The sequence below is a fragment of the Rhinoderma darwinii genome, chromosome 4, assembly GCF_050947455.1.
Source record: "Rhinoderma darwinii isolate aRhiDar2 chromosome 4, aRhiDar2.hap1, whole genome shotgun sequence".
In the NCBI taxonomy this organism is placed as follows: domain Eukaryota; kingdom Metazoa; phylum Chordata; class Amphibia; order Anura; family Rhinodermatidae; genus Rhinoderma; species Rhinoderma darwinii.
Genome location: NC_134690.1, coordinates 225,721,434 through 225,793,522, shown reverse-complemented (window position 1 = coordinate 225,793,522; position 72,089 = coordinate 225,721,434). Strand labels below are relative to the sequence as shown.

Here is a 72,089-nt window from a genome sequence, read left to right as displayed (position 1 = left end):
TTCCGCAATGTCTGAACTAACTTGCCAGAAAATGTATGAAACAAATGTGAAAAACGGCCGCTGGAGAATTCCACTGCGGACAGTCCGCAGTGGAATTCCACAGCAATTCCGCCACGTCTGGCTGTGCCCTTAACATGACTTTACATCTGGTTTTACCAAAATATGCTATGTCTTTGCTTGTTTTATAGATAGATAGATGGATGGATGGATGGATGGATGGATGGATGGATGGATGGATGGATGGATGGATGGATGGATGGATGGATGGATGGATGGATGGATGGATGGATAGATAGATAGATAGATAGATAGATAGATAGATAGATAGATAGATAGATAGATAGATAGATATAGATACATAAAATGTGTGTAACTGTGTGTGTGTATATATATATATCACAGCATGCTGTAGGATTTCTTTAGGTATATTTTTACCTCTGACTTAAAAAATACTTGTATAAACATATCTTTTTTTTATTTAGTAATATACATACCTTTTTCTATAGAAACAGTTCAAGGGACATTTCTTCTAACTCTTTCTTTAAAAAAAAATGTTGCAGCAAAAAAAAAACAAAAAGGAAAAAAAAACCATATAAACATATGTCAAATAAGAATGCAAATGCCCAAATATGTGTGAGTAAGGCTTTCCTGTAAATGGTCATCCAACATATTTTATTATATTTGACTATTTACGTAGGGTCTAGATTAAATAATGAAGTCAGGGGAGAGGTAATCCCCTTCTTCCTTACTGATATACAGAATTCTGGCAAGTGATACAACGTAACATGTATATAGTTTGTATGACACAGTTTTATTTGTATATTTGGGATTCTCTGAAATGTTCTGGACTGCCAGTTAATGTTGTAAATTTTATTCGGTGCAGGGTTTTCCCACAGTTCCTAAAATATCTAGACTGGGATCTTAGTTTAAAATACAAAGCAATCCTTGTGAATAAACACTTGAGTCAATAAAACCCCATGTCTTGGAAATGTTGAGAGAAAAAAGCAAAACTAAGCATCATCCACAAACAGATGATATAACATTGTCTAAATATCGTCTGCGTTTTGGCAAAATGAGTAATTGAGTCATTCACACAACCTAAAATATGTCCTTACTTTTTCAGATGCTAAAACTATTGTGGTTGGGCAACAAACATGTTAATATAAAGCTCACTAGCGGCTGAATTGGGGACCATGAACATTTAGTTTTGTTCAGGAAAAAGCAACCGAGAGGGAAAATGCTTAAAGGTTTCAAGGTTTTAACCCCTTAAGGACCAATGCAATATTGGCCTTGAAGATCAGAACCATTTCTAAAAAAATTGCTCTTTGCATTCTGGTGGTATTTTTTGTTCGACGTAGCTGTATGAGGCTTCTTTTTTTTTTGAGGACGATCTGTACTTCATGTAGGTGCAATTTTTTGGCACATATACAAAAGTGTTTAATTTATATTCATTTTATAATTTGTCAAGATAATCGTAAATGATTCTATAACTTTATTGTGCAGGTTGTTACAATCATGATTATACTAAATATGTGTATATTATTTTATCTTTTGAGATTTATTTTATAAATGTGCACATTTGTGTGTATTTCTTTTTTATTATTTTTATTTAACATTACTTTTTTTTTATTTATTAATGCTATAGGGGGATTTGGAATTTGGATCTTTAATTTTTAGCTATAATGTTCTGGCATTAATGTAAATGCCAGTACATTAACCTGTGCACTGCTAGTACACAAGCAGTTATGCCCTAACAACAGGAAATATGGTCAGACAGTCCTGGGGTCCTTTAATGGACCCTTAGGTGTCTGCCCATTTAAGGTATTGGCCTGTAATCAAAGGGGGGATCCCCCTGACTCTTCGCATTTGAATGTCGTGATTAGCATTGATCGTGGCACTCAAAGGGTTAACAGTGGAGATCAGAGATTTATTTGATCTTTACCTTTGCATCCATCGCCCCGCTCCCGATTGCACGAGCACATTTGCAATGCCTGAATGTGTGTGGCACTATCTACAAGGGAGTTGTCTGGCACTATCTACAGAGGGTGTGTGTGGCACTATCTACAGGGGATGTGTGGCACTATCTACAAGGGGGGGGTTGGCACTATCTACAAGTGTGTCACTATCTACAAAGGGGGTAGCACTATCTACAGGGGGGGTGGCTTTACCTACATGGGGTTGTGTGTGGCACTAACAGGGATCACTGCGACATAATCTACAAGGGGAAGTGTGTGGCACTATCTGCTGGGTTGCACTATTGCACTATCTACATAGGCTGTATTTGGCACAATCTACAGGGCACTGTGGGGCACCATCTGGGGCACTGAGTGTGGCCCTATCTAGTTTTTACGCTACCCGTAGTGGTCAGCACATATCGCCTAGCCCTTTTTTTATTAGAACTTGTAATATAAAGGGCTCGGCTGGTGGATACGTGCAAACCAATACACGTTGCAAAAAAAATAGAGGGTATCGGGAGCCTGACAATAATAACTTGATATGAAAAGTATGCATTTGGAAACCCCTCTTTAAAAATCCTGTCTTTACCCCCGCTATCTATCTGGCACTAGTTAAATGCATCTAAAATGAAAAAACTTTGCAAATGGTCTTGCTTAAACATGTTCTACCGCTTTGTATCGACAGCTCTTATGTAGACCTATGTGTCTTCATAGTTAGGCTCTATTTTCACACTCAGCACAAATGGCAAACGTATCCATAGGGCCCCATCATACCAGTTTATGCCGTGTGTTCTTTTGGCAGGCGTTGGAGAGGTATGTATAGGCATACCTTTTTTACTGTCTGAAACAGTGTAGTCCACTATACTATTTAATGCAGAGGCATCCAGTAAAATACATTTACCACATTTTTTTTATAAAGGGATCATATGGGCGACGTATGCCACTGCATACTCTCAATAGATACCACTGATGGAAGGCTCAAATGCAGCGTTAATAGAGCCTAACAGACTACAAACAAACACTGTGTAGTCTGATCCTGCAGTCATACTATTTTCCATCCTTCCTCTACTTCTGGCTCATATACATTCAGTAGGTTAGCAAGAAGTAAGAAACAGATGGAAGAAATAGGCTGTGTCCGGTATTGCAGTTTTTCACTTGAATCGGGGTGAACTGCAATACCAGACATTGCCCTAGGACTAAAGTGGCGCTGTTTCTAGAAAAAAAAATCCCAGACCACCACTTCAAAGCCTACATAATGTCCTACTACAAGTAGACATTTCATCCCGCATGTATCAAACACCTGCAGTATGTTTTTATTATGGTTTAGTTCTTTTTTACAAGTAACACATAAGATTATCCCTAAATACCAAGACTGTCTGTTTCAACGCTGTGTCCATTGTTCTCTTTATAATGATATTGTCAGGCAAAAACAGGAAAATAGTTAAGAAAGCTTCACAAGCACCTTCTTCCTTTGTGCCTGTTTTTCAGTGAGAAGAAAATGACAGTATTGATTGTGTTTTCTAGGTATACATTACACAGTTCCTCCTTGTGTCATGCATCCTATGATTGTGATTTACTTTCATGAGTCATTGTTATGTCAAAGACTTCTTCCATGCCGACATCTGTTTTTCTGCAGTGTATGTAGTAATATCCAGGTAATACATGGTGTTTTCAAAGCTTTCCTTCGGCATCTTTATTGTGGTATGTTTATGTGTCGCCCACGTCTACTGTTGGAACACAATCTTTTATTTGTTTCCTGAAGCTTTTCATTCCCAATGGGAAGGTCGATGATCACGTATATGAACATAACAAGTTTATGATCTTAATACTGTGGTTCGGGAACCATCTGGCTATATTATCCGGCATTCATTCATGGTATTGGCATCCAATAATAAGAGCAACTATAATAATTGTTCTCGCCACAATGCCACTCTGTGGTGTCGCAGATGTTCTCCTCCTTAGTGTCCTTGTTGTTCCAGTGAGTAAGACTTATTTACATATACGCCTGTGTGTATTCAGAGAGATTATGAATTGAGCAGAGTAGCTTATCAAAAAATTACTTAATAACTATGTATATAAGATATAATAAAAGATATAGGGGACATTTATCAAAACTAATGCAAGGCAAAAGTGGAGTAGTTACCCATTGCAACCAATCAGATTCCACCTCTCATTTATCAGATGCCCAATAGGTCGATAGGTAGATGAGGCCCGGTTGAATGGGCACCACGATCACCAAACTTTACCCTTATGGACTTTTTCTTTTGGGGAGTTACTAATGATAAGGTATATTCAAGTAAACCACGCACGGTTGATAACATGAATCAGTTCATAAAAGAAGTATGGCAAGAAATGAGTGTGAGTATAAAAACCATATTACAGCAATGTGTAAATAGTGAGGGCGCCAATTTCAGCATATAAGAGATTGTACTTAATTGTTTTGTTATTCTGTAAAATACTATCTAAACGGTATACCTAATATTATTATTATTATTATTATTATTATTATTATTATTATTATACTTAACTATTATTTAAACTGTATACCTACTTAGATATATAAAAATCAAAAAATGTCAGCACAGTTCAGTGAAACAAAGGAAATGGACTTGGAATTATTCACCTCTGCAACATTTCAGCAAGCTTAATGGAGCCTTTCTCAAGCTCAAACTCTTATAGGTAAATAAAGTTCACTTCCTTTTTTCCCACTGAGTATATATATATATATATATGTATATATATATATATATATATATATATATATATATATATATATATATATATATATATATATATATATCTCAGTCCAAGCCCACATAAGACCGTTTTGAGACCTTATCAATTGAAAGCTTGTTTAGTGGGTATGCGTATACAGTGAAGGAAATAAGTATTTGATCCCTTGCTGATTTTGTAAGTTTGCCCACTGTCAAAGTCGTGAACAGTCTAGAATTTTTAGGCTAGGTTAATTTTACCAGTGAGAGATAGATTATATAAAAAAAAAAAAAGAAAATCACATAGTCAAAATTATATATATTTATTTGCATTGTGCACAGAGAAATAAGTATTTGATCCCCTACCAACCATTAAGAGTTCAGCCTCCTCCAGACCAGTTACACGCTCCAAATCAACTTGGTGCCTGCATTAAAGACAGCTCTTACATGGTCACCTGTATAAAAGACTCCTGTCCACAGACTGAATTAATCAGTCTGACTCTAACCTCTACAATATGGGCAAGACCAAAGAGCTTTCTAAGGATGTCAGGGACAAGATCATAGACCTACACAAGGCTGGAATGGGCTACAAAACCATAAGTAAGACGCTGGGTGAGAAGGAGACAACTGTTGGTGCAATAGTAAGAAAATGGAAGACATACAAAATGACTGTCAATCGACATCGATCTGGGGCTCCATGCAAAATCTCACCTCGTGGGGTATCCTTGATCCTGAGGAAGGTGAGAGCTCAGCCGAAAACTACACGGGGGGAACTTGTTAATGATCTCAAGGTAGCTGGGACCACAGTCACCAAGAAAACCATTGGTAACACATTACGCTATAATGGATTAAAATCCTGCAGTGCCCGCAAGGTCCCCCTGCTCAAGAAGGCACATGTATAGGCCCGTCTGAAGTTTGCAAATGAACATCTGGATGATTCTGAGAGTGATTGGGAGAAGGTGCTGTGGTCAGATGAGACAAAAATTGAGCTCTTTGGCATTAACTCAACTCGCCGTGTTTGGAGGAAGAGAAATGCTGCCTAAGACCCGAAGAACACCGTCCCCACTGTCAAGCATGGAGGTGGAAACATTATGTTTTGGGGGTGTTTCTCTGCTAAGGGCACAGGACTACTTCACTGCATCAATGGGAGAATGGATGGAGCGATGTACCGTCAAATCCTGAGTGTCAACCTCCTTCCCTCCACCAGGACATTAAAAATGGCTCGTGGCTGGGTCTTCCAGCACGACAATGACCCGAAACATACAGCCAAGGCAACAAAGGAGTGGCTCAAAAAGAAGCACATTAAGGTCACGGAGTGGCCTAGCCAGTCTCCAGACCTTAATCCCATCTAAAACTTATGGAGGGAGCTGAAGATCCGAGTTGCCATCGACAGCCTCGAAATCTTAATGATTTACAGATGATCTGCAAAGAGGAGTGGGCCAAAATTCCATCTAACATGTGTGCAAACCTCATCATCAACTACAAAAAACGTCTGACTCCTGTGCTTGCCAACAAGGGTTTTGCCACCAAGTATTAAGTCTTGTTTGCCAAAGGGATCAAATACTTATTTCCCTGTGCACAATGCAAATAAATATATATAATTTTGACGAGGTGATTTTCTTTTTTTTTTTTTTTCTATATAATCTGTCTCTCACTGGTAAAATTAACCTAGCCTAAAAATTCTAGACTGTTCATGTCTTTGACAGTGGGCAAACTTACAAAATCAGCAAGGGATCAAATACTTATTTCCTTCACTGTAACTTATTATATGAAGTAGCCTCTACTAGCCACGGTTGATGTACAAGGAATCCAACTCTTGTCCATAATTATGCAGGGAGAGCAATCTTTGTTATCTACTCTTTCGACAATTTACTGTCTTATAGTTCATATCCCTGAACTTCGAAGTTACAAAATGTATAAATCTGAGTTGTAGAAATAGAAAAATCTAGGAGACTCCTGTCTCTTGATCCTTCCATGTTATGTGCACCCACTATTAGGGCTCATTCAGACGAGCTGTGCTTTGAAATCACTCAGAGCGCACGGACCTATGCAATTCAATGGGGCTATTCAGACATGCGTTGTTTTTCACACAGCTAGCCGTCCATTGAAGTCTGTGGGTTTGTGAAAACCACGGACAGCACACGGACAACATCCATGTGCTGTCCGTGTTTCATGCATCAAATACATTAAAAAGCAGAGAAATAAAAAAAATGAAGAGCTTGCACGGACATGAAAAACGCATACCACACGCAAAGCACACTGATGCTAATATGCAATGCACACAAACAAAATTTTTTTGAAAAATGCTGCGTTTTTTATGCGCACAGATCGGACACGCTCGCCTGAATGGAGCCTGACTAGAACATTTTTCAACAATGAAGTAAATTGGTAGACTACAAAAATAAATAGTTTGGACTGAAATATACTGAACTCTCCCTGCGCTTGTGGCATTAAAAAATTCCCTAATATGTATTCTTTGCCTTTGTCAACCATATATGTTCTTTCCTAAGGGCCGTTTTACACCGGCCAATTCACAGAACGCTCATTCCCTATAATTGCCCTGTGTAACCAGGGCAACGATCAGCCGACATGATAGCGTAAACAGGGGGACGTGCTGCCGACATGATAGAAATGTATGGGAACGAGTGATCGGAGTAATGAGCGCTCGTCCCCATACATTACTGATAATAGCTCCTTGTGAAAATGGAGTGCGGATCAACGGCGTTCGTTTATACGACCCTTGTCGGGCCGTGTAATAAAACCCTAAAGAAATTCAATCTTCAACACTGGATCTCCTATTTGGCAATGACCCATAACTCAGTTACAATACCATACATGGAGTTCTATTCCGTTTTTATGAAAAACAAAAATATTATCATGTGTCTGCATCTTTCATTATCACTGTTCTCAAGACAAAAGAGTGCAGCTGAGACTAGAACAAAGGAGAATGCAGGGAAAGGGTACAGAGTTCATCAGGCAAGAATAGTATGAAAAGAGCCAAAACTGGAAAAGGAAGTCTAATTCTGTCAGAGTCCGGGGCAAAAAAGTTTTGGGAGAAATGTAAACAAATCAGGAAATCCTGGCACTCACTTCAGTTCCGATCTGGCACAACACACCGCTGTGTGCGAGAGCTGCTGTTTATGAATGAAGTCCAGATTAAATTATTCACTCTGTCCTGCCAGCAACACAGCTTTAAGGTTTCCTTTTGCCTATGGCGTATCAACTCAGACTTGAAAACGAAATACATATGCATGTTATTAACTGGAATATTCAAATGGAAATACAATGCTATCATAAATCTCCTTCTTTCTACATGAATTCCTTTCTCTTGCATGAAGCTGCGGGAAAACCATTGTATCACCATAATCTAGACATGAAAAGGGAAAGACTTTGCTTCAAAAACAGCAATGATGAGAAAACATGTTTTTCATGGAGTTGCAGGAGAACTGCTGGTCATAAAATGTAGGGGGCAGGGAGAAGTTATTGGTTGCTCAACTAATGATTAGACACAGGACTTCAAGGGCAAATTATATAGCACAAAAAGGAAAGATCTCTTCCAGATAAGTAAAAACAGCTCTAATAAAGAGGCATAAAAGATGCACTGTTTAGGCGAGGGGCTTTTCCACTCTTTAACCACTTGGTTCTATTCAGGACACCACTGAAGAAAGTGCAGTAAATCATTTGTACTTGCGAAACAAAATGTAATAACGAGACATATTGTATGTACTGATCAGTCTATTTCTATTCTTACTATTCGTAACATGTTGTTGGAATTTTCATACATTTGGAAATAACATAACTTATTGTCTATGCCTTCTACTCCATTTCTCAGCAATTGTTATTCATTGATGGTATTCTACGGTTTAAGTATACTACTGTAAAGATCTACACAGGTTACCATAGTCGGGATTCTGCAAAATGGGTTTAGTTGTGATATTGCATTTAAAATGCATTCCAGATGGAAACCATTAGCTAGGTTTCCCTCACCGTTGATATCAATGGTGAGGGAAACAGAAGCTGAGGTTCCCATTTGCCTTTCCGCTGAGGGGTTAACCCGACGGAAAACCTCCGATGGAACCCCTCAGCAGAAAGCGACGGTGCTGTGAACACAGCCTAACCCAAGCTAGAGGCAAAATAGTAAGGCTATGTCTCTGTAACGCTTATTCATTAATATGGGAGTTATAAAAACAGCTTAGCTAAGCAATCTCGGCTGTTTCCGTACTCCCAACCACCTAGTAACTCAGTGGCCAAGCCCAGTGACAGCTGGAAAAGGTAAGACACTCATCAGGGGGCCCTCTTCTAGAGATAGGTGCAGGTCCCAGAGATGGGACACACATCTATCAGACATTTAGGGTATATCCTGTGGATATGTCATAAGTGTCAGAGATGGGAATACTCCTTTATATTAATCCAAATATTTAATGTTTGCATAAATCTTAGTGCCTGAAAAGTGTGGCTGCACTTTTGTGTTTTTATTTACCTATTAGACAATTTCACATGTTGGCAGCCATGCCTGTTTTTAGGTATCCACTAGGGTTTATAAAGCCACTGACTATTGAGCACAGTATTTGTGGGGGCCAAATTGCTTATTACAACAGGAAACCTAATATTCACAAGAGTTGCCCTGGTTGCATTCACCCTCTTTTTCATTATAACAAATGAGATCTTGTCACAGCCCTTTGCCAACATTTAATGCAGTATATACATAATTGAATGAAAATGGCACCAAAACTTTCACTTGCTTGCTTTTCTTTAAACAAACTAAGTGTTTGGGCATCCAGTTGGCAAATTAAGTTTAATGTAGATAAATGTAAAGTTATGCACCTGGGTACGAACAACCTGCATGCATCATATGTCCCAGGGGGAGCTACACTGGGGGACTCCCTTGTTGAGAAGGATCGGGGTGTACTTGTAAATCATAAACTAAATAACGGCGTGCAATGTCAATCAGCTGCTTCAAAGGCCAGCAAGATATTGTCGTGTATTAAAAGAGGCATGGACGATTTTCAGACGTTTTTTAAGCCACTTGTTCTTTTCGCAGCGTGTTCGCGGCGTTTTTTACGGCTGTTTTTGGAGCTGTTTTTCTATAGAGTCTATAAAAAACGGCTCCAAAAACGGCTGAAGAAGTGACATGCACTTATTTTTCGCGGCTGTTTTTTTACGCGGCCGTTTTTCAAAACGGGCGCATAAAAAAGGGTCGGTCAGAACAGAACGCCGTTTTTCCCATTGAAATCAAAGGGCAGATGTTTGTAGGCGTTAGTTTTCAGTTTTTTGGGCGCGTTTACGGCTGTGCGAACATACCCTTACTCAGAATGAGCGGCATGCATGTCCTAATTGTTGGCTCTGTTTTCTTTCTACTACACATAGTGCTTGTACACACGTAACGGAATTGCTGCAGAAAATTTCTGCAGTAATTATGTTGAAAGTAGCAGACATTCCGCTGCGGAAAAACCGCACCATTTCCTTCGTTTTTTTACTGCAGAAAATTGTGCGTATTTTGCTACTATATTCTGCTGCGTATTTTCCTCCTGCAATTCCGGACTGGAAATACGCAGCAATTCCGCTACGTGTGGACAAACCCTTACAAGTAAGGTATTTGTTATGTAGAAATATCACTTCTACCAAAAGCATTGATTTATCAGGTTAATGATGTTGGACTGCTATTTTTTTGAACACTACTGTACATATGGATCAATGTAAGGGTATGTTCACACGTAGTCAACAAAAACGTCTGAAAATCTAGAGCTGTTTTCAAGGGAAAACAGACCCTGCTTTTCAGACGTTTTTTGACCAACTCGCATTTTTCGCTGCGTTTTTACGCCGTTTTCGCAGCGTTTTTTACGGCCGTTTTTGGAGCTGTTTTCATTGGAGTCTATGAGAAAACAGCTCCAAAAACGTCCAAAGAAGTGTCCTGCACTTCTTTTGACGAGGCTGTATTTTTACGCGTCGTCGTTTGACAGCTGTCAAACGACGACTCGTAAATAACAGGTCGTCTGCACAGTACGTCGGCAAACCCATTCAAATGAATGGGCAGATGTTTGCCGACGTATTGTAGCCCTATTTTCAGACGTAAAACGAGGCATAATACGCCTCGTATACGTCTGAAATTTGGCCGTGTGAACATACCCTAAGGGTAAATTCACATGCAGAAGGAAAAAAACGCCATGTGAATAGGGTGCAGTCATATATTTCTGGGAGTGAAAATCAGTTCAATTCATCTGAACGAAACTTGCAGAAATCCATACACCTGCTGCAGAAACAACTACATTCAGATGAATGGAATGATTTTCAGTCTCAGACAATTCTGTAACCTATCAACAGACCAAAAAGCAGCAAGGACCCAATACCCCAAATGCAAGCGTCATACATTTCCTATATGGTTAAATCCTAAATGCATCAATGAACATATATCCAAAAGAATTGATGCTACTAAAACCAAGAACATAGAAAATTGAAAAAAAATCTTTATTGAAATGACCAATAAAAGCGGAGTAACAATACAATAAAAAAAAGAATCCACAGACCTACAGAAAAACAGGAATAATTACGTCAGACCCAATTACTGCACGGACTTGCGTATTATGAATAGTACATAAATGCCAAGTGGCATGAATAGATGACTATATAGCGCAAAATTTGTCAGTGCATAAATAAGACCAAAAAAAATAATCTAGTATTGAACAGATACAAGGAGACATAATGTACCTATAATGAGTTAAGGAGTAACACTGGGAGCGCTCACCCCAAAGCGTCTTTTGCCGCTAAATGCCTTCGTCTGGGGGTGGCGCTGAATGCATACACTCAATATTTAAATAGGCACTAGCCAATGCTCATTGTCGATGTCCAGGTGATAGACGTACCCAATAAATAAGTTAATTTACTCACTGTTTATTTACCGATCACAGAGTGTGGCTGAGAACATGGCCGGTCTCCGGAAGCGGAGACCACGAGACGCCAGGGCGGAATTATGTAACCTTATCTTCCGCATGTGACTGCACCCAAAAGGACTTATTCACAACATATTTTCCTTCTGCTGGATGCATACGTTGAGACTCCTGACGTATAACGCCAATGGAAGGTGGCAACATATCATATAGTATAGCCATACAGTGGGATATGTCACTCAAACCCCCCTGGCTGAGCGCTACCTGAGGTGCTTTGCCCGGGGGAAGATATATGGACAGAGATTTCAGTAGCTTTGCGATGCAGGAGTCCCCAGCCAGAGCGATGGAAGCTCTCTGGCCAAGGACTCCGGCACTGGAACATAGTTACATGGTTACATAGCAAGTATGGTTGAAAAAAGACACATGTCCATCAAGTACAACCAAGGGATGGGAAAAGGGGAAGTAAAAAATTTCTACACATAGGAGCTAATGTTTTTTTGTTCTAGGAAATTATGTAAGCCTTCTTTAAAGCCATGTACTGTCCCTGCTGTGACCAGCTCCTGTGGTAGGCTATTCCATAGATTCACAGTTCTCACAGTAAAGAGGTCTTGTCGCTTCTGCAGGTTGAACCCTTTTTTCTCCAGACGTCGGGAGTGCCCCCTTGTTTTTTGAGGGGGTTTTACATGGAACAGGATTTAACCATATTTTTTGTATGTGCCATTAATATATATATATATAAGTTAATCATGTCCTTTAGTCGTCTCTTTTCAAGGCTAAATAGGTTTAGTTATTTTAATCTTTCCTCATAACTTAGATCTCATAGTATAGCCATACAGTGGGATACGTCACTCAAACCCCCCTTGCTGAGCGCTACCTGAAGTGCTGTGTCCGGGGAAGCTCTACAGAAAGAGATGTCAGGAGCTTTCAACTAAGGAGCATCCAGGCAGAGCATCGCAATCGCTTTTGCTTGGGACACCGGCACTGGAGAATCCCCTGACGTAATAAATATGTATATGCAACAAACAAAAAATATTTCATACCATAAGTAACACCAGAAATGTTTTATGTCCCTATTATAAAATTGATATCTTCAACTGTTGGCAGTGAACATATATCTACATGCCTCATAGTTTCTCTTTTTATTATAATGGTTGCATTCATTTTACAGGAAGGGCTGCTCAACTCAATTCATTATATAAGGAAGCAGGTGTCAAATATCTCATTTACATCTGGACCAGCAACAATACATTTGCACCTGTATTTCACTACTGGAAAGGGGGACTTTTAGTGGAAAATATAGCTCATTGTTTTTCATGTAAAAAAGAAAGCATGTTTTGTGAACAGCATAATACTGAATAATAATAAATCAGAAAATCGAATGCGAGTATCTTTATGTGTAGAAAAAATGGGGAATATCCTCCAGCTCACCTTGTCACAAGTAGGGTATGGTAGTCAGCGCACGGATCCTCGTGTCGGCACACGTAAGGGAAACAGCAGAAAAAGGGGAGTTGAAACCAGCGCTGAGAGTGCAAAATCTGTTAAAAACGGGAATCTTCTTCCAAGTTTTAATGTATCTTTGTTAAAAACAAAACAATGGACTACGAAAAAATAGTGGTGACGGGCAGGTAATGTCCAAGGTACAGAGAGTGATGAGGAGATAGGCGGTAGCCTACGCGTTTCAGACCCCTGCTGGGTCCTTAGTTAAGCCATGACTAAGGACCCAGCAGGGGTCTGAAACGCGTAGGCTACCGCCTATCTCCTCATCACTCTCTGTACCTTGGACATTACCTGCCCGTCACCACTATTTTTTCGTAGTCCATTGTTTTGTTTTTAACAAAGATACATTAAAACTTGGAAGAAGATTCCCGTTTTTAACAGGTTTTGCACTCTCAGCGCTGGTTTAAACTCCCCTTTTTCTGCTATCTTTATGTGTATACAAGGATGTGGCGGCCAAAGTGTGATATGTATTCAGAGGGGGTGAGGGCTTTGCATTTCTATCGTTGTCACTGACAAATAGAAAGTGAGAGTAATGTTAATTGCTAAATGTTTTTGGAGAACTATGTCAAGATGCCCAAAACTAGGGCAAGTCAATGTGGTACAAAGGAATTGACTGAATATACAAACATACCTACCAACTTTCAAGAATCGCAAAGAGTGAGAGCTATGGCAATTTTTTTTCCTTTTAAGCCACACCTCTAACCCCTCCATGCAGCCCACACAGTATCATGCTCCCATAGTGCCTCCCCACGTCCTATTGCCCCCATAGAACACCCACCCCACAAAGTATAGAGCCCCTATAGCTGCCCCTCACACAGTATAATGCCCGATAGTGCCTCCCACACAATATAATGCCAAATAGCTGCCCCCATACAGTATAATGCCCACACGGATGCCTTCATACAGTATATTGCCGACACAAATTCCCCCATACAGTATAATGACCCATAGCTGCCCATACAGCATAATACACCATAGCTGCCCCATACAGTATAATGCCCCATAGCTTCCCCATGCAGTATAATGCCCACACAGATACCCCCATACAGTATAATGTCCACAGAGATGCCCCATTTTGTATAATGCCCCCATAGCTGCCCCCATACAGTACAACACTCACACAGATGCCCTCATACAGTATAATGTCCACACAGATGCCCCCAGTGTAATGCCCCCATAGTTGCCCCATACAGTATAATGTGCCATAGCTGCCCTATACAGCATAATAACCTTATAGCTTCCCTATACAGTATAAAGCTCCCATAGCTGCCCCATACAGTTTAATGCCCACACAGCTGCCCCATACAGTATAATGCCCCCTTAGCTGCCACTATACAGTATTGTCTCCTTAGATTCCAGCATACAGTATAATGCCCCCTTAGCTGCCCCATACAGTATAATGACCCATAGATGCCCCATACAGTATAATGCTGTCTTAGCTGCCCCATACAGTATAATGCCCACTTAGCTGACCCTAGTGCCAGTGCCCACATATAAAGTGCCAGTGCCCACAAAGATAGAGCCACAGTACCCATGTAGATAGTGCTGCACAAAGAGCCCAAGTAGATAGCGCCACCGTGTCCCCTGTAGATAGTGCCCATATATTGCTGCAGTGCCCATGTAGATAGTGCCGCAACCCTCTTGAAGATAGCGCCACCCCCCTGTAGATAGTGCTACCCCCCTGTACATAGCGCCATTGCGGCTCCCTCTAGGAATGAAAGCCCCAGCCAGAGCGTCGGCCACGCTGTGGCCTGGGATTCCGCTCCAGGAGGAGCCCCTGATGACAATGTCCAAATATGGATAGTGGAACCACGGCCAAAGCGTCGGCAATGCTCTTGCTGGGGATTCCGCTCCAGGAGGAGCCAATGATGTCACTGTCCATATATGGACAGTGGCGTCAAGTGCTTTCCCAAGACAGAAATCTCCGGCCAGAGTGATTGCGTTGCTCTGGCTGGGGACATCATAATTCAAAGCCCAACAACCCTGTCCATATATGGATAGTGACGTCAGGGGTTCCCTCTAGGAGTTATCCCACTGCCTAGAACCCCAGTGATGAGCAGCAATGCACAGCAGAATTGTTCAATTTCCCTACAGCACCACCACAGAGGAAAATAAATTGCTTTTCCACTTTTTATTTTTTAAATATATTTATTTATAGTATAGGAAATCATACAGTTTTCTAATATACATGTGTTAGAAATTCCGATCACATGCCTTTCTCATAACAGTGCAGTAGGCCCTGGTCTCTTCACAGTAAAATGGTGTAGCCCACAGATTAGTCCTGTGTAATGCATCCACAGGCTAACTGAATAGGACTAAACATGGAGTAAGTAATACGAGATCCCCCACACACACATGTCATATGACCTACAAACACGCAAACATACACACATCATGTGACCCCTAGCATTCAGTTAGCAACAGGGTTACATGACATACATGTATTTCACCACAAAGAGGACACATCCATGGGTTAAGGACTAATGGTGGAATAATGAGGAGCAACTACTTCACTGTGTGTGTTTACTCTCTAGATTTATAAAATGGTTGCCTGTTTGTAGGGGATGTTGTCAAGTTGTTAATAAAGTTAAATATTTAAAAAAAGGAGACGGAGAAGAATGTAAGAGCTCCTCTTACACAGACGTTGACAGACATGATGATGAGACGTTGCTGTATGTAGAAATACTTTATACTGTACTCCTCTGTAAAATACTATTTACCTGCTATATACCTGGGGAGAGGAGCATGACTGACGCCATCTTTACTCCATTCCGTTATCCCATGGATGCATTACTATTGGCTAATCTGTGGGCTTTACCATGTTTGTTTGTTTTTGCACATAAGTCCATTGCACTGGTATAAGAAAGGTATGTCAGCAGAATTTCGAATTCATGTATATTACAAAACTGTATGATTTCCTTTTCTATAAATAAAAAAAATGTACCAAGTAAAAACCAGATAAATCCTTTAAGCAAACAAATATGCTGCAGAATTTTCCTGCTGTCGGCAGAAAGATACCTCCTCGCATTGACTTCAATGTGAGGTTCAGGCATAATCCGTCCGAAGATCGAGCAGGACACTTCTTTTTCCCGCTAGCTGAAAAAAATCAGAAAAAAAAGTGTCCGACTCCCAATGAAAAGAATGGAAGACGGAATTCCGCCGCAAATTTTCTCAGTGTGAACATACCCTGACACTGTTTCAATTGAGATCAACGCACGGACACAATACATCCGCCAGAAAGAGTTTATCTTTGTTTCCACTCTTTGCTCTGCCTTGCTGATGCAGGTCCAAAGAAAAGGGACTCTCCTGTAATAAAGTAGAAAGACATAAATAGGTTCTCTAAGCCAAACAACCTCTTCCATCCAAATACCATGAAGAGCTAAATGATCACTCTCATCTAATGCCACATTGACAGGAAAAGGACAGCGCCTTGCAGCAATACTTTCCACAGTAGGCACAATGCATAGTAATAAAAGAGATTGTGTGCCCATGCCAGTCTAGACTCTATAGTCCTATACTATGTTTCTGCAAGGAGAAGAGAAGTTTGCCCTATCTCAAGTAAAGAGTGAAACAAACAAATAAGGAAATACACTTGTATACGCCCCAGCTGTTTAAACCGTTGTTATTATTACCATGAATAGGTGGTTTCCAAATGAACATGTTACATATGATTTTGTATTTCCTTATAAATAATGTGACTTGTGATGTTTTTGTGTTTACAAAGTAAAGACGATTACAAAAATGAATCAGCACAAAATAATGCTGTGAAGCTTAATTTCCTCAATTTGTCTTTGGGAAATTCCCTTTACATCAGTGATTGGAAATGGACGATGGTTAGCATAATGGAACACATATTGTAGTAGTCATTGAGGACTTCCAGCTAATAACTTCATCAGCTGCCACTTCTAAACGTTTCAATTTTTAGATTTAACCCCTTTACGGCCCGAAAAACGTCCGAAAATAGGCAGTCTGAACATACCCTTATAAGACTAGTGACTTCCTATGTGGCAAAGGGGCATTTGGACCCCCTCAAACACCAGGGCGTGGGTGCGGCAGCCACTTCTGCACTCAATATAGTCAGACCCCTGTTATCAACAGTAATCAACCATTTGGCTTCCTGCTAGATATAACCCAATAGAATTTAGAAAGAAACACATATTGGAGGGTGGCAAATGGCCATTTTATAGCTTGGTAATTCAAGAATTCCGTCATACCTTTATGTCAATGTCAGAACATGTTTGAGATAATAAATACTACAAAGAAGGGGAAAAATTAAAGGATGAGCTGTGCAAAAAAATCAAAGTACAAATTAGCTATAATTTTCCTCACTTCCTTGAGTATAGGGCACGATTACAGGTTTGTCTCACTTGCTAAAAACAGGTAAAGATAAAAAAACATTGTATCCTTAGAAATAAATACAGCTTGTCTAAAATGGTGCTACTTGTTTTTATGATACCATCATGAAAATACACGTTTATTCATCTAACAGAGATATTTAATATTATTTGGTTATATTTAAGCTGAGATCACATATGCAAACACAATGCTTTCCACATTTCCACCAAACAAGAGCTACAGATTACGTTGCAGAATTGAAAGATTTTTTTTCTTCCAGTTTATTGTAAATAACGCTTAATCACTATATAAATGAAAAGTTGTAGACTTTTCTGATATACTTTTTACTTAAATTTCACACCATTTCCAAGATATTTATTTGCTGTCAGTGAATGGGAACCCTCTTGTGTACATTCAGAGGCAGCAAATCAGTACATACCATTGTCCTGTTTTAAGCTGAGATGTTGGTACAATTATTTTCTCTCTAGGCAATGCTCTGTGAGCTAAATACATCAGCAGCAGATGCACAAATCTCTCTAGTGATGTGCTACAATGTATCAATCTGGAGTCAATGCTGTTTAGCTCATAGAGCATTGCCTAGACTGGATACAATTGTATCCACTTCTCAGCTGAGGGCAGGACTAGATATGTAGTGGTTTGCTGCCAGTATTTATTCACAAAAACAAATATCTTAAAAATAGTAAAGCATTGAAACAAAAGTATATAAGAAAGTTTTATAAAAATTCATTTAGGCAGTGATTACGCTTTATTTACATAAAAATGGAAGACCCCTTTAATTAACATTGATTCTACATTCAGCAAATGTGAAATCTATTATCTCTGTAATATATCTTTGTTACTTTTTTAGTTGTTTTAATTTTTTTTCCATGTAACAAGTAATACATGAAAACCCCTCTCCAAACCTCCAAGGGGTTGTCTTCATGAGATAACCTCTGTAACATGTTAACACTAAATAAATGTATGAGGTACTCACAAGATAGTCAGACAGAGAGCGCAACTGCAGTGGATGTGATGAATGCAAGAAGCTATAGAGACAACTATTACAATCAATGTGCATAGAAATGAATATAGGGCATGGTAGTATGTGTGAGAACAACCACTCTAACCGTCCTTCCACGGCCCCCTTAGGGGCAACATGCTGACTCTTATTATGTAGCGCTTCTGGAAGTATCAGAATTTGAGCTATTCACCAGCTATTGCTTTTGATGCTAGATGTACCATCTGAAAAGTTTGGAGATTTGTGAAGAGAGCTGACAGGATATCGCAATGTCCACTGTTTAAGATGGCCAATATTTGCTATTACTCGCACATACAGATACACACAATCACCCACCTAGGTACAGGCAAGCACCCAACCAATCAGTCATCGAGACTGCTACCCATGAATTCACACCCCAACCATGGCTGCCAACCCTCTGAATATTCCAGGGTCCATAAAAAACCTCACATGGGTAGTCTCTTCCTCACCTAGACACCCATGCAGCAAATTAAGTAATTTCTTAACGTGGTTGCTCACTCAGCTGTCCACATGATCTGACCAAGTAGAGAAGCATTTTGACTAATAGGTTTGTGAGCCTCTGACTCTGTCCTATCAGCATGAAGCTGCTTCACACAGTGTGAGAGACTGAGGCTGGAGGGTAGGGGGATCACTTCAAATAGCCATATCTCTGGCTGTGGACCACCTAGAACAGTGGTTGAAAGAGGAGATTCTCATCAGGATCGCATTTCTAGCTGTGACACAACCCGAGGTATCACCAGTTGAAAATACAGTCGGGAATGTAAGCTGTATAATATATGATCACGCTGTGTTGCTGGGCGGGGAAGGGGGAGAAGCGGTATGATGGATGGACAGCGTCATACAGAAAACATTACATCGGCAAGAGTGAAAAGAAAAAGTCACCTCCTATTTGACCCTTAGAGCCAAATTAGCATATTTAGAAAAATACTCATAACTTTGCAAATAATAATTTATTTTTTTAAACAAATCACACTATAGTTATAAGCATCATAGCGCCTATTAGAAAAGTTAGGAGATAGGGAATTGATAAACTAGTGACAGATCCTCTTTAAGCCCTTCCTAACATTTTTCGTATGGATACATCATGGAAAGCCAGTGCTTCCCACATTTTGCCGTATCCAAGCTGAGTCGGTGCCATCATCGCCGGATGTCAGCGGTGTATTACAGCTGACATCCGGCTGTAATGGCGAGAACCGAAATCAGCTTCAATTCCCACCATTAACCCCTTAAATACAGCGGTCAAAAGCGATCACTGCGTTTGCAGCTCATCGCACCCCAGCATTGAAATTGGGGTTCCAGTGGCTGCAATGGAAACCTGAGGCCTAATAGCGGCCTCCCGGTCTGCTTAGCACAGAAGCTGTTCAAGATGGAGGAGCTGAGCCGGCGTCATCAGCAGTGGATGTCAGCTGCATGTGACAGCTGACATCCACCTGTAATGGCAGGAACCGAAGCTAGCTCTGATCCCTGCCATTAACCCCTTAGATGCAGCGATAGAAAGCGATCGCTGTATCTTAGACCTTGCTACCAGATTGGCAGCTCTGCCCTGCAATTGCACGGCTGCCGACTGATGCTATGGCAACAGCAGGCCTAATAATGGCCTTCTGTTCTGCCATTACGGAGGCTGGTCAGGCCCCGACGGGAGGCGAAGCCTAATCGGCTTGCTGTCAGTGAATGACTGACTGATCTAATACATTGCACTACATAGAGGAGCATACTAGCCAATAATAAAAGAAAATAAACTTTATTGGACATATAGAAACATATATAAGAGATAAAAAGGTACAGAGCTGGACATGAAGACTCTGAATAATTTCACTGTAGCACAACTAACAAGACTCTCTCTATATTACAGATATAGGGTAGTGTACAACACATGAACTAGGGTGGATGGACTGATGTTATCATGAAGCAAGTCAATTTACACCAACACTATAGGACAGCAATATAATAGCTATGCTCGTAAAGGTAAGTGTCATGAAAACAGGTAATGTAAGACCTACAAGCAACGCAACAATCTAGAAACAATACACAGACCATCAGTCATATAAGATAAGTAAGTATGAGGACTGCAACCTAAGTAGGCCAAAAGTCCACCCACTCATACGATAACTTACCCATAGTAGACGATAACTTAGAGAGTCAGGCTAGTGTGAGACGAAACCCCAACGCGCGTTTCGCGATGTGCTTCCTCAAGGGGTGTGAAGTGTCTAAAGAGGTAACGAGTATAAATAGAGCAAGCCCCAGGTGAATTGAATGTGACTCAGTCCAAGTAGATTCCGGCGCACGTCATCTGCCGAGACCGGAAGTGAGGCATGCCCCACTTCCAGCCCCCAGCGCTGGAGCGCACACCGAGGATCCCCGACGCGTACAGGAATCCCAGGCATGCGCAGTGCGCTACAGGGGGCAAGGAAGGGGGACGGCCACAGACCAGCGTCGCGCAGACGACGGGCGCTCCTGATTGGACAGAGAACACCGAAGGAGAAGGAAGGTATGTATCGATGTCCCACTACTTAAAAGTCAGCAGTATCAAAATCTCTCTAGTGCAATCAGGAACTACGATAAGTTTAAAAAACAAAAAAAAACAAATGTCAAATGAACGCTGTTACATGTACAGTATCAAAGACTCAATAAGAAAAGAGATATATATTAACCCCACAGACCTATTAATAATGGTGAAGATATATAGCTAAATGTGAATTCATAAGATCCACGACATATTGGACATATGAGGGAAAGTAATATTAAAACCATAAGGGGTGATTGAATTAAAAAGTGCAGTGAATTGCATACACCCATGGATGACATTACAGACATATAAAATCCATGAGATTATATAAATTTAAATGTATTAACAAAAAACGGAATTATCGATCCAAGAAGGATAGAAAAGAAAAGAAAAAACCTTGTGATGACAGATTATACACAAATATAAACAATATAAAGAAATATTATAAATATAAATATGCTACAAAAAGCAGAAAAAAATAATAATTAAATATATGAGCCATTGTATATAACATGCACTATGCAAACAAAGATAATGTTGGAAAAAGGACATGTAGTAAAAGAGATTATTTGATCCCCAACAAAGGTGGGGCTACGGATAGCCAGGAGTTCTTCTCCCTCCGTGTTCCAAAATAAATGCAAATCAGGAAGGACGAGTTCTCATCACAGGGAGCTGTCAGAACTATGGTATAGCGAGTACCTATATGATTAAGAAAAACAGACACAAACAATTAAAATCCAAGTTAAAAACCAGTGGAAGTGGGAGATTCTAAAGAAAAGAGGTGAAATTGAGTTGTTCGTTAAGACCGACGGGTGTCATGGATCCCAATTTAACAATCCACATACACTCCTTTTGGGCTAGAACCTTCCTCAGATTACCCCCTCTGATGCCGCAATGTACACGTTCAATACCACGGATCATCAAAGAGACAGGATTGCAATTGTGGTATTGTTTAAAGTGTCTAGGCAGCGTTTTAAGCTGTCCAAGATCACTTATTGTTTTCGCACCAGAGATGTCACGAACGTGTTCCCTGGTACGAATCTTCAGCTGCCTAGAAGTCAAGCCAACGTAGATCTTTGGACATGCACATAGTGCATAGTACACTACATATGTAGAGCTACAGGAGATGTACTCCCTGATTTTAAAAGTTCTTAATCCATCAGCTGTTGAAAAGTCTTTGGCTCTACTAATATTAGGGCACGCCACGCATCCACCACATGGATAGCATCCAATAGTGGGTTCACGTGGACCGAAGGGATTAGTATGTTGGGGCACATAGTGACTCCTAGTAAGAAGATCCTTAAGATTTTTACTCCTTTTGGCCGTCATCGTGGGTTTTAGGGGGAGACATTGTGCTAGGCTCGGTTCTGATCTAAGGATCGACCAGTGATGTCCAAGGATTGACCTTATTTGGTCCCATTGACTATTGTAAGTAGTAATGAAACGTACATTATTGTCTACAGGTCGATGTGTTTTAGTTCTTAAGAGGTCACATCGCGGTGTTCTCCTGGCCCTGTTGTACCCTGATTTAATGAGACGTGTACTGTACCCTCTGTCAGTGAATCTAGATTTTAATTCGTCTGATTGGCGCTCGAAAAGTCTGTCTGTGGAGCAGATCCGCTTCATCCTGAGAAACTGCCCAACCGGGATAGCTTTAACTGTTGGACGTGTGTGAAAAGATGATGCATGCAGGAGAGAGTTGACTGATGTGGATTTACGGTGAACATCCGTCTGGAGAAATCCATCGCAGTCAGCGAAAATCTGAACATCCAAAAAGTCTATTTGTTGTTTATGGAATTTATATGTCAATTTGATGTTATACGGGTTCAGATTAAGCTGCTGCATGAACCCAGTCAATTCACTCTCCGACCCCTGCCAGATAAACAAAACGTCATCTATATATCGCAGCCAACACTGCACATGTTCAGCGGCCTGGGCGCCACCCCCCAGGAAAACCTGCCTCTCCCAAAGACCGAGAAACAGGTTTGCATAGGATGGCGCGCAGGCCACGCCCATGGCAGTGCCGGTAGTCTGCAGATAATAGTGATCCTTAAAGACGAAAAAATTGTGGGTCAAAATATATTGCAACAATTCTAAAATAAGATCACACATTTCTCCATCCCGGTTGCCAGTCCCCAGGAAGAAGCGGACCGCCTCCATTCCATCACAATGCCGTATACAAGTATAGAGGGACTCAACGTCTGCCGTGACCAAAAGCATATCAGGTTCAATTTGGATACCATCTAATCTCCCCAGGACTTCCGTCGTGTCTCTGACATATGAGGGTAGGTCAGTGACCAATGGTTTGAGATAGAAGTCAACGAATTTACAGATAGGGTCACAAAGACCTCCCATGCCCGACACGATCGGACGTCCTGGGGGATCCACAAGATTCTTGTGTACTTTGGGTAACAGATAGAGCGTTGGTATCTTGGGATCATCCGTTAAGAGTCCCTCATGGATTTTTTTAGGAATAAGTCCCTTTTCCAAAGCTCTATCAAGAATCTTGGCTAATTCCAGTGAAAAAGAGGATAAAGGGCTATGTGTTAATTTAGCATACGTGTTCTTATCCCGCAATTGTTTAAAGGCCTCCCTTTCATATTTGGCCACAGGCCAGACCACGATGTTCCCCCCCTTGTCTGCTGGTTTAATGACAACGTCACTCAACAGTTGTAATTCACTCAGTGCTTTCCTTTGACGAGAAGTGAGGTTATCGCCCTCCCTTCGGGTAGATAGATGTTTGAACTCATCTATAACCAATTTGGTGAAAATCTCAACTTGGGGGCACAGAGACAAAGGGGGGAACCTCGTGGATCTGGGAAGAATAGACGTGGGGAAAGGGGCTGTTACCTCAGTAGTCTGTTCGCGTAAAAGCTCCTCAAGAGCCTGTAGGGCCTCTCTCTCCATTTCAGAAGTTGCAACAAAATTGTCACCACTCCCACTGTGAAGTTTTTTTAGAATCAATTTACGGGAAAATAAATGGAGATCCTTCAGCGCTGTAAAGAAATTGAAATGATTAGTGGGTGAAAAGGTCAACCCTTTACTGAGGACTTCACATTGGGCATCACTTCCGGTCTCGGCAGATGACGTGCGCCGGAATCTACTTGGACTGAGTCACATTCAATTCACCTGGGGCTTGCTCTATTTATACTCGTTACCTCTTTAGACACTTCACACCCCTTGAGGAAGCACATCGCGAAACGCGCGTTGGGGTTTCGTCTCACACTAGCCTGACTCTCTAAGTTATCGTCTACTATGGGCAAGTTATCGTATGAGTGGGTGGACTTTTGGCCTACTTAGGTTGCAGTCCTCATACTTACTTATCTTATATGACTGATGGTCTGTGTATTGTTTCTAGATTGTTGCGTTGCTTGTAGTTCTTACATTACCTGTTTTCATGACACTTACCTTTACGAGCATAGCTATTATATTGCTGTCCTATAGTGTTGGTGTAAATTGACTTGCTTCATGATAACATCAGTCCATCCACCCTAGTTCATGTGTTGTACACTACCCTATATCTGTAATATAGAGAGAGTCTTGTTAGTTGTGCTACAGTGAAATTATTCAGAGTCTTCATGTCCAGCTCTGTACCTTTTTATCTCTTATATATGTTTCTATATGTCCAATAAAGTTTATTTTCTTTTATTATTGGCTAGTATGCTCCTTTGTGTCTTTAGTGTCTATCATTATATATGGGAGTTGCCTCCTTTCTATACCAGGGTAGTATGCTATACCGCAAGCATCTAGCCCCACACGTGCTGTATGAGTTGTTTTGTTTATTCATAATTGCACTACATAGGTAGTGCAATGTATTAGAGAGAAAAAAAATCAGACAGTTGTAAAAAAAAGTGTAAAAAAAAAAAGTGAAAGAAAAGTTTTAAAAGCTTCAAGTTATAAAAAAAAATACAATCGCCCTTTTACTTTATTAAGTCCTTCATTATTTAAATAATAAATAAACCATACATATTTGGTGTCGCCGCGACCGTAACGGCCTGAACTATAAAAATATTATGTTATTTATTTTACGCGGTGAACGGCGTAAAAAAAAAAGGAAAAACGATACCAGAATTTCTGTTTTTTGGTCACATTGCCCTACAAATATTGGAATAAAAGTGATCAAAAAGTCACATGTATCCAAAAATGGTACCTATAAAAACTATAGCTCATTTCGCAAAAAAACAAGCTCTCATACACCTCCGTCAACGAAAAAATTAAAACGTTATGGTTCTCACAACTTGGCGACAGAAAAAATACATTCTACAAAAGTACATTCAAATTTTATCGTGCAAAAAGTTGTAAAACATAAAAAAGTGCTATTAATTTGGTAACACCAGAACTAACCCACAGAATACAGCTAACATGTAATTTATAACGCATGGTGAACGCTGTATAAAAAAAACTAAGAAACAATGCCAGAATTGCAGTTTTTTGTATCCAAAATGGTACCAATAATAACTACAGCTTGTCCTGCAAAACAACAGCCCTCATACCATTACGTCTATCAAAAATAAAATTAGTTAAGGCTCCAATAAGTCAAGAAATAAAAAATATGCAGTTGTGCAGGCCCGAGGGGAACATTTCTGCCCGTATTATACCAGGTCAACACTTCCCAGCAAAATTCCCCAAACTGCAAAGGTGCGGATTGTGGACCAAATGTGGGATAAGGAAGGACATTTATCAGTGCGACACCGGCCTGTGCAGAAAGGATTGTGTCACAGCGTAACACACATCTATGGATTATTTTATTGTTTTTTTTTACCTCATTATTAGAGATGAGCGAACTTATGAAAAGTTCGGTTCGGCAGGTTCGCCGAATTTCATGAAAAAGTTCGATTCGGACCGAACTAGTTCTGACCGAACCTGTAATACAAGAAAGCCCCTAAACATCGTGTATAACACTGTTTAAAAGCCCTAGAAGCCCTGTATAACATTCTTAGGTCACCCATGAGTGTATCCAAGTACTTTTAAGCTGTCTTTAAGGCAAAGTTAGTGTCAAAGTTACGCCAACATGTATGGCTATAGGAAAACGGATGGGACACGGTGATAACTAACAGAAACCACTGCACTTGTGCATGTTGTATGCTTAATGCATTGTTAAAAAAGGTACAAAAATTAACCATTTTTGGCGGCAGATGCCTGCCAGGGTTCATACATATAAGGTGGTAAAAGAAGAAGCAATGGCTTTTGACAAGCCCTCAAAAAATTTACCCTTTATGGTGGCAGATGCCTGCCGGGGTTCATCCATACATGGATGTAAAAGCAACAAGCAATGGCTTTTCAGAAGCCCTCCAAAAATTGACTCTTTTTATTGGCAGATGCCTGCCGGGGTTCTACCATACATGGATGTAAAAGCAACAAGCAATGGCTTTTCACAAGCCCTCCAAAAATTGACCCTTTTTTTTGGCAGATGCCTGCCGGGGTTCTTCCATACATGGATGTAAAAGCAACAAGCAATGGCTTTTCACAAGCCCTCCAAAAATTTACCCTTTTTTTTGGCAGATGCCTGCCGGGGTTCTTCCATACATGGATGTAAAAGCAACAAGCAATGGCTTTTCACAAGCCCTCCAAAAATTGACCCTTTTTATTGGCAGATGCCTGCCGGGGTTCTACCATGCATGGATGTAAAAGCAACAAGCAATGGCTTTTCACAAGCCCTCCAAAAATTTACCCCTTTTATTCGCAGATGCCTGCCGGGGTTCTTCCATACATGGATGTAAAAGCAACAAGCAATGGCTTTTCACAAGCCCTCCAAAAATTTACCCTTTTTATTGGCAGATGCCTGCCGGGGTTCTTCCATACATGGATGTAAAAGCAACAAGCAATGGCTTTTCACAAGCCCTCCAAAAATTGACCCTTTTTATTGGCAGATGCCTGCCGGGGTTCTTCCATACATGGATGTAAAAGCAACAAGCAATGGCTTTTCACAAGCCCTCCAAAAATTGCCCCTTTTTTTTGGCAGATGCCTGCCGGGGTTCTTCCATACATGGATGTAAAAGCAACAAGCAATGGCTTTTCACAAGCCCTCCAAAAATTGACCCTTTTTATTGGCAGATGACTGGACAGTCACAGGACAAAGCCCTGTGGTGGGGCAGGCCTCAGGCCTGCTTGTAGCAGACGGCAGTGGAGGTGTATTGGTGGTAGAGGTAGCCAAAACAGACAGCAAGGGTGGTAGTAGTAGTAGCAGCACATTAAAAAAAGTGACTGGACGACAGTCACAGGACAAAGCCCTGTGGTGGGGCAGGCCTGCTTGTAGCAGACGGGTGGCAGTGGAGGTGTATTGGTGGTAGTAGAGGTAGCCAACGGACAGCAAGGGTGGTAGTAGTAGTAGCAGTAGCAGCACATTAATAAAAGAGACTGGACAGTCACAGGACAAAGCCCTGTGGTGGGGCAGGCCTCAGGCCTGCTTGTAGCAGACGGCAGTGGAGGTGTATTGGTGGTAGAGGTAGCCAACACAGACAGCAAGCGTGGTAGTAGTAGTAGCAGCACATTAAAAAAAGAGGCTGGACAGTCACAGGACAAAGCCCTCTGGTGGGGCAGGCCTCAGGCCTGCTTGTAGCAGACGGCAGTGGAGGTATATTGGTGGTAGAGGTAGCCAACACAGACAGCAAGGGTGGTATTAGTAGTAGCAGCACATTAAAAAAAGAGACTGGACAGTCACAGGACAAAGCCCTGTGGTGGGGCAGGCCTCAGGCCTGCTTGTAGCAGACGGACGGCAGTGGAGGTGTATTGGTGGTAGTAGAGGTAGCCAACGGACAGCAAGGGTGGTAGTAGTAGTAGTAGCAGCACATTAAAAAAAGAGACTGGACAATCACAGGACAAAGCCCTGTGGTGGGGCAGGCCTGCTTGTAGCAGACGGCACTGGGGTGGATTGGTGGTAGAAGTAGTAGCAGCACCAACAGCAGCACGTTAAAAAAAGAGTGGACAGGACAGAATCCCGTAGTAGCAGGCGGCAGTAGCAGGTGAAAGTAGCAGGCGGCAGCGGCAGCAGCAGCAGCAATGTCAGATCTAATCAGTGGCATCAGGCACAGGGGTTTTAAAATCCTCACCGATCCACGCTTGATTCATTTTCAGAAACTTGAGATTTTCCAAGCTGTTGGCGGACTATCTTGTTCGCTTAGGGGTGACGAAGCCCCCTGCCGCGCTGAATACCCTCTCTGACGCTACACTGGAGGGTGGACAAGACAGTACACCCATGGCAAACTGGGCCAGTTCTTGCCAATGATCCAATCTGCTGACCCAGAAGTCCATGGGGTCTGGGATCAGCATTTCTGACGGAGAAAGGGCACAGTCCAGGTACGAGTGAACCTGGTTGTTTAGGTGCTGCACCTGGTGATGGTGAACATCCCTTTGGTGACTACGATGTGTGTCAGGTCGGGGTATTGGATGTAAAAATGTTGTCATCATATTTTCCAAACTGAATTGGCTGCTGCTACTGCTGCTGCCGCGGCTGCTGCCGCCGCTGCTGCCTATTGCAGAGATAGCTCTGCCAGAGGCGGTGGAACGATGAGACAGTGGGGAGCGGAGAGTGGCCCCCCGGTCAGACATGCTTGCAGCAGGTGTTTGCCGCTTGAAAGCCGTGACAAGCTGGCTGCATAGCTTCTCTCGATAATAAGCCAATTGTGCCTCCCTCTCGGAAGGCGCAAAAAACTCCCCCATTCTGGCTTTATACCGAGGGTCTAAAAGTGTGGCTATCCAGTACTCATCTCTTTGCTTCTGGCCAGCGTTTCAGAGGGCCCGGTTGGTTCCATCTCCGCCCCATACTGCCATGGTTGTCCATCATCAAGGTCGTCGTCAGACTCGTCATCACCACCATCACTGTCATGTTGTGCGGCTGCCTCGTCCCCTATCCCTTCCTGTGATTCCATCTCCAAATCCAGCTCCTCTTCAGGTCCTGTTTCCTCATCCTCATCCTCCTCCTCCTCCTCAACATCCATAGCCAGATGTGATCCTTCCTCCATCCTTTGCTGAATCATCGCTGTGAGCGTTTGCTCCATAATGAATATCAGCGGCATAACATCATTCATTCCGCTAGCGTCACGGCTCACAAATCGTGTGGCCTCTTCAAAGGGCCTCAAAACGCGACATGCGTCTCTAACCAGCTGCCAGTGCCTGAGCTCGAAATTACACTGGCTCCAAACGCTGCCCGTCTGCTGCATCAGGAAATCATTCACGGATTTCCGCTGTTCGTACAGACGGTCCAACATGTGCAGGGTGGAATTCCAGCGTGTTGGAATGTCGCAAATCAGGCTGTGTTCTGGGAGATTGTTTTGACGCTGCAAGTCCAGGAGGGCGTGCTTAAATGCATACGAACGTCTAAAGCGAACGCAAACCCTCCTGGACATGGCCAGCACACCCTTCAAACCAACATATGACTTTAAGAAGCGTGTTATGACCAGATTGATCACATGTGCCATGCAAGGAGCGTGTGTCAGGTGACCTAGACGCAGTGCAGCCACAACGTTCTTGCCATTATCAGAGACAACATTGCCCAGTGTGAGTTTCAGAGGAGACAGCCAGCGTGCGATTTCCTCCTTGATGCACAGCAGCAGCTCCTGCCCTGTGTGGCTTTTCTCGCCCAGGCTCAGCAGGTGTAAGACAGCGTTGTGGTGCTTCACCTTGCACCTATGAAAAGAGGAGGGACGAGGAGTGGAAGATACGCTGTGTCCTGTCGGGGACGGGAAGACCTCCAAGGAGGAAGGCAAGGAGGAGGAGGAGGAGTAGGAGGAGGATGGTAGGCACCTGGTGTCCGGAGTTGAACCAGAAAGATACAAGCGTGGAGGTGGTAATGCCTGGCATTGCTGCGGTGGTGCATCGGACTGCAAAATATTGACCCAGTGGGCCGTGAAAGACATGTACTGTCCCTGCCCATAGTTGCTGCTCCACGTGTCGACGGTGGCATGTACCCTGCTGCACACGGATAATTGCAAGGACTGGCACACCTTTTCCTCCACATGCTTGTGCATGGCAGGGACAGCTGTTTTGGAGAAGTAATGTCGGCTAGGTATTCGCCACCTAGGCTTAGCGCACGCCATCAATTGCTTGAAGCCGGCGGAGTCGACCAGGTGGTACGGCAGCGACTGCACCACCAACAACTTAGCCAGGTGTGAATTAATCAGCACGACAAGCTGATGACTGGGTATATATTGTTGCTTATTGGACAACGATTCCGTAATGGATAACTGACGGGACGTAGGAGGAGCACTAGATGACAGTGATGATGATGATGACAACGACATGGTGGATAAGGCCTGGCTACTACTTAGATGACAGGGACTCGGAGCAGCAGCAGCAGCGGAAGAGGGGTCTTCATTAGATGTACATGATGGTGGGGCATTTTGATTGTCCCACATGGCCTTGTGATGTCGTTCCATGTGTTTACGTAGAGCAGTAGTTCCTACATTGCTGCCCTGCCCACGCCTTACTTTCTGCTTGCAGATACGGCACTGTGCCATGTTTTCGTCCTCCGGGAAGGTACAGAAAAATTGCCACACGGCAGAGTACCGTAAAGAGGTAGTACCACGTCCACCACCACCACCACCGCCACAACCACCCAAGGTTGCCCCTTGTCTGGCAGGCTTTTTTCGGGAGCCTACACCAGCATCTGTGTCGCCGTCAACGGCTCCTGAGCTGACCCTACCGCTGCAACGTTTTGCAGATTGACTTCTGCCCCTACCTCGGCTTGGCTGTTTATCACGTCCAGTGCCGCCACTACTACCCTCCTCCTCTGACGCCGTCATCACCTCGTCACCTGGTTCCCACGTCCTGTCTAAAACAACATCATCATCATAGCCTTCCTCATCATCCCCGCCACTTCTGTCACTGTGTTGTGAATGTGATGTGACATCATGGCGGGCTCCATGCCCCCCCTCATTACTGCGTCTGCCACCACGGCTACCACCACCAACACCCCCACTACCGCAGCTATGCGTCTCGGTCACCGCTTCCACCTACACCACCGCCGCAACACACTCCGTTGGCTGACTCGCGGAAAACAAATCATCATCATCATCATCATCATCACTATGTTGTTCAGTATCTTCCTTCGCACCCGAGGAGATGTCTCTTAGGACTCTCAGGAAAGATGGCTTCCCGCTAGGAAGGGGGAGCGAAGACATAGATGATGGAATGGAAACGCTAGAAATACCTATATTACTACTGTCACCGTGCCAAGGAACTGTAGAGGATCTGGAATCCAACGAAACCTGGCTTGAAGCCAGATCGTCAGAGACTTCCTGCTGAGATGACCGCGAGCCAGCCAACCAGTCCACAATGGCCGTATTGTCTAAAGTAAGCCGCCCACCGGAGGAGATGGACAAGTCTGGCTTGCTGATACTACTACCAGCAGGCACATGGCAGCTGCTACTAGTGGAACTGGGCACATATCTTGTGCCACAAATGCTGGTACTAGGTGTGGCACCAACAGATCCAACATTTGGACTGGAAGAGGAGACGGCATGGGTGTTTTTTCCTCTACCCCGTCCTTTCACAACCTTTTTTTTCCCAGACATTTCAGAGCCCCTTCTAAAAGCGTATTCACACACTGACACTGGCTTGGCAAATGGCAATGAATGAGAATTTCAATCAGCCTCGCTGCAGTGCACTCAGGGAATGCTGGGCCTTGTAGTACTACTAGGCTGCCTGTATCGCAAGTTGGATTGTTATTCCTGTTAACGGCCAGGGATGAGCCCCTTCTAAAAGCGTATTCACACACTGACACTGGCATGGCAAATGGCAATGAATGAGAATTTCAATCAGCCTCGCTGCAGTGCACTCAGGGAATGCTGGGCCTTGTAGTACTACTAGGCTGCCTGTATCGCAAGTTGGATTGTTATTCCTGTTAACGGCCAGGGATGAGCCCCTTCTAAAAGCGTATTCACACACTGACACTGGCTTGGCAAATGGCAATGAATGAGAATTTCAATCAGCCTCGCTGCAGTGCACTCAGGGAATGCTGGGCGTTGTAGTACTACTAGGCTGCCTGTATCGCAAGTTGGATTGTTATTCCTGTTAACGGCCGGGGATGAGCCCCTTCTAAAAGCGTATTCACACACTGACACTGGCTTGGCAAATGGCAATGAATGGGAGTTTCAATCAGCCTCGCTGCAGTGCACTCAGGGAATGCTGGGCCTTGTAGTACTACTAGGCTGCCTGTATCCCAAGTTGGATTGTTTGTTATGTTAACGGCCGGGGATGAGCCCCTTCTAAAAGCGTATTCACACACTGACACTGGCTTGGCAAATGGCAATGAATGAGAATTTCAATCAGCCTCGCTGCAGTGCACTCAGGGAATGCTGGGCCTTGTAGTACTACTAGGCTGCCTGTATCGCAAGTTGGATTGTTATTCCTGTTAACGGCCAGGAATGAGCCCCTTCTAAAAGCGTATTCACACACTGACACTGGCTTGGCAAATGGCAATGAATGAGAATTTCAATCAGCCTCGCTGCAGTGCACTCAGGGAATGCTGGGCCTTGTAGTACTACTAGGCTGCCTGTATCGCAAGTTGGATTGTTATTCCTGTTAACGGCCAGGGATGAGCCCCTTCTAAAAGCGTATTCACACACTGACACTGGCTTGGCAAATGGCAATGAATGAGAATTTCAATCAGCCTCGCTGCAGTGCACTCAGGGAATGCTGGGCGTTGTAGTACTACTAGGCTGCCTGTATCGCAAGTTGGATTGTTATTCCTGTTAACGGCCGGGGATGAGCCCCTTCTAAAAGCGTATTCACACACGGACACTGGCTTGGCAAATGGCAATGAATGGGAATTTCAATCAGCCTCGCTGCAGTGCACTCAGGGAATGCTGGGCCTTGTAGTACTACTAGGCTGCCTGTATCGCAAGTTGGATTGTTATTCCTGTTAACAGCCAGGGATGAGCCCCTTCTAAAAGCGTATTCACACACTGACACTGGCTTGGCAAATGGCAATGAATGGGAGTTTCAATCAGCCTCGCTGCAGTGCACTCAGGGAATGCTGGGCCTTGTAGTACTACTAGGCTGCCTGTATCGCAAGTTGGATTGTTATTCCTGTTAACGGCCAGGGATGAGCCCCTTCTAAAAGCGTATTCACACACTGACACTGCCTTGGCAAATGGCAATGAATGAGAATTTCAATCAGCCTCGCTGCAGTGCACTCAGGGAATGCTGGGCCTTGTAGTACTACTAGGCTGCCTGTATCGCAAGTTGGATTGTTATTCCTGTTAACGGCCAGGGATGAGCCCCTTCTAAAAGCGTATTCACACACTGACACTGGCTTGGCAAATGGCAATGAATGAGAATTTCAATCAGCCTCGCTGCAGTGCACTCAGGGAATGCTGGGCCTTGTAGTACTACTAGGCTACCTGTATCCCAAGTTGGATTGTTTGTTATGTTAACGGCCGGGGATGAGCCCCTTCTAAAAGCGTATTCACACACTGACACTGGCTTGGCAAATGGCAATGAATGAGAATTTCAATCAGCCTCGCTGCAGTGCACTCAGGGAATGCTGGGCCTTGTAGTACTACTAGGCTGCCTGTATCGCAAGTTGGATTGTTATTCCTGTTAACGGCCAGGAATGAGCCCCTTCTAAAAGCGTATTCACACACTGACACTGGCTTGGCAAATGGCAATGAATGAGAATTTCAATCAGCCTCGCTGCAGTGCACTCAGGGAATGCTGGGCCTTGTAGTACTACTAGGCTGCCTGTATCGCAAGTTGGGTTGTTATTCCTGTTAACGGCCAGGAATGAGCCCCTTCTAAAAGCGTATTCACACACTGACACTGGCTTGGCAAATGGCAATGAATGAGAATTTCAATCAGCCTCGCTGCAGTGCACTCAGAGAATGCTGGTCCTTGTAGTACTACTAGGCTGCCTGTATCGCAAGTTGGATTGTTATTCCTGTTAACGGCCGGGGATGAGCCCCTTCTAAAAGCGTATTCACACACGGACACTGGCTTGGCAAATGGCAATGAATGAGAATTTCAATCAGCCTCGCTGCAGTGCACTCAGGGAATGCTGGGCGTTGTAGTACTACTAGGCTGCCTGTATCGCAAGTTGGATTGTTATTCCTGTTAACGGCCAGGGATGAGCCCCTTCTAAAAGCGTATTCACACACTGACACTGGCTTGGCAAATGGCAATGAATGAGAATTTCAATCAGCCTCGCTGCAGTGCACTCAGGGAATGCTGGGCCTTGTAGTACTACTAGGCTGCCTGTATCGCAAGTTGGATTGTTATTCCTGTTAACGGCCAGAGATGAGCCCCTTCTAAAAGCGTATTCACACACTGACACTGGCTTGGCAAATGGCAATGAATGAGAATTTCAATCAGCCTCGCTGCAGTGCAATCAGGGAATGCTGGGCCTTGTAGTACTACTAGGCTGCCTGTATCGCAAGTTGGATTGTTTGTTATGTTAACGGCCGGGGATGAGCCCCTTCTAAAAGCGTATTCACACACTGACACTGGCTTGGCAAATGGCAATGAATGAGAATTTCAATCAGCCTCGCTGCAGTGCACTCAGGGAATGCTGGGCCTTGTAGTACTACTAGGCTGCCTGTATCGCAAGTTGGATTGTTATTCCTGTTAATGGCCAGGGATGAGCCCCTTCTAAACGCGTATTCACACACTGACACTGGCTTGGCAAATGGCAATGAATGAGAATTTCAATCAGCCTCGCTGCAGTGCAATCAGGGAATGCTGGGCCTTGTAGTACTACTAGGCTGCCTGTATCGCAAGTTGGATTGTTATTCCTGTTAACGGCCAGGGATGAGCCCCTTCTAAAAGCGTATTCACACACTGACACTGGATTGGCAAATGGCAATGAATGAGAATTTCAATCAGCCTCGCTGCAGTGCACTCAGGGAATGCTGGGCCTTGTAGTACTACTAGGCTGCCTGTATCGCAAGTTGGATTGTTATTCCTGTTAACGGCCAGGAATGAGCCCCTTCTAAAAGCGTATTCACACACTGACACTGGCTTGGCAAATGGCAATGAATGAGAATTTCAATCAGCCTCGCTGCAGTGCACTCAGGGAATGCTGGGCCTTGTAGTACTACTAGGCTGCCTGTATCGCAAGTTGGATTGTTGTAGACACTGAAGCGCCTAGGGAGAGTGTCAGGGACTGCAAGGGGTTAAGAAAGGATGGAACGGTTTAAAATAATGCCCAGGATCAGGATTGGTCAACAAGGGGTAAGAGGGGCGTGGTTAAGAAGATATAAGGCAGAGGTTTGGAGCAGGAAGCCCTCTTACCTTCAAGCTGCAGTGGAAGAAACACCTTTGCTGCTGCTGTGGAGATTCAGAGCGTGGTCGTTAAGAAGATGGCAGAAGAACTGTTGCGGAAGGTGGCACAGCGGGTAGCGGCAGAGGGGCCTGCCTGGCTGGAATCCCTGTTGGAGGAAGGAGAGAGGCGAGGAGCTGAGCGGGGCATGGAACAGTCGGGAGCGGCTACCCGAGGTAGGCCGCAGCGCGTTACACGCCCTCCGGTTAGACTAAGCCCTAGCCCTGTTGCTATGAGGGGTGCTGTGACTGCTGCACAGTCATGCGGTGGTCCCAGCAGGTCCCCTAGGCCTATGTCGACGGGTGCTTCGTCGGTCGACATAGTGCCCCCCTCCCCCCCGTCCACTCGTCGCGCTGGCGTCCTTCCCCATGGCGGTAAGAGGGCGGCTGTTAAACCGGCACGGGCACGGTACAACCCGCCTCGAGCTGCTGATGCGGGCGCGGAGGCAGCGGCCGACTATCGTGACAGTGGGGTGAATATGGCGGACTCAGGCGACTGGTCCGACATGGTCGCTTACCATGCGGCATGTTCACAGGAGCTGGGACTTGCTTCTGGGGCCTGTGTGCAGCCGGGGTCGGCGCCATCTTTCCCCGTGCTGTTCTCTACGCAGCCAGAATTGGCGGCGGGGGGAACAGGGGCGGGACGTCCTGGCAGGCGCAGTGCAGCCAGGACACAAGATGGCGGCGCACGAAAAAAGAAGATGGCGGCGGGTGCGGGGAGGCGGACGGTGAGCAAGCAGCCCAGCCAGGGGGCGGGGGCTTCTGCGGTGCCTGTCGCTTCTCCACCCCGGTCCCCCCCGGGCCCCTGTCAGCACGGATCAGGGGCAGGGGGGGAGTGTGCTAGGAAAGATAGGAGTGAGGGTGTTTTGGATGCTATTTGTCCTTCTCCTGCCTTGTCATCTTTCTCTCCTGCAGGTCCAAGAAGGGAGCGTTCCAGGCGAGGGAGGAAACGCCGGGCTGGTGGACATCGCCGGCACGGCCATCATGGACGTCGCAGGTCAGGTGACGGGAAGAGGCGTGGTCGACGGTATTCCTCGTCTTCCAGCGATGGTTTCTCCTCCTCGTCTGCGACGACGTCCGCATCATCCGGATCATGGAGGAGGTCGTCGAGGAGATCCTCACGGCCGCAGAGACGCAGTCGACGCCGGGAGGTGCAGCGCTTGTCGGTGGATCAGGAGCAGCTGTCCCAGGTTGTACCTCCCGCCGGGCCGGTGGAGGAGGTGCAGGCCGTGGTTCCAGTGCCGCGGCAAGTGGCTGAAGGACCCTCTGGAGTCGGTGGGACCTCTGGGAGCGGTGAGTCGGCCTGCGGTGACGCATGGCTTAATAAACCTAATGCAGCGGGTGCGGATTTGATTTCTGTTTTAAAAGCCGTGGTGGCTGGGTTGAAAGTGAATGAGGGAACGTCGTGTCCCTCTGTGCCACCAGAGGGAGCTATGCCCCCGTCTGAGAAAGAGAATGCTTTAGCTAGTTTGACGTTTAGAGATTCATTGTTTTGTGGAGTCGCTCCTCTCGGGACTCATTTGTCAGCTGAGGTCAAGGACAAGATTTGGAGGAATGAATTTGTGGATATTTGGTCCTTGGTCTCGGTGGAGCAGGTGACTGTCGACAAGGAGCGGGGCTTTGAGAGAGGTTCGGATAGGAAAGCAAAAGTAGCGAAAACATTTGGCAACTGGGTACAGTGTTACGCTACACTGGCTCATGTTATTTGCCAACGCTATCCTGGGAAAGGGGCCGAGTTGTTTGTCTATTTTGACACAATTTTCAGCGCCCACAGGCTGCACGGTGGTGCGGCCTGGTGGCGATATGATGAAGAATTTCGGCGACGTTTGGCTTTGTCGCCTGATATTAGTTGGGCGACGAAGGCAACGGACGTGTGGTTGCAGCTTATTTTAGCGCAAGGGAGTAGGCAACAACGCCCCTTTCCCAGTGCGGCCGCAGCACCGGGCCCCGCCCCTGGAGTTGCGGCCGCTAGGTCCACAGGTGCCTGTTGGCTCTACAATGAGGGCCACTGTCGTTTCTTTGCCACGTGCAAATTTCGACATGAATGCTCCATCTGTGGGGGCGCTCATTCGGCGCTCCGGTGTTTCCGGAGAGGTAAGCAGCCGGTCAAGGCACCTCCTTCCGGCGCAGCGGAGAACGCCGGTGAACGTGCTCGAGATGGGCCCATGGTTAGAGCGGTAACACAGGAGGCGGGAAGCAGAGGTGCTCACTAGCGGGTTTTCGTTTGGTTTTGAGATTCCTTTTGAATATTCTGCGACATTGTCATTGGCTGACAATTTGAAGTCGATCAATGAGATTGTGGGCATTGCGCGGCTAAAATTAGCTAAAGAAGTGGAATTAGGAAGAATGGCAGGTCCATTCAGCGAGCCGCCGTATACGAATCTGCGAGTTTCCCCCCTTGGTTTAGTTCCAAAGAAGGAACGAGGAAAGTTTAGGCTGATTCATCACCTTTCTTTTCCTCGCGGTGGTTCTGTTAATGACGGTATTTCTAGGGCGGAGGCGGCGGTTTCGTATACGTCTTTTGATGTTGCAGTAAGGTTGGTACAGGTGGCTGGACAAGGGGCGTTGTTAGCCAAATCTGATATTGAAGCGGCCTTTCGTTTGCTGCCGGTTCATCCGGAGTGTTTTCACCTGCTGGGTTGTTGTTTAGACAAAGGGTTTTACGTGGATATGTGCCTTCCTATGGGTTGTTCAATATCATGCAGTTACTTTGAGATGTTTGCGTCATTTTTAGAGTGGGTAGTTCGTTTGGAGTCTGGTTGTGACTCGGTCATTCATTATCTGGATGATTTTCTTTTTGTGGGCCCGGGGGGCTCTGGGTTGTGCAGCACGTTGCTGAGAGTGTTTCGACAGGTGATGTCGCGTTTCGGGGTACCTATTTCCGAGGATAAGACGGAAGGTCCTGTAACGGTTTTGTCATTTTTGGGTATCGAAATAGATAGCGAGCGGATGATTTTTCGGTTGCCAGATGATAAATTGGCAAGGCTAGTGACGCAGGTTGACCAGGTCATGGGGTCGAAAAAAGTGACGTTAAAACAGTTACAGTCGTTAATGGGATTGCTGGTGTTTGCTTGTCGTATAATTCCAATGGGTCGTGTTTTTTCTAGGCGTTTGTCTTTAGCCACTAGAGGTATCTCGAAGCCAAATCATTTTATCCGGGTAACCTCTTGTATGAGGAAGGATTTGTTTGTCTGGCATTCTTTTTTGAGTTCGTTTAACGGGAGGTCGGTGTGTCAGGACGCTGAGTTGTCTAATGTAGATTTGGAATTATTTACGGATGCAGCCGGAAGTGATGGTTTTGGAGCAATTTTGGGCCGAAGTTGGTGTAGATCCCCTTGGCCCTTGCATTGGAGTGATTTGGGAGTCTTACGTAATTTAACGCTATTGGAATTGTTTCCTATTATAGTTGCAATAGAGTTATGGGGTAGCGTGATGGTGAATAAGAGGATTGTATTTTGGACAGACAACATGGCGGTGGTGCATGCGGTGAACGGGTTGTCGTCTAGTTCGTTGCCGGTATTAGCTTTATTAAGACGGTTGGTTTTGAAGTGTTTGCGTTTGAATGTGTGGTTTCGTGCAAAACATGTTCCGGGTGTCAGTAATGTGATGGCTGATGCTTTGTCTCGTTCACAGATGTCCCGGTTTCGGGAATTGCACCCGGCAGCTTTGGCAGAAGGGGTGTCCCCCCCCCTTCACTTATGGGCCCTGGTCGAGGACAACTTATGAGACTGTTGAGGGGTTCGGTGGTACCGGCGACTTGGAAGAGTCATTGCAGAGCGTGGGATCGGTGGTTGGAGATTGCGGGGAATGACTTCCCATCACAGGAGGGGTGTCACCTGGACGTCACGTTAGCAAGTTTGGTACAAATACGTCAGGAAGGGGGTAGTGCGGCCACGGCGAGCAAGTTTTTAGCAGGAGTGGCCTTTATGTTAAAATTGTGGGGATGCAGAGATGTTACAAAAGAATTTGTAGTTCGGCAGTCTTTAAAAGGGTGGAAAAAAGAGGCGTGTTCAAGGGACACGAGGCGGCCAGTATCTTTTTCACTTGGGTCGGCTTCTAGCCGTTTTATGTTTTGTGTGTCGGGATGAATATGAAGTGTCCTTGTTCGGCGCGGCGTTTTCGTTGGCTTTCTTTGCCGCTTTGCGGGTTAGTGAGCTGGTTCCGCACAGAGTAAGTGCGAGCGGTGGTCTTCTCGGATCGGATGTAGTAACGTTGGGAGATTCGCTCAGGGTCTGTGTGCGGAGGTCAAAGACTGATGTGGTAGGAAAGGGGGCTTGGCTGTCGATTGGGAGGATTGGGGGGCAGTATTGCCCGGTAAAATGGGTCCAGGAATTCGTGTTGGTCCGAGTGCCCGGGACGCAATTCTTGATCCATCAGGATGGATCCGCGATGTCGCGTTTTCAATTTGAGGCGATTTTTAAGGCCGGCTTGAAGTATCTAGGTTTGCCGCCGGGCGAGTTTGGTACACATTCATTTAGGATAGGTGCGGCAACTGAGGCGGATGCCTTGGGCTTGGATTCAGCGGCTATCATGAGTCTGGGTAGATGGCGCTCTAATAGCTATAAGTCATATGTGCGACCTGATCTGGTTTTAAAGATGGTGTAAGCTGGAAGTTTTCATAAGAAAGGTCGCCCCCTCCCCTTCCCCCCCCTCCCCTTCCCCCCCCCCCCCCCTGTTTTTCCTTCCTGTTATATGGAGTGTTATGTTAACCCTGCCTGTAATTTTCATTTGACCGGAATGTAGCTTAATTTCTTTGTTAGGGTTGCGGCGCCCCCAAGTGTGGATCTTGGGGCATTCGTATGTGCATTGGGCAGCGGTTCGAGCGGGTCGAAGGCCATTAGGTCCGAATTTGGGCCTCGCACAGGCCGACGTCCATTGGAGAGGTGTCCGGGGATTACGGTGGGTGCAGTTACTGCCAGAAGTAGTGGCAGTTACAAGGCACACGTACGGACCTGTTGTCCTAATCATCCATGCGGGTGGAAATGATATCGGCCAAGTGAAAATGGCTGAGTTATTGTCAATTATACGAACTGATTTGGCGCGTTTTCGGGATCTGTTCGCCCGTTGCGTGATAGTCTGGTCCGAAATAGTGGCGCGCACGGTGTGGCGAGGAGCGAGGAATATGGCAGCTTTGGAGAGAGTGCGCAGGTTAATTAATGTGCGGGTGTCGCGGTTCATTCGCTCTATAGGGGGGATCGGGTTGCGACACCAATCCCTGGAGGGGGATAATGCAGATCTGCTGGCACCGGATGGAGTGCATCTGAATGATATCGGGCTCGATATCTTTTTATTGGATCTCTTGGATGGTGCCGAGAGAGGGCTGGCGTTGCTTGGTGGGGGTGGTCGGGGGACTGAGTAGGTTTCTCAGTTCCCCCTTCTTGGCGGAAAGTACGGCAGATGAAGACGGAGGTAGCACCCTACATGCCTGATGGAGACAGGGAGCATCGGCATTTCAGGAGGAGAGGAAATAAATAAATATATATATGTCTTCATGCCGATGGTTGTAAATAATAATAAAGCTGTGGCCACTTCCACATTTGCATAAAGAAGGTGTTGGTGTGTTAATTCAAAGAAGGATGGTTAAGGTCCTGGGCAGGTAAAGTGGATAATGGGTCCTTGCAGTCTTATTCCTGTTAACGGCCGGGGATGAGCCCCTTCTAAAAGCGTATTCACACACGGACACTGGCTTGGCAAATGGCAATGAATGGGAATTTCAATCAGCCTCGCTGCAGTGCACTCAGGGAATGCTGGGCCTTGTAGTACTACTATGCTGCCTGTATCGCAAGTTGGATTGTTATTCCTGTTAATGGCCAGGGATGAGCCCCTTCTAAAAGCGTATTCACACACGGACACTGGCTTGGCAAATGGCAATGAATGGGAATTTCAATCAGCCTCGCTGCAGTGCAATCAGGGAATGCTGGGCCTTGTAGTACTACTAGGCTGCCTGTATCGCAAGTTGGATTGTTATTCCTGTTAACGGCCAGGGATGAGCCCCTTCTAAAAGCGTATTCACACACTGACACTGGATTGGCAAATGGCAATGAATGAGAATTTCAATCAGCCTCGCTGCAGTGCAATCAGGGAATGCTGGGCCTTGTAGTACTACTAGGCTGCCTGTATCGCAAGTTGGATTGTTATTCCTGTTAATGGCCAGGGATGAGCCCCTTCTAAAAGCGTATTCACACACTGACACTGGCTTGGCAAATGGCAATGAATGAGAATTTCAATCAGCCTCGCTGCAGTGCACTCAGGGAATGCTGGGCCTTGTAGTACTACTAGGCTGCCTGTATGGCAAGTTGGATTGTTATTCCTGTTAATGGCCAGGGATGAGCCCCTTCTAAAAGCGTATTCACACACTGACACTGGCTTGGCAAATGGCAATGAATGAGAATTTCAATCAGCCTCGCTGCAGTGCAATCAGGGAATGCTGGGCCTTGTAGTACTACTAGGCTGCCTGTATCGCAAGTTGGATTGTTATTCCTGTTAATGGCCAGGGATGAGCCCCTTCTAAAAGCGTATTCACACACTGACACTGGCTTGGCAAATGGCAATGAATGAGAATTTCAATCAGCCTCGCTGCAGTGCAATCAGGGAATGCTGGGCCTTGTAGTACTACTAGGCTGCCTGTATCGCAAGTTGGATTGTTATTCCTGTTAATGGCCAGGGATGAGCCCCTTCTAAAAGCGTATTCACACACTGACACTGGCTTGGCAAATGGCAATGAATGAGAATTTCAATCAGCCTCGCTGCAGTGCACTCAGGGAATGCTGGGCCTTGTAGTACTACTAGGCTGCCTGTATCGCAAGTTGGATTGTTATTCCTGTTAACGACCGGGGATGAGCCCCTTCTAAAAGCGTATTCACACACGGACACTGGCTTGGCAAATGGCAATGAATGGGAATTTCAATCAGCCTCGCTGCAGTGCACTCAGGGAATGCTGGGCCTTGTAGTACTACTATGCTGCCTGTATCGCAAGTTGGATTGTTATTCCTGTTAATGGCCAGGGATGAGCCCCTTCTAAAAGCGTATTCACACACTGACACTGGCTTGGCAAATGGCAATGAATGAGAATTTCAATCAGCCTCGCTGCAGTGCACTCAGGGAATGCTGGGCCTTGTAGTACTACTAGGCTGCCTGTATCGCAAGTTGGATTGTTATTCCTGTTAACGGCCGGGGATGAGCCCCTTCTAAAAGCGTATTCACACACGGACACTGGCTTGGCAAATGGCAATGAATGGGAATTTCAATCAGCCTCGCTGCAGTGCACTCAGGGAATGCTGGGCCTTGTAGTACTACTAGGCTGCCTGTATCGCAAGTTGGATTGTTATTCCTGTTAACGGCCAGGGATGAGCCCCTTCTAAAAGCGTATTCACACACGGACACTGGCTTGGCAAATGGCAATGAATGAGAATTTCAATCAGCCTCGCTGCAGTGCACTCAGGGAATGCTGGGCCTTGTAGTACTACTAGGCTACCTGTATCCCAAGTTGGATTGTTTGTTATGTTAACGGCCGGGGATGAGCCCCTTCTAAAAGCGTATTCACACACTGACACTGGCTTGGCAAATGGCAATGAATGAGAATTTCAATCAGCCTCGCTGCAGTGCACTCAGGGAATGCTGGGCCTTGTAGTACTACTAGGCTGCCTGTATCGCAAGTTGGATTGTTTGTTATGTTAACGGCCGGGGATGAGCCCCTTCTTAAAGCGTATTCACACACTGACACTGGCTTGGCAAATGGCAATGAATGAGAATTTCAATCAGCCTCGCTGCAGTGCACTCAGGGAATGCTGGGCCTTGTAGTACTACTAGGCTGCCTGTATCGCAAGTTGGATTGTTATTCCTGTTAACGGCCAGGGATGAGCCCCTTCTAAAAGTGTATTCACACACTGACACTGGCTTGGCAAATGGCAATGAATGAGAATTTCAATCAGCCTCGCTGCAGTGCACTCAGGGAATGCTGGGCCTTGTAGTACTACTAGGCTGCCTGTATCCCAAGTTGGATTGTTTGTTATGTTAACGGCCAGGGATGAGCCCCTTCTAAAAGCGTATTCACACACTGACACTGGCTTGGCAAATGGCAATGAATGAGAATTTCAATCAGCCTCGCTGCAGTGCACTCAGGGAATGCTGGGCCTTGTAGTACTACTAGGCTGCCTGTATCGCAAGTTGGATTGTTATTCCTGTTAACGGCCAGGGATGAGCACCTTCTAAAAGCGTATTCACACACTGACACTGGCTTGGCAAATGGCAATGAATGAGAATTTCAATCAGCCTCGCTGCAGTGCAATCAGGGAATGCTGGGCCTTGTAGTACTACTAGGCTGCCTGTATCGCAAGTTGGATTGTTATTCCTGTTAATAACGGCCAGGGATGAGCCCCTTTTAAAAGCGTATTCACACACGGACACTGGCTTGGCAAATGGCAATGAATGAGAATTTCAATCAGCCTCGCTGCAGTGCACTCAGGGAATGCTGGGCCTTGTAGTACTACTAGGCTGCCTGTATCGCAAGTTGGATTGTTATTCCTGTTAACGGCCAGGGATGAGCCCCTTCTAAAAGCGTATTCACACACGGACACTGGCTTGGCAAATGGCAATGAATGAGAATTTCAATCAGCCTCGCTGCAGTGCACTCAGGGAATGCTGGGCCTTGTAGTACTACTAGGCTGCCTGTATCGCAAGTTGGATTGTTATTCCTGTTAACGGCCAGGGATGAGACCCTTCTAAAAGTGTATTCACACACTGACACTGGCTTGGCAAATGGCAATGAATGAGAATTTCAATCAACCTCGCTGCAGTGCACTCAGGGAATGCTGGGCCTTGTAGTACTACTAGGCTGCCTGTATCCCAAGTTGGATTGTTTGTTATGTTAACGGCCGGGGATGAGCCCCTTCTAAAAGCGTATTCACACACTGACACTGGCTTGGCAAATGGCAATGAATGAGAATTTCAATCAGCCTCGCTGCAGTGCACTCAGGGAATGCTGGGCCTTGTAGTACTACTACTACCACTACTACAAAGGCTGCCTGTATTGCAAGTTGGATGCAACGGGGATGAGCCCCTTATAAAAGCGTATTCACACACTGGCTGAGTAGTGAGTAGTGGATGAGCCCCTTTGATTTCTGAATTCCTGCCTTTTAGATTCCTAAAGCTTTCCCTGACTGCACAGAGATGCTATCCCTACAGCTCCTGTCTGTAAAATGGCCGCTGAGCTCCGTGCATAGACTTTTATTGCAGGTTTGAGCCCGCCCCTATGCTGCCTCCCGATTGGCTGGGAGAGCCGTTTGCAAGGCATTATGGGGTAGCCTGATGTCAGGTGATCTTGTGAAATCCTCCATTTTAGATGTAACATGTGGCAGGCGCCAAAAATGTAGCCGGGTTCGGTCAAAACGGGTTCGGCCGAACCCGGTGAAGTTCGGATTCGCTGCGAACCGAACTTTTCCTGAAGTTCGGACCGAAACCGGGTTCGGTTGTCCCGGTTTGCTCATCTCTACTCATTATTACACCACCTGACTATGCCCCTGATGTACTGCCCAGCTTACATGTACCCCCAAATTATAAACTGAAATACCAGTAAGACTCCAAACAAAACTACTACCATGTAAAATCCACGCTCCAAAAGCCAAATGGCGATCCCTCCCTTCTGAACCCTACAGTGTGCCCATATAGCAGTTTACTTCCTCATATATGGCATCGCCAAACCCGGGAGAATCCTTTTAACAATTTTTTGGGTGTGTGTCTCCAGTGGCACAAGCTGGGCACAACATAATTGCCACTGAAATGGCATATCTAGGGAAAAATTTACATTTTTACTTTTCACCATCCGCAGCTCAATCATTTAAGGAAAAGACCTGTGGGGTGAAAATACTCACTACACCCCTTAATAAATGCCTTGAGGGGTGCAGTTTCCAAAATGGGGTCACTTTTCAGCGGTTTCTTTTATTATTTCACATCAGAACCTCTGCAGTTGTGAACCAATACTGTGTAAATCGCCAAATTAGGCCTCAATTTTACATGGTACTCTTTTAATCCTGAGCCCTGTCAAATGTCCAGGCAAAAGATTAGGGCCACATGTAGGGCGATTCTAAACCCGGGAAACACAGCATAATAATTAGAGAGCTGTCTTGTTATGGTGGCACAAGCTGGTCACCACATATTGGCATTGTCACATTGGGTTCGTGGACCCACTGGGTCGAACCGCCTTGACGGTATGGCAGCTGGCCAACAGGGCACAGGTCACAGTCTATAGTTTGTATAGTGTACCTGTGGCAAGCTTGGACAGTAGCAAAGCAGGCTCAGCTGGGACTAGGCAGCAGGTAGACGTCAGGCGTGGAGTAGCAGGACTGGCGTGGAATACAGCACAGCATGACTACAGCACGGCATTTGACGAGGATAGCACAGGATAAAGGATACAGGTACGGGGAACACTGGGAACTGGAAAACACTAGAAGACCATTTGCATAGAAACACTTTGGATACGACAAACAACGCTCAGGCATTGCAGGGAGGGTCACAGCCCTTCTTATAGCCCAGGGTGCTCTGGGATCAATCAGCTCAATCTCCCACCTGCGTGCGCTTTGGCTTCTTAAGTCTGGACTGAGCTCGCGAGCGCACCCTGGTGGTCACTGTGGAACAGGGCGGCCTTATGTGCAGACATCTCTGGAGAGAAGGGCGTCGACTGGATGGAAGGAGTTCATGGTCAGCGACGACGGACGTTACAGGCATATCTATGGAAAAAATCCCATTTTCACTCTGCAACATCGAGTGCACACTAATTTCTGTAAAACACCTGCAGGGTTAACATGCTCACTACACCTCTAGTTGAATACTTTGAGGGGTTTCGTTTCCAAAATGGGGTCACTTCTGGGGTTTCCACTGTTTTGGTGCCACAGGGGCTTTGCAAATGCGACATAGCGCCCAGAAACCAATATAGCAAAATCTGCACTCCAAAAGCCAAATGGCGCTCCTTCTCTTCTGAGCCCTACTGTCTGCCCAAACAGCCGTTTATGACCACAAATGAGGTATTACCGTACTCGGGAGAAATTGCTTTACAAATGTTGGTGTTCTTTTTTTCCTTTATTTGTTGAGAAAATGAAAAATTTCGAGCTAAAGCTACGTCTTATTGAAGAAAAGGGATTGTTTTTATTTTCACTGCCCAATTCTAATAAATTCTATGAAACACCTGTAGGCTCAAAATGCTCACTACACCACTAGACGAATTCCTCAAGAGGTGTAGTTTCCTAAATAGTCCCTTTTTGGGCGTTTTCCCTGTTTTGGTCCCTCAGGGGCTTTGCAAATGTGACATGGCCTCCACAAACCATTCCCGCTGAATTTGAGCACCATAAGCCAAATGGCGCTCTTTCCCTTCTAAGCCCTGTCGTGTGTCCAAACAGCCATTTATGACCACATGTGGGGTATTGTTTTACTCTGGAGAAATTTCTTTACAAATTTTATGGTTCTTTTTCTCCTTTAGTCTTTGTGGAAATGAGAAAAAAAATAGCTAAACCTACATTTTCTATGAAAAAATTTAGATTTTCATTTTCACGGCCTACCTCCAATAATTTTTGCAAAAAACCTGTGCGGTCAATATACCCACTATATGTCTAGATAGTTTCCTCAATGGATGTAGATTCCAAAATAGGGTCACTTGTGGGGGGTTTCCACTGTTTTTTCCCCTCAGGGGCTTTGCAATTGCGACATGGCCTCCGCAAACCATTCCTGCTAAATTTGAGCACCAAAAGCCAAATGGCGCTCTTTCATTTCCAAGCCCTGCCCTGGGTTCAAACAGCCATTTATGACCACATGTGTGGTACTGTTTTACTCTGGAGAAATTGCTTTACAAATGTCGCAGTGCTTTTTCCCCTTTAGTCCTCGTAGAAATGAGAAAAAATTAGCTAAATCTACATTTTCTTTGAAAAAATTTAGATTTTATTTTTCTGCAATAAAGCTGTGAGGTCAAAATGCTCATTATAATTATGTTTTTCCAAATGGGGTCACTTTTGGGGGATTTCCACTGTTTTGGCACCGCAAGAGCCCTTCAAACCTGACGTGGTGCATTAAATATATTCTAATAAAAAGAAGGCCCCAAAATCCTCTAGGTGCTCCTTTGCTTCTGAGGCCGGTGCTTCAGTCCATTAGCAGGCTAGGGCCAAATGTGGGATATTTCCTAAAACTGCAGAACCTGGGAAATAAATATTGAGTATCATTTCTCTGGCAAGACTTTCTGTATTAGAAAAAAAACATGGATTAAATATGAATTTCTGCGGAAAAAAATGAAATTATTTAATTTCACTTTTACTTTGCTTTCATTTCTGTGAAACGTCTAAAGGGTTAAGAAACTTTCTAAATGCTGGTTCAAATACTTTGAGGGGTGACGTTTTTAAAATGGGGTGACTTATTGGGGGTTTCTAATTCATAAGACCCTCGAAGCCACTTCACAACTGAACTGGACCCTGTAAAAACAGCCTTATGAAATTTTCTTGAAAATGTGAGAAATTGCTGCTAAAGTTCTAAGCCTTGTAACGTCCTAGAAAAATAAAAGGATGTTCAAAACATGATGGCAATCTAAAGTAGACATATGGGGGATGTTAATTAGCAACAATTTTGTGTGGTATAACTGCCTATCTTACAAGCAGATACATTTAAGTTTAGAAAAATGCTAATTTTTGAAATTTTTCGCTAAATTTTGGTGTTTTTCCACAATTAAATACTGAATGAATTGAGCAAATTGTGGCAGTAATATAAAGTCCAATGTGTCACGAATAAACAAACTCAGAATCACTTGGATAGGTAAAAGCATTCCAAAGTTATTACCACATAAAGTGAAACATGTCAGATTTGAAAATGAGGCTCTGTCAGGAACGTCAAAAGTGGCCAAAGAGGGAAGGGGTTAATGCAGAAATAAACAGACTGACATCCTAGAACTGAAGTGTTATATAATGTAAACTACAAAACAACATAACTTTTTGTCTTCTGTAATGTGAGCAAATAAACAAATGTATCTATGGAAAAGAAAAATTGCCATTTCCTCTCTGAATTCTTGTGCGCAATACTCACACTTATCAACAAGTTCCTATTTTAATACTAATATTCTCAAATACCATCCAGGAGGAATACCCATCCCTAACATCAGTTTTCTTTCCTTTTTTTTTTTAGAACATATGGTTGCACTGAAGGAATGAATTCATATTCTTAACATTTGCTCCTTTACAAATTATATTTAAATTTACTACTGGCACTATTACTTCGGAAATATGTGGTTGCCTTTTTTACTGTTTAAAATATTTTGAGGTATCTTATTTCATGGAGAATATTAATTCAGAACTAAGTTTGGTTCACTTTCCGTTTTTTATTTTGACTGGCAGGAATAAGGCGTGTTCAGCTGGCTTAGTGAACTAGACTAAAGTATTAACATAAAAGAAAGAAAAGCATTAAAAAGGAAATGTGCAGGAAAAAAATAGTCTCAAGAGAAGAGAAAAAGGAAATAAAATTCAAAGAAAGACAGGAAGATATATAAAAAAAAACGACATAGATGAAGCTTAAGAAAATTAGGAGACGCAGGAAGGAACAACACCAGAGCACAACAAAGGAATCACAGTGCCCCATCATAACAGAAAAAGGAGAAGGAAAGTGAGAGTGAGAACAAGCTCACAGAATACTTTAGTTACTTTTACACTTACCAGGGCAGGAGGGTGTAATAAATGCCTCAAATAATAATCATGCAGTACAAATAATATAAGGCATATATAAAAGTACATTTTACAGTACATAATATATAATTGAGAAGCATATATAAGAAAAGAATCGAATAGACAGCTTGATATCAAATATATATGTACTGTTTAGTAGATAGTACATTTTACATAATTAAAGTGACTCTCCAGTCTCCCCTTTAGTAAGGCACTGTTCCCTCAGTATATGTGTGGCGATTACCTGATTATCTGCTTTTAATCACTGGTGGTTTATTAGTCTGTAATTTCAGGGCCGGCCTTAGGATAGATGGCTCCCCGTGCGAAATGATCTTTCGGCGCCCCACCCCCATCATTAAAAAAAAAATACACCATAAAAAAATTATAATGCCCCTTTAGTGCCCCCATACAGTATAATAATAATAATAATATATTACAACCCCTTCAAGTACAGAGTATTTTGTCCTCTAATTGTGCCCACAGTATTATGTCCCCTGTAGTACCCCTACACAGTATAATGTCCACTTAGTGGCCCCCACACAGTATAGTGCCCCCCTGTAGATTTTGCCATACAGCCTCCCTGTAGACAGTGCCATAATCCCCCACCGCCTCCTTGTAGATCGTGCCATACAGCCCCCCACCTCCCCCTTGTAGACAGTGCCATACAGCCCCCACCTCCCCCTTGTAGACAGTGCTCCCAAACAAAAACAAAAATTGTACTCACCTAGGCCCCGTTCCCACGACGAACTGAGCTGCTTCACGACGGGATCCTTGCGTCGGCCGGCGTGATCCTGTAGCCTAGTACAGAGTTTCCCGACCTTTTAGAACTCGATCCAGCACTGGAAAAATAAAATTTCCTCAGGGCAACCCTACCAAAAATTGTTTCTCGAAAGATAGAAAACGGCTAAAAATAGGCACTACACTTATAGGGTATGTTCACACAGTGTTTTCTGTAAGGCAAAAAAAAACTGCCTGAAAATTCCTTCAGGAACTGACTGCGTTGTTTGACCTTTTTGTTTTGCGTTTTTTCTTAAGCCGTTGAAGTGAATGCAAAAGACGCAGGCAAAAAAGCTCCAAATAGGCGTCGCAGGTATTTTCTGCCTCCTATTAATTTCAATTGGAGGTCAGAGGCGGAAACCACTTGAAGACCATCAGCCCCCACTCACAGTAAAATAACTATCAGCCCCCCACCCACAGTAATGACCATCAGCCCCCCACTCACAGTAAAATGACCATCAGTCCCCCACTCACAGTAATGACCATCAGCCCCCCACTCACAGTAAAATGACCATCAACCCGCCACACAGTAAAATGACCATCAGCCCCCACTCACAGTAAAATGACCATCATCCCCCACTCACAGATTCCCCCTGTAGGTAGTGCCACACAGCCCCTTGTAGCTAGCACCACACAGCCCCTTGTAGGTAGCGCCACACAGCCACCTTGTAGATAATGCCACACAGCCCCCTTGTAGATAATGCCACACAGCCCCCTTGTAGAGAGCGCCACACAGTCCCTTGTAGAGAGCGCCACACAGTCCCTTGTAGGTAGCGCCACACAGCACCTTGTAGGTAGCGCCACACAGGCCCTTGTAGGTAGCGCCACACAGCTCCCTTGTAGGTAGTGCTACACAGCCCCCTGTAGGTAGCGCCACACAGCCCTCTTGTAGATAGTGCCACACAGCCCCCTTGTAGAGAGCGCCACACAGCCCCTTTGTAGAGAGCACCACACAGCGCCCTGTAGAGGGCACCACACAGCCCACAGTAGAGAGTGCCACACAGCCCCCTTGTAGAGAGCGCCACACAGCCCCCTGTAGAGAGCGCCACACAGCCCCTAGTAGAGAGCGCCACACAGCCCCTAGTAGAGAGCGCCACACAGCCCCTAGTAGAGAGCGCCACACAGCCCCTAGTAGAGAGCGCCACACAGCCCCTAGTAGAGAGCACCACACAGCCCCCTGTAGAGAGCGCCACACAGCCCCCATTAGGGAGTGCCACACAACCCCCCTGTAGAGAGAGCCATATAGCCCCCTGTAGAGAAAGCGCCACACAGCCCCCTGGTAGGGAGCGCCAGGCAGCCCCCTGGTAGAGAGCGCCACACAGTCCCCTTGTAGGGAGTGGAACACAGGCCCCTGGTAGGGAGCGCCACACAGCCCCCTGGTAGGGAGTGCCACACAGCCCCCTGGTAGGTAGCACCACACAGCCCCCTGGTAGGTAGCACCACACAGCCCCCTGGTAGGAAGTGCCACACAGCCCCCTTGTTGGTGGTTCCACACAGCCCACAGCCCCCTTGTAGGTAGTGCCACACAGCCCACAGCCCCCTTGTAGGTAGTGCCACACAGCCCACAGCCCCCTTGTATATAGCACCCCCCTTCCTGTAGATAGCGCCACTGTAGCTCCCTGAAGGAGTGGAATCCCTGAGTGGAATCCCGGCCGGGGATTCTGCTCCTGGAGCGCTTCATTTGATGTCTCTGTCCATATATAGACAGTGACATTAGGGGAAACTCCTGAAGCGGAATTCCCGTTGCCGACACTGTGACCGGGGATTCCACTCCAGGAGAAGCTCCTGTTGTCTGTGTCCATTTATGGACAGTGACGTCATTGACTTCTCCTGGAGTGGAATCCCGTTCACAGAGTCAGCAATGCTGTGGACAGGGATTTCGCTTCAGGAGTTTCCCCTGATGCCACTGTCCATATATAGACAGAGACATCTTTAATGTCGCTGACCACGAACTCCTTCCATCCAGTCGACGCCCTTCTCTCAAGAGATGTCTGCACATATGGCCGTCCTGCTCCACAGTGACCACCAGGGTGCGCTCACGAGCTCAGTCCAGACTTAAGAAGCGAGAGCGCACTGTTGGAGATTGAGCTAATTGCTCCCGGATAACCTTGGGCTATAAGAAGGTCCCAACCCCTTCTTCCAACGCCTGAGTGTTGTTGTCGTATTCCAAGTTTGTCTTGCAAATGGTCCCCTAGTGTTTCCTGCTCCCAGTGTTCCCTGTTCCTTTATCCTGTAACCTGTATCCTGATCTAGTGCCGTGCTGAGCTGTAGCCGTGCTGTATACCATGCCTGTCCTGCTTCTCCACGCCTGACGTCTACCTGCTGCCTAGTTCCTGCCAAGCCTGCCTTGCTACTGTCCGAGCTGCCACATGTACCCTATATGAACTATAGACTCTGACCTGTGCCCTGTTGGCCAGCTGCCATACCGCCAAGGCGGTACGGCCCAGTGGGTCTACATGACAACCTCAAGCGGAGCGCTCCAGGAGCGGAATCCTCGGCCACACGGGGATTCTGCTCCTTCAGGGAGCTACAGTGGCGCTAGTAGATAGCAGAGAAGGGAGATACCTCCCTGCTCTACTATAGTGCCGTCGCTACCGCTGTAGTAGCCACAGCTGCTGCCAGCGGCGCCACCGTCCTCATGCCCAGTGTCGTCGCTAGCAGCCGCTATGGCTGCTACAGCGGTAGCGACGGCACTGAGTGAAGAAGCACCCGGGCGGAAAGGCGACTGCTGAGTCGCCGGGCCCGGGATCTTCTGAAACAAGCAGGGGAAGGGAGCCAGCGCAGTGCCCCCTTTCACTTGCTGGAGTGATTTGCCCTGTGCAAAGGCACAGGTCGCACACCCCTAAAGCTGGCCCTGTGTACTTTACAATTACGCTAACATTGCTATAACGGAAATCAGCTCCCCATGTACTGACTTCACAGTGCGCTTGACAGCTTTTCCTGGCAATTCCTTTTCCGAGTCTTGGGGGTAATGCGTATTAAAGGACCTCTTCTTTAGGCAATTCATACTCTATAAAGCAATCCAATAGCCTATTTGAAACTCCCTACTACACACTATACACAGAGGAACAAGGCAGGGCTATCCCATATCCTAACCCTCTTCATCCTTGCTATAGAACTCGCGGCCATTTTCCTTAGAGTCAGTCCCAATATTAACAGTGTTACCATTGGACCTCAAGAATATAAAGCAAATCTTTTTGCAGATGACCTTGTCCTTACTTCAATGAAACCATTTACTTCCTTTCCAAATCTTATAAATTTGCTTGAGTACTTTGGTCTTGTGTTAACACCAACACATTTTTTTAAATTATTTTTTAATACTCCTCAGTCCACTCAAAATTGTATTGAAATTAACTTTGATTACCAGATTTAGAATTATTAGCTTCCTTACTTAGGGATAAACTAATGAAGTCACTAGACTCTAAGTAGAACTGTACCACATTTTTCTTATATGCTGTTAAAAAACGAACCGCCTGGGAATCTTCTGGGTGGGAGGGATCCACACTTTAAAAATGGTCACTCTTTCAAAAATCCTTCATTACTTTCGTACCTTTCCCACCCCAGTTCTCCCTGCTGAAAAGAATAAAAAAATTAACCAAGATTTTTCCCATTTTACATGGACGCGCAAGCACTCCTGCATAAAAATGATTACTATGTATGTTCACAAATGGGTGGGTGAAGTATCGGTTCCAAATCTACATAAATATTATATGTTCGCCAGACAAACACAGTTAGTGTCCATGCACAGCGCTGGGGATCCGCCCCATTGGGTAGCCCTTGAAATACATTTAGTCACCCCACCTTCATTACAGGCCCTTATCTGGTCCTCAGAAAGTCCTATAGACCCCTATAATTACTCTGCTAAGAATTTCTACTTTGCTTCATAACGGTCGTGCAGAATTCACTTCTTAATTCTTTCTCCTTAAAAAAGACTGTCACAAACTTTTTCTACCATTAAATAAAGTAAGCCGCAAATACAGGTCCCGACCCCAAGTCAGAATATGTATTTACTTTTTGGATATTCACTGTCTAGCCCCTAAGTAGTCTCTGAATGATATGCACACATTGTGTAGTCCACCAGATGTAAATGAGCAATTCTGATCCCTGCCCTTCCACCCTGAGGGAAAGATCCCCTGCAGCTAATGTCACAAGCAAGCCTCCAGAAAATCCTGCGCATGGACAGGAGCTGTTAAAGATGAACATTCATGATGTGGGGCAGAGAGCAGCAGCGGAGTGAGCGTGGTTTTGAGGTGATTGGCATAGACATCGTAGAAAATGTATGGGAAAATTTTGGGGGATTGCAGGTGAGTAAAGACGAAGGAATTACATGACTAGACTCTTTGTTACACTATGGCATGGTTACCTCAGGTTGAGGGGGTTAGATATGGTGACAGATTCCCTTTAATTCTCAAATTTTCTAACCCTTTATTTCCGCCTGGTCTGCATCCTACACAATTTCACTGGTGGATACATACCAAATTAAAGATTCTAAATTGCTTTCTATTACAGAAGAAACTGATTAATTGATCTTATTTCTGTTCTCAATTCTTATTCCCTGCAGAGTAAAAATGGTGTAGATCAGTTCTTGAAGACTATTAGCTGCTTACTTTCTAGGGTTATTAGTCACAACAAACCCTTAACGCCCGCAGTTTACTTATCAGGTCAAAAATCTAATGAATTATAAATTAATGCTATTTATCTTGATGGCTGCAAGTATACATATACGTAGCTCATAAATTAAAAACACCCACACTATCCTACTGGGCTGTTATAGTGTGTCAGTGTGTTAACCTCACCTTTGTAGCGGAGTTTGGCTGTTCCTCATCCAGTTTTAAGTCTCCTACACAGCTGTTTCTGTTACAGATAATGAGTATTTGTCAACCTACATATGAAAATGATGATTATTATCACCTGTTTGGTATAATTGGTTAATCATACACCTGACTATAATGCTACAAAATCCATGACTTTGAGCAAGTGTACCTAGAAGAATTAATGCTGTTACTCCAAATATTGATTTGATTTAGGATTTCTCTTCTGTTCATTCATTTTGTATTTTAATTGATAAAAAAAAAGCTATTAACTCTTCTATTTTTGAAAGCATTCTTACCTTTCAGCATGTTTCCAGAACTGCCTAAAAATTTTGCACAGTACTGTATATTTTTCATTCAATAAATGCCAGTGAAACTGATACTCGAAAAAATTTGATTGTGTGTGTATCTCTATGCTACAATTATTGAGGACTCAAGATGGCAGCTAGCCATGTATGTGGCTGTAACAGCCGCGGTTGCGGACAGCCGCCTCTCCTTACCTGCTGACCCCTCTAATCCTGTCGATGTCTCCCTCCCCGGAAATGCCAGCACATGTGGCCATCCTGCCCTGCAGTGACCACTAGGGTGCGTGCGTGAGCTTGTTCCCGGCCTTAAAGGGCCAGCGTGCGCACATGTAAAGTATTAACTAATTATCCACACATCACCCTGGACTATAAAAAGGACCCTGCCCTTTCACCCCTTGCCTGAGTGTTCTTGTGTATTTCCATGTTAGTCTTGCAAATGGTCCCTTAGTCATATCCTGTTCCCAGTGTTCCCGTGCCCTGCTACCTGTATCTTGTGCTGTGTTTGTTCATGTGCCCTTTCTATTGTTGGAGGCGTGTTTTGCCATCTGCCACGCCTGGTACCTTCCGCCATGTTTTGCATTACCTGCCGACAAAGTTCCATCTGTGCCTAGCCGCTGCTACTGTCTGGATTAATACAGGTACCCTTGTACTTGGACTTTGCATTGACTTGGTACTCTGTTGTTTGGCCATCTGCTCTCCGCTATGGCAGTGCGGACTTGTTTGTCCACATACCCATGGATCATGACAGTGGTTCCCAAAATGCAGATAGTTTGTAACTCCTGCAATAAAAGGATACATAATGAAAAATGAATTCCTTGAAACTTTTAATCCCCCCAAACCTTAAAGGTTATTGTGCTATAGCATATATAATATTTTGTTTCATGTAAAAACTAGAGACATTTAATGCATTATCACATGTAGTCATTGATGAAGAGAATCATGCATCATGTTTAGACTGTAGAATATGCATAGATGGATGTGGCATAATTTGGTGAGAAACCCATTCCTATCAGTCTTTCAATCCCGATCTTTGCCGTAATTTTTTTTTAATGTAGCTTGAAGTCAAGTGTAGGTTTTAGGTGATCTGTGTATCATATGTGTATGTGGCCTCTGCCAAGTATGTAAAATTGAAGTGTTGTTCTGGAAGTGAAAATGCAGAGAGATGGTGGGTGATTCCAGCCATGAAAGTGTTATCAATGACTTTGAAGAATGCAAGCAGTCCAAATAAAAGCCAGATAAGCAACAGTTTCATAATACCATATCTAATATGAAAAAGCAAGAAGCAGAAGAATATATTTATTGGGATATTAGGTCTGTTGTAACTGTGTAGAATTGATTATAATACTTATCTAGACAACTTCCTTATTCTGTAGAGCTCCAGTTGTAATGACATAAATTACTTGTGAAGCCTTAATAAAGTGTTGCACTTTTGGGCTGTACCTTACTTGGATGACATGACTCTTACAATTAAAGGCTTGAAGTAATAGTACTAAAGAACTGAAAGCACCCCAGGGTTCTTTTTTGAAAGGAGTAGCTCCAGGAAAGGAGATCAGTAAACGGGAAAGAAAGAGCACTAAAACAAAAGAGGAAATCCTCTTTGACAAACAGCCTAAAGTACAAGAGCAGGTAAATTCTCCAAGACAGTGTAAAGTCTCCCATCTTCTTTGCTTCACATTCCTCAGTTATAATGTTCTGCTTTCTTGTTTAGTAACATTCTGATTCTTTAAGACCAAAATAAACGTCATGTTCTCAATGAAATGATGATCTCTGGGGAATGTGGAAACTCATTTTCAGGCCCTTTGGATGGGGTTGGGGTGAATCAGAGGGACGCATGGCTTTCTGCTTTGTTGTCTACATTACTATCCTTGTTTATAGAAGGAAAGAGAGAAAATTACACCCTTGTTGTTAACTTACGAGCTGTTCAATATTAGGTAACATTTCAGGACACCATAGGATTGTAAATTATATTAGAGCTGTTTGTCATGTTCAGTAAGTATATAATTTCCATCTACCTATGATAACGCTATTTGGCAATCAAAAAACGTAACATATAAAGGCCAATATTGAGTATTTAAGAAAAAAATTGTTAGAATAGACCTGTGAAAGCTGAAAAACGTAATCACCTACACCGATGCTGAGCTGCCATCGAGCTTCCCAACCACCTGGAACAAGTGCTCCTGAGTCTGCGTTCCCAAGACAACACGTCTTCTACCAAGCTTTAGTCTTGTCTAGTCTAGCTCATATGGACATTGTGTACAAACAAATCAATGTAAATATGAAAGAGAATGTCTGTTTTGGGCAATCCTCCTTTGTTATAAGGGTCCCCTGGCGATAAGCTGATCACAGGTTTTCACGTTGCTTGGATCCCTGGTGATCAGCTGCAATCTGTAGGGAAATCTGGCAACAAGTGTTCAATTTCCCCTAAAGAGGCTCTGTCACCAGTTTATAAGTGCCCTATCTCCTACCTAATCTGATCGGCGCTGTAATGTAGATAACAGTGGTTTTTATTTTGAAAAATGATAATTTTTTAGCAAGTTATGAACAATTTTAGATTTATGCTAATTAGTTCTTTATTACCAACTGGGCGTTTTTTAACTTTTTACCAAGTGGGCGTTGTAAAGAGAAGTGTATGATGCCGACCAATCAGGGTCATACACTTCTTTTCATTCCAGCCCAGCTTGTTTTTCTGCACAGCGTGATCTCGCAAGATCACGCTGTGTTGGGACTTCCTCCCACAGGTTCTTCATCGGAGCCATGGAAGACTGAACAGACATCGTGTCCAGCCACTGCAGATTTGGATAAACGTCCTGGCACAGCTGGAGGCGATGTCTGTTGAATCTTCCATCGCTCCGGTGAAAGACCTGGGCTGGAATTAAGAGAAGTGTATGACCCTGATTGGTCAGCGTCAAACACTTCTCTTTACAACGCCCACTTGGTAAAAAGTTAAAAAAACACCCAGTTGGTAATTAAGAACTAATTAGCATAAATCTAAAATGATCGTTTTTCAAATTAAAAACACTGTTGTTATCTACATTACAGCACCTATCAGATTAGGTAGGAGAAAGGGCACTTATAATGTGGTGATAGAGCCACTTTAAGTGCCACTACAGTGGAAATGAAGCAGTACAAAATTTCCATTGAAATCAATGGTCTGCCTGTGTAATGCATAGATGTGCCGGGTCTTCCTGAGTGAAAGACTTTGCAGCCATTCTCCGCTCTGGCTAATATTTGTGGGTTCTTAAACTTCCCTATTAAAGGGAATGTGTCGCTAGAAATGTTTTTATTTTCTTTAGTTAAACAGTTAGTGTATATATGATTAAATATTGTTCTAATTTTTTTAATTTTTTCACGAGTCAGGAAATATTATAAATTAGATTCTAATTTATAACATTTCCCAGTGCTGGTCACTAGATGGAGCAATTCCCAAAATTGCAGCATTGGCATGTGGTAAAGCAACCACATTGCTTTATGCTGCAAAATTTGAGAAAACACACTCGCTCTAGTGAGCTCACAGAATTCCCCCTCCCTTATCCTGGCTAGGGCCAGGAGAAAGGAGGGGATTGAACGGTCAAACCTCCTACACTGTGTGTCGCCATTTTTTGAGCTAACATACAGTGTAGTAGGTTTACATACAGTAGTAAACACACAGTAAAACACGTACATACACAGAAATAACTTACCTGCTCCTGCCGCCGCCGCTCCCTCCGGTCCGTCTGCTCCCTCCACTCCAAGTGCTTGCATTAGAACACAAGTCCGGAAGCCGCGACCGGAAGTAGTAATCTTACTGTCCGGCGCGGCTTCTGGTCCACAAGAAAATGGCGCCGGACGTCGCTCGGCCGAAGACCTTCAATTTGGACTGTGTGGGAGCGGCGCATGCGCCGTTCCCACACAGACGGCGTTCAGCATAGTGAATGGAACGGGTCCCGTTCGCATTCTCTATGGGGCTGTATGTGCCGTATTCCATGTCTGTATGTGTCGTTAATCGACACATACAGAGATGAAAAAAAAATGGCAGCCCCCATAGACAAGAAAACGTGCAAAAATAAAAAAAAGTAAAACACAAACACACAAATAAATAAAAAAAAATTTAATAAAACACTAAAAGCAAATTGATATAAAAAAAAAAATTTGCGACACCCTTCCTTTAAGGAATATGGGATTTCTAGACCAGACAACCACTTTAATGACTACTTCATAAGAATCACTACTGAAAGAATAGTGGTTACAGTAGGTTTTGGCCGAAAACCTGACAGTATATATTAAAAAATAATGAATGTATACTGCCAGGAAGGTATGTGTATTGTCACCAACCATGTTATGAATCTGTCAAATGGATCCCTAAAAACTGTATACTGTAGAGTTGGCATAGAGTTGTCATCCATTTAATGGATCCGTCTTTCTTTTTTTAAAGAATTGATCATTGCAAATATATGCTTGCCATTTATGTCCACTAATAAAAAAAGGTATCCAGATGTAAACCTGCCAGAAGTATGCCAAAAGGAAACCCTTTAGAAGTCTATACATTGTGTACAGTATACGTCTGGATACCTTTTTTTATATATGTTCTATATGTATACTGCCAACTATAGAGAAACCCGTAATGTTAATGGAGCTTTTGCCCAAAATGCTAAAGTGTCTTTACATAGATCTGTTCATAATTTTCCTTTTGGAAATGGCAAAAAAGCAGTAAGTCCTCCTATTGTTCATATACAATATATTCTAATTTAGAATAAACTTATAATTAAAACAGTTTCCTATAAAGCATTAAAAAAAATGCACATCCCCACAAGTTAATTTATTTTCCAATAATGAATTACACACTCATTTTGTTCATTGTATCTAGTAAAGAAACTAGACAATAGACATATAGAGAAAACTTAGAACCACATTGTTTCATGCGTGTATGGTAAAGCATATGAATTGTAGCTAAACTCATGACCTACTTGTGAAGTTCATGAGTTTCTTTCATAGACATGCTGTAAGATAAAGTGGGTGCTTTCCATATACAGTGTTCTTTTGAGCAAACAAATTGAGTTTATATTTACATTATAATGTTTCTCTGCACCGGATAAAACTGTACTTTTTATTATTAGTATAGTATATACATGTCCAATAGGTTAAATTTTGTGATGTCCATAAGTGAAATAAAACAGTTATATGAGGGATAATGTATATATGATACCCTGCATTGTCAGAATATAAGAAATCACTCGGGAGGTTTACACTGAATATGGAACTATGATGTGAATACAAATGAATAGGACTCAGAGCTTTTCTCTTACTTGGCAGAAGTTTCTTTGGGACCCTCTATAGCACCAGGACCCAGATGAAACTGTAGCCCCAGCACCGTCTGTAACTATGCCACTGGTAACATATAATATTCTGATATAATACTATAAGACTAGCTGTTAGTTCCTTTCTAGTGGATTTTGTATTGTGAATAAGAAGGGTGACACCATGTTGCAGTATCATTTCAACTTGCCATAATAAACAACTCATACGTATGACTGTTGGGGCCTATTCACACAGAGTATTTTTCAGTCAGAAAAAAATCTGCCTCAAAATTTCTTCAGGAATTTTGATGCAGATTTGGACCTGCCTGCACTTTATTGCAGTGTCTCTCGTGGCATTTTTTGCACCGTGGCCAGTAAGCGCCGTGGGCAAAAAACGCAGCGAGAAACTTTATATCTGAGTCCCATTGATTTCAATGGGAGGTTAGAGGCGGAACCGCGGCAAGTAAGCACATGCCGATTTTTTTCCCTGTGAGAAGCTAAAAGCCGTTTGGGGAAAAAAAACGCCTACGCCTCCCGTTAAAATCAATGGGAGGTGGTTTCGGATGTTTAGCACTGATTTCGACATGGCTTCCGCATCACAACAGGGCTTTAGTATTACCCCTTAATTTCCGCCGATATGCCTTTTCACGGCGGTCATTTGTGCGGACATCTCCAAACCTCAGCTGTTAGGTGACAGCTGGGGTCTTGGAGGCAACGTTAGGGGACCCTCTGAAAGGAGGAGGTGATCGATGTGAACACCCTATCACAGCGATCACCACCCGCTGAATGTAAACAGCGGTCTCTCTCCTCTGCTCTCTGCCTCTCCTCTTAGTTGTGGTTTTGTGGGAGGAGAGACAGAGACCTGTGGAGAGAATAGTTACAAACAGTTACAGTGAAAAACACAAAAAATACATTATATTACATTGTAATAACCCCCCTCCTGTTTTTTTAGTTAGTTTATTTCCATTTTTCTAGTAAATTTCATTTGAAAAATGTAATTAAAAAAATAATATATTTTTTTTTGTTAAACTGTTATTAGAGGATACGTATTAGAATGGCGTGCAAACTTTACAGCGCAGAGCAAGCTTATGCTATTTTGTGCCCTGATTCAAGCAGTGAAACAGGAACCACTTCAGAAACTGAAACATTTTATGATGACATTACCAGTACTGCTTCGGACGCTTCAGCAAGAACTCCACTTATGGAAGGTGAAGCTGTTGCCAGAGCCACAGGCGCACATGCGGGAACTAGTAATCCCATAGTACAGCCAATTTTTTGGGATCCTGCAGCAACCTTTATCCCTCAGATGCCCCAATTTATGTCAACCCCGGGCATAAACATTGACACTACGAATTTTGCCCCACGCAATTTTTTTCAGATTTTTTTTCGGGTGAGCCTTTGCAATTAATTGTGGACCAGAGGAACCTTTATGTGAGGCAGTTTTTGACGGAAAAGCCTGCATGTGGTTATTCAAGGGTCTGGGTTCCTACCATTGTTTGCGAGATCAAAACCCCAGTTTTTTCGTCAATAATGTCCCGGAGCAGGTATGAGGCATTAATCCGTTTCCTGCATTAAGGTAACAATTTAGAAAGCCTGCCAAAAAGTGATCCTTGGCACGATCGCCTTCACAAGCTGAGCCCCTTTGTTACTTTGCTAAAAGATTAATTTCTAAAATCCTACACTCCTGATGTGAACTTGAGTGTGGATGAATCCCTTGTAAATTTTAAGGGGCGATTGTGTTTTAGGCAGTACATACCATCAAAGAGAGCGAGATATGGCGTAAAGCTATATAAAATACGTGAGAGTAAGACCGGTTACACATGCGGCTTCAATATATATGAGGGCAGAGACCGTGAAATAAATCCCCCAGGATGCCCACAAAACCTTGGTGTCAGTGGAAAAATAGTCTATGACCATATGCAGCCGTTCCTTCAAAAAGGCTACAGAGTGTACACTGACAATTTTTATTCTAGTGTGCCACTTTTCAAAAGTCTTCACGCTGACAAAACAGGGGCCTGTGGGACGGTTCGCAGAAACCTCAAAGGATTGCCACCACAACTTCTATCAATGCGCCTGGCAAAGGGGGAATCAATTGCTTTCGCAAGTGATGAACTTCTTGCACTTAAGTGCAATGATCGAATAAGGTTTTTATGCTGAGCACTATACATGCTGACACCAAGGTCACTGTCAGAGAGACAGGGGCTACTGCGGACAGACAGAAACCGCTCTGTATTATAGAGTACAACAGGTTCATGGGTGGTGTCGACCTTTCAGACCAGGCTCTCCAACCTTATTTGATCAAAAGGCAAACGAGCCTGGTACAAGAAAGTGGCAATATATCTGATGCAGGTTTTTACTTTCAATTCCTATGTAATATACAAAAAGGCCCAGGGAACCATGACCTATCTGGAATTCCAAGAAAAAAAATATTGAACATATTTTATTTGAAGGAGGTGAAGTAGGACTCCATGAATAAGAAGATGTCAAGAGACTCACGGAGCGTCACTTCTTACATCCTATCCCTGCCACTGAGCCGCAAAGGTATCCGCAGAAGAGATGCAAAATTTGCCGAAAAAATGGCCGAAGAAGTGCTAAACGTTTTTTTTTGCCCCTTTTGCCCTTCAAAACCAGGACTGTGTAATTACCCATGCTTTGAGACCTACCATACAGTAGCAAATTACTGAATTAGGGAGAGCCAAAATAGGGAGGGATTCCTTATGCGAAAGTGAACCTGTCACAATGATAATTCTTTGTGCGTGTGGGGGGGAGGAGGGTCTTTACATCTGTTAGGGGAAAACTTTTTCTCTTTTTACATTCTCACTATACCCAGGGGCGTAGCTAGGGGGGGGGCAAGCGGGGCATCTGCCCTGGGCGCAGTTCGGAGGGGGGCGCCAGCGCCACCTCCTCCTGCACTATAATTGTACCTGTGTCGCAAGGACACAGGTACAATTAGAAGCAATGAATGACCGGGCACATTCCGTGCCCGGCCATTCAGCGCCTCTCCACGAATGAAGCGACTGGTACCTTTTGTACCAGTGACGCTTCCGTCGATGAAAGGCGCTGACTGACTGGCAGGGAAAGTCATCCTGCCCAGCCAATCAGCGCCTTTCATAGACGCTGCGTTCAATCCCCTGGAGACCTGCGCAAAAGAGAGCAGGTCTCCATGGCTGCCGGACGGCGTGGGAGCGGGAATTAGGTGAGTTTGAATTTTTTTTTATTTTTTTTTTAATTGCAATAGAAGTGTGGCTGTATCTGCGGGGGGGGACTTTGTCTACACGGGGGACTTTATCTACGGGGGGTGTCTATCTACAGGGAGACTATATCTACAGGGCTGGGCTATATACAGGGGGACTATATCTGCTGGGCTATATACAGGGGGACTATATCTACAGGGGGGCTATATCTACAGGGGGGCTATATACTGGAGTGGGCTGTCTATAGAGCCCCATATACAGGGGTGGGCTATATAGTATATAGCCGTCTGTAGATATAGCCCACCCCTGTATATGGTGCTCCATAGATAGCCCACCCCAGTATATAGCCCCCCCTGTAGATATAGCCCCCTGTAGATATATTCCCCCTGTATATAGCCCACCCCTGTAGATATAGCCCCCCTGTGTATAGCCCACCCCTGTATATAGCCCCCCTCTGTAGATATAGTCCCCCTGTATATAGTCCAGCCCTGTAGATATAGCCCCCTGTAGATATATTCCCCCTGTATATAGCCCACCCCTGTAGATATAGCCCCCCTGTGTATAGCCCACCCCTGTATATAGCCCCCCTCTGTAGATATAGCCCCCTGTGTATAGCCCACCCCTGTAGATATAGCCCCCCTGTGTTTAGCCCACCCCTGTATATAGCCCCCCTCTGTAGATATAGCCCCCCTGTGTATAGCCCAGCCCTGTGTATAGCCCAGCCCTGTAGATATAGCCCAGCCCTGTAGATATAGCCCAGCCCTGGGTATAGCCCAGCTCTGTAGATATAGCCCACCCCTGTATATAGTCCCCCTGTAGATATAGCCCACCACTGTATATAGTATCCCACAAATAGCTCCCCCTATAGTGCTCCACAGAAAGCCCACCCCTGTATATAGCCCCCTTGTACATATAGTCCACCCCTGTATATAGTGCTCCACAGATAGCCCACCCTTGTATATAGTATATACAGGGGTGGGCTATCTGTGGAGCACTATATACAGGGGTGGACTATATGTACAAGGGGGGGCTATATACAGGGGTGGGCTATCTGTGAAACACTATATACAGGGGTGGACTATATGTGGAGCACTATATACAGGGGTGGGCTATATCTACAGGGGGGCCACATACATGGTTGGGCTATCTGTAGAGTACTATAGGGGGAGTTATTTGTGGGACACTATATACAGGGGTGGTCTATATGGGGGCACTATCTACAGGGGCTCTATGGCAGGCACTATCTACAGGGGGCACAGTGTGTGTGTGTGTGGGACACGGTGTATGGTGCTATTATAATTAGAGGTGCAGTGTATGGCGCTATTATATTTAGGGGCGTAGTGTGTGGTAAAATGATAACTTTATATTTATTTATAGGTGCAGAAATGTTGGAAAAGTGAGAAGCTGAAGACATCTGAGCGGCAAACTGCAGAAATGGACCGGGAGAATTCATCATAGAGGTCTGGACCAAATGGAGAAAAAGAACTAGAATCTGAGACGTCACCGGTGAGTCTCTTAATGTAAATGTTCACTCTGCCTCTAATCAGTACTATAGTCACTGTATGATCTGCAGCGAGATGATTATGATAGGATTTATTTTTTGTGAAACGGCATCTCCCAGCATATCCTTATCATTGTTCGGGCCATGCTGGGAGCTGTAGTTTTACGCCGTACAAACCTATACGGCAGGGGTTGCACTAAATTGAGCTGTATTTGTGCTGGTGTTGCATATATGTAGTGAGCTTGGTTCTTGTGTTGTGTATAGAACCATATTGCTTGTGAAATGTACAAATAATTTTATGCTCGCGTTACATAAAAAGAAATGACACGTCGATTGGTAGAGAAAACAAACACGGCGAGGGGGAAGGAGATGTCGGGAAAGAGGTTGGGGGGGGCGCCAAACTGAATCTTTGCCCCGGGTGCTGGAGAACCTAACTACGCCTCTGCTATACCCCTAGATGAATGTCTTCAGATCTATGATAATACATAGTGTCATAAACATTTTATATATTTTATGTCAGATTTATCTGAAAGGCCTAGGTACAAACTATACCAATAGGTAAAAACCCTGTGGGTCTTCTTTCCCAGATTGGGTCATTTTTAGGTGTATTTTTATGATCCGATACCACAGCGCCTCTGCAAAGACACTATGGTGCCTAAAAATCAGCTGTGGAAACAATCATCCTTAGGCCAAATTGGACACCTTTAGTTTGAGGCCTTGCCAAGTGCCCGTGAGATAACATACACCAATATATTTGGTATCCAAGCAATCAGAACAAATTCAGAAATAAATCTAGAGGCATGCAAAAGTAAAAACATTATTTATTTAAAAACTTTTACACAACAAATTGAAGAAAACTGATTTTTTTTTCCACATTTTTTTTGCATTTTTGTAAGATTTTGAAAAACATTAAAAAAATAAAACCTATAGTATATACCACCATAAAGTCCTGTTTCTGCTGAAAAAAACCATACCAAATTTGTAGGGATACATTAGATTCCTACATTATAACCAATTAAATAAAGACATAGTGAAACTGCAAATTTTGCTTTGGTCATTAAGGCCCAGAATGCATGCAGGGGGAAGGGGTTAAGCATTGCAGAAAACATTCCTATCAGAAATATAATTAAACTCTTTTTGTAAGTTGTCAAATAAGTGTTGTGTTTATTAACATTTCCTAATAGACAGTAAATAAGAAGAAAAGAACAAACCAAAACAAAAAATGAAATTCCAGAGTCAAACACCTGTTATATCATTCTGATCTAAAAGCCATGTCTAAGGCCAGGTTCCCACAGGTCGGTAAAACTTCACACATTGTGAAACGTCATCCCAGAAGGATGTTCACACGGGCTATTTTCAGCCGTATTTCGGGCCGTAAACGTCCCCGAAAACGGCTGAAATATCTTAATTCAGAACACCTCAAACATCTGCCCATTGATTTTAATGGGAAATACGGCGTTCTGTTCCGACGGGGTGTTTCTTTACACCTCATTTTCAAAAAATGGCGCATAAAAAGACCCCATAAAAATAAGTGCATGTCACTTCTTGAGCCGTTAAAAACTTTTGATTAAAAACGGCTGAAAATCAGGAGCTGTTTTCCCTTGAAAACAGCTCCGTATTTTCAGCCGTATTTTGTTAACCGTGTGAACATAGCCTCAATGTTATGACATTCCTGGTATCACTGATGCGTACTAGTATCTGCTGCTGGAGGCCACATGCAGGGCGCCTGGAAACTAATATCTGGGAAACAATGCTCTACATCAGGGGTCTCAAACTCGGCCGGGTAAGTGGGCCGCATATAGAAAAAATGAGAAGTTGACGGGCCGCATTACTTTCAAATTTGATGCAATACAAAATTATTGTTAATCAATTAGTTATTTGAACCACTATAACACTATATTACTATAATAAAAAATAATACTACATTACTATAATAATACCGCTAGGTTTAAAATTTGAGATATTTCTCCACGTGCTTATTTCAACAATCCAGCTTTCTAGTTTAAGTGTCGCTAAATGCAGTCCGGCGGCTCAGTTAGCACACATGTCAAGATTGGGAAGCCCCTTTTTAGATGTTGCCGCTGTGCCCTCTGTGGATGCAGCCGCCGTGCCCTCTGTGGATGCTGCCGCAGTGCCCTCTGTGGATGCTGCCGCAGTGCCCTCTGTGGATGCTGCCCCAGTGCCCTCTGTGGATGCTGCCCCAGTGCCCTCTGTGGATGCTGCCCCAGTGCCCTCTGTGGATGCTGCCCCAGTGCCCTCTATGGATGCTGCCCCAGTGCCCTCTGTGGATGCTGCCCCAGTGCCCTCTGTGGATACTGCCCCAGTGCCCTCTGTGGATGCTGCCCCAGTGCCCTCTTTTGATGCTACCGCAGTGCCCTCTGTGGATGCTGCCGCAGTGCCCTCTGTTGATGCTGCCGCAGTGCCCTCTGTTGATGCTGCCGCAGTGCCCTCTGTTGATGCTGCCGCAGTGCCCTCTGTTGATGCTGCCGCAGTGTCCACTGTTGATGCTGCCGCAGTGTCCACTGTTGATGCTGCCGCAGTGTCCACTGTTGCTGCTGCCGCAATGCCCACTGTTGCTGCTGCCGCAGTGCCCACTGTTGATGCTGCCGCAGTGCCCACTGTTGATGCTGGGGTCCCGGAGCAGAGCCGCTTCTGGCACTCTGCCTGGGATTCCAGCTCTGCTCCTGACATCACTGTCCATATATGGACAGAGATTTCAGGGGCAACCCCAGAGCTGGAGTCTCTGGCAGAGCGCTCGTAGGCTCTTCCTGGGAATCCAGCTGTGCTTCCTGACATCACTGGGACTCCTGCTCTGGGGAAGCCCCTGACATCATTGTCGATGTATGGACAGCGATGTCAGAGGCTTCCCCGGAGTCCCGGAGCAGAGCCGATACTAGCGCTCTACCCTGGACTCCGCTCTGGGGAAGACCCTGACACACTGTCCATATATGGGCAGCGATGTCAGGGAATTCCACAGAGTCCCGGAGCAGAGCCTGTACTAGCGCTCTGCCCGGGACTCCGGCTCTGGGGAAGCCCCAGACATCGCTGTTCATATGTGGACAGCGATGTCAGGGAATTCCAGAGTCTCGGAGAAGAGCCGATACTAGCGGCTCTGTGTCCCGCGGGCCGCAGATGACAGCCCCAGGGGCCGCATGCGGCCCGCAGGCCGCTTGCTTGAGACCCCTGCTCTACATGGTCCCCAGTACCTCGTCCAGTCCTCAGCCATGGAACATTACTGAAAGGGAATTTTTGGGCTAATGTTTTACATGGTTATTTGTTTCTGTAAAATGATCAGTATAAACTTTGTTCACATCTGCGTCAGGACTTCGTTCATGGTTCCATCTGAGCTTTTCGTCAGGGGAACCCATGAACGGAATCCAAACAGAAACCATAGGTTTCCGTTTGCATCACCATTGATTTAAATGGTGACTGATCCGTTACAAATGGTTTCAGTTTGTCACCGTTGTTTAAGGGTTCCGTCGTTTTGACAGAAGTAATTGCGCCATTGACTATGATATTGATTCCGTCAAAACTACGGAACCCTTAAACAACGGTGACAAACGGAATCCATTTGCAACGGATCCCTCACTATTGAAATCAATGGTGATGTAAACGGAAACCTACGGTTTACGTTTGTTTCAGTTTGGATTCCATTCATGGTTTGCAGTGACGGCAAGAGTCCCGATGCAGGTGTGAACAAAGTCATACTTTTTTATTGCAAATCACAGAATTTACGAGACATAATATACTTATATAGTGACCGCGGCATCTAATTCCTTAGAAAGAGGAGGGTCCCTCCGTCATTCTATCGTCCCCACATGATGCAATTGCGGGTTGCCGATGGATATAATGGAAGCCTGGGGGCCTAATGAAGGCCCCAGGTCTGCCATTTTTTAGCTTCTCCTAAGCCCTGCCAGAGTACAATACTCTCCAATAAGTATTATACTAATATTATACCAGTGATTAAACAATCACTTGTACAAGTTCACTAGACTGACTAAACAAAATGTAAAAAAATAGTTTTTTGCAGTATACAAAAAAATGTAAATATTAAAAGTTTAAAAAAAGTTCCCATTTTTTTATTTTAAAGTAATGTAAAAATGTTAAAAATAAACATAATTAGTATCACTGCGTCCGAACAATTCTATTATAACGTTATTTATCCTGCAGTCAGATTTGCTCTTTTTTGATCACCTTAGCTCCCCAAATTTTTTTTATAAAAAGTGATCACAAAGTCCTATGCACCCCAAAATGGTACCAATACCACAGCTCATTCTTCTCTAAATCAGTCCTTACACCATTCCATCAACTTAAAAATATAAAAATTATACCTCTCGGGGTATGGCGACATAATTTTTTTTTCCAACAATTGTTTTTTCTTTCTATACGTAGTACATCATAAAGAAAACTGTATAAATTTGGTATCACTGTAATCATATTGACCAATAGAATAAAGTTAACATGTTGTTTTTTTCGCACTTGAGTGAGACAGTGGTGCAGTACCTTGCACAGCCTCTACAAATGTAACGGCCCGTGCAAAGTCCGAACCAGAGGGAAACCATGTAAACAATGAGGAGGCTGCGGCATTCGTACGAGTGCCATGGCCCCTTCAAACTGTTGATCAGCATGGATGCCGAGAGCCAGACCCCCACCTATCCAATATTGCTGGCTTATATTAAGGATATGCCATCAATTTTAAAAACCCAGATAACTGTTTTAGGTAGAATTATAAAGAAATGTAATGAGAACTGATTGTATTTTCTAAACGTATAAAGTATAAAAAATAAACAGGGATGCATAAAAGTTAATGATATGACGCTAAATGCTCTATAGTCCTGTATGAAAACTGTCCCAGCATAGAGCAGCATAGGATAGAGTAGGAAATATAGAGTCCTGCGATTTTGATTCAGTATTCACCTGTAAAACGCTGTTTGAATGCTATCAGCACTCAGCCCCCCCCCCCCCCCCAGGCTTACACACAGTGATTGACAGCTTTTATTTCCTGAGTGTGTATACAGGGTGATCTGTCAATCATTCTATGTGGGTGGGGGAAGTATGACTCACAGTCTTTCTCTATGAGATTTAGCAGGAGAGGATCTGTCTTAAATCATACAGTGGCATTTAATTTTTGTTTCCGTAGATTTCTATTCATGGTAGCGGATAATTATCTAGATCTGTAGGTATGAATTGGTACGCCATCCCTACATCTTGGTACTTAATAAACCTTAGGTATGCACTAGAACAATTTTGTGCTATTATAATTGGTGAACCAGTTCAAGCCAATCAACAGAATCTGTTTATGTGAACTTTAACTTCTTAGGACACCAAGTTGTACATGAACGTCATGGATTGCCTTAACTAATAGCTCTATGACGTACATGTACGTCATGGTGATTGCACGGGCACATGAGCTGTGCCGTACGATCAACAACAAGAGGCTTTCTGTGATTGACAGCCAGTCTCCCGCTATATTGGCCGGGATCACAGAAACCTCTGATCCCAGTCATTCACCCCTTAGATGCTGTGGTCAATAGTGTCTACAGCATCTAAGGAGCTTGACATAGGCGCCCCGCTACTTGATTGTGGGTTACTGATAAGTTACCATGGCAACCAGCGGCCTAACCAAGGCCCCTAGGCAATAAAAATAAAAATCAAATCCCAACAAAACAAATAAAATACAAATTGTACATAATTTAAAAAAATACATATTGGACACCGACACAATCTTAACTACCCGTAAAATAAAGTTAACGTAATATTTATACCGCACATCACATAGCACAAAAAAAAAACACATTGCAGATCAGGCTTTTTTCCCATTCCCCCATCAAAAAAAATATAAATGCATTCAATTAATTACGTGTACACCAAAATGGCATGAAAATAAACTACATCTCATCCTGCAAAAAATAACCCTTAGGGTATGTGCACACACACTAATTACGTCCGTAATTGACGGACGTATTTCGGCCGCAAGTCCCGGACCGAACACAGTGCAGGGAGCTGGGCTCCTAGCATCATAGTTATATACGATGCTAGGAGTCCCTGCCTCTCTGCAGGACAACTGTCCCGTACTGTAATCATGTTTTCAGTACGGGACAGTAGTTCCACGGAGAGGCAGGGACTCCTAGCATCGTACATAAGTATGATGCTAGGAGCCCGGCTCCCTGCACTGTGTTCGGTCCACTACTTGCGGCCGAAATACGTCCGTCAATTACGGACGTAATTAGTGTGTGTGCACATACCCTTATACAGCTAAATTGGCGGAACCTGGCAGTAAGTGTTCAGATTCCCTACAGCGCCACCACAGGGGAAATTAGGCATTACACAGTGCCCATTCAAATCAATGGGTTGTCTGTAACCACTCTCTACTCTGGCCAAGGGATAACAATCGGGAACAGTGTATGAAACAGTGTATGGAAATAGATTTTCTAAACTGGACAAACCCTTTAATTAACTGCATTACTAATCACAGCTACCAACATTCACTTTCATTGCTCCAGCCAACTAGACAGCACTTCACGCTTTATAAAAGCCTTCACTTAGCTTTGTCACACACAGATACCAGAAAACATAAAAGCAGTGACAGCTTTTTTCAAAGAGGTATGGCTTTTTTATATATATATATATATATATATATATATATATATATATATATATATACAGATGTGTCCACTCTTACCTTTGCTTCAATTTGGTTAAGCACTTCAATTCGTCATGAAACAAATTCAACATGATATTGCAGACAGTAATCTCATATTGTATAAGAATACTGTCTGATAGGGGCCCTGTATCTAAGCCTTCCATGTGGTAGGCTTTGATACAGGGTCCATCAGACAGGATCACACATGGGCCCTGTATTACCATATGTGTTACAATTTTGTGCTTTTTTTTACAGGTTCATCTACTTAGAAGATTTTTGTTTTCAATAAAATGGTTAACAAGGGTTGTGTGGGTTTTTTTTATGTCAATAAAATATTTTTCTATGTCTTTGTATTTTGACAGCGTCCATTACTAAGGCGGTGCTTAATGTTATCCGGTGAAATGGCTAACACTAACCCCCATTATTACCCTGGTACCCACCGCCACAATGAGTGTCGGGAAGAGACGGGTGCGATCCAGTACCCGACCATCTGTAGCGACGGTTGTGCACTGGGGCGGCCGCAGGCTGGTATTATTGGTCTGGGAAAGCCCAAAAACAGTGGGCCTAAGTTCTGGGGGTTAGTTCTAGCTTTTTCACTGGCTAACATTAAGCCCCACCTTAGTAATGGTCGCTGTCAATCAGCCAGCGGCCATTACTAAGGCAGTAGTAATACATTTTAAAACCATACAAGGACATAGAAAAAATATTTTATTGAAGTAA

At 44.2% G+C, this 72,089-nt stretch overlaps 1 long non-coding RNA gene across 1 annotated transcript; it reads right to left on the bottom strand.

Moving 5' to 3' along the window:
* Window positions 1–16,302: 16,302 nt before the first annotated feature.
* On the bottom strand, window positions 16,303–55,489 carry LOC142761024 (uncharacterized). The gene is made up of 4 exons (XR_012883482.1): window positions 55,342–55,489; window positions 54,439–54,524; window positions 53,080–53,215; window positions 16,303–16,353 (listed from the first exon to the last, which is right to left on the bottom strand). It is a non-coding gene; the product is annotated as an uncharacterized LOC142761024 (long non-coding RNA).
* Between the last annotated feature and the right edge of the window lie 16,600 nt (window positions 55,490–72,089).